At 37.1% G+C, this 72,089-nt stretch overlaps 2 protein-coding genes across 4 annotated transcripts; both read right to left on the bottom strand.

Annotated features, from left to right (window-relative positions):
* Window positions 1-22,687: 22,687 nt before the first annotated feature.
* LOC131052099 (pentatricopeptide repeat-containing protein At2g13600) lies at window positions 22,688-28,039 on the bottom strand. 3 transcript variants are annotated; one of them, XM_059211262.1, is made up of 3 exons: window positions 23,858-28,039; window positions 23,360-23,723; window positions 22,688-23,063 (listed from the first exon to the last, which is right to left on the bottom strand). In XM_059211262.1, exon 1 carries the CDS (start codon window positions 27,736-27,738, stop codon window positions 25,423-25,425), a length of 2,316 nt encoding a protein of 771 aa, XP_059067245.1. In that variant the 5' UTR covers window positions 27,739-28,039; the 3' UTR covers window positions 22,688-23,063; window positions 23,360-23,723; window positions 23,858-25,422. The 3 variants fall into 3 exon arrangements, with proteins under 3 accessions (XP_059067245.1, XP_059067246.1, XP_059067244.1); XM_059211263.1 differs by having other exon boundaries at window positions 22,688-23,049; XM_059211261.1 differs by having other exon boundaries at window positions 22,688-23,723.
* Window positions 24,152-25,045, bottom strand: LOC131858536 (pentatricopeptide repeat-containing protein At2g03880, mitochondrial-like). The gene has a single exon (XM_059211805.1). The coding sequence runs from the start codon at window positions 25,043-25,045 to the stop codon at window positions 24,152-24,154; it is 894 nt and encodes a 297-aa protein (XP_059067788.1).
* Window positions 28,040-72,089: the final 44,050 nt, after the last annotated feature.

Genomic DNA, 72,089 nt, shown 5'->3' with positions numbered 1-72,089 from the left:
AATCATCCCACCAAATGAACCCGTAATCCCATCAGCAACACCATTAGCAGCAGCAACTGTATCAGAACCCGCAGCAGTATCTATGGCACCAGCAGTTCCAGCAAAAGCCACTGAGTCAACACTGTTGATACTTCCTGTACCAGATTCTTTTATCCCCATCAAACTTCCTATAGCATCGATCACTACAAAGGTACATAAACCAATTACACCTTTAGTGTTTAACTCAAAGGACATCCCAGTATGACATAGTAATCGGATGCTGGAAAGCGATTCAGAGACCGACTCACATGAATGGGAATTTGATTCTGTGAAGCTTAATACTTTAGATGAGGAAGACACATCACCACTTCCGCCACGCAAAGACATCCCTGTTTATGGAGAAGCACAAATAAAGACCACTTGGGTTCCTGAACTGGAAACATCTTCCATAGACCCTACGTCTCATCCTACGCCTGATTCTGACAAGGAGAGTACCATTGATGACCTTCACCATAACGTCTTAACCCTCACTGATACATCTAACGCACTTAACCTAATCGATGAAGTCATGCCCATTATTCACCTTGAACTCATCGAATGGAACCAACCAAATCCCCCATGTCTTGACTTCTTCCAAAACAATGAGGCTATTATTGACTTTTTGGAAATAAGGGATAACCTACCAAGCAGGGATCACAAAGTTGGATTCGCCATTGAACTTAATAGCGCAACATACTTTGGGGCGGATGCCAAACCTTTCTGCTGCAAAAATATAACAATAAAACATGGATCTTCCAGTGAAAACCACACTGTGGCACTGTTTGATCCAACAAAAGTAAAAAGAAAGAACGTATCCAATGGTGAAAACCTCTCTGAGGCGCCTGAGGATGAAGGGTTTGACATTCTCCCTGCTAATGCACAATAGGAACTATCAACGATTCTCATCGAGGAAACCAAAGAATACAATGTGGGGACTCCTAAAAATCCTCATATCGTACATTTGGCATCTCTTTTCACTCCAGAGAAACAACCTAAGTTTATAGAGTTCTTCCAAAAGTGTCAGATCAACTTCACATGGTCATATGCAGACATGCCTGGGCTTGATCCTGATTTAGTCATGCATCACCTCACCATAGCAGAAGGAGCCAAACCTGTCAAGCAGAAGCTTCGTAAAATGCATCCTCAGATTGCAGTGCTAGTCAAAACAGAACTCAAGAAACTCCTAGATGTTGGTTTCATTAGACCAGTTGATTATGAAGAATGGATCTCCAACATTGTGCCTGTCGGCAAGCCAAAAGGGGGCATCCGCATTTGTACTGACTTCAGAGATCTAAACAAGGCATGTCCTAAGGATGACTTCCCCCTACCAAATATCGACATCATAGTAGATCTGACAGCAGGACATACCATGCTTTCACTCATGGATGGCTTTTCATGATACAATCAGATAAAGATCGCACTAGAGGATCAACATAAGACAACCTTCACATGTCCATGGGGCACATATTGCTGGAATGTAATGCCTTTCGATCTAAAGAATGCAGGAGCGACCTATCAACGAGCAATGACCACCATCTTCCATGACATGATGCATACTATGATAGAAGATTATGTTGATGACTTACTAGCAAAATCACTCACTAGAGAAGGGCATCTCCATGTCTTAGATAAAATCTTTTATAGACTAGAACAATACCATGTTCGACTTAACCCAAAGAAATGTGTCTTTGGAGTAACCTTCGGGAAGCTTCTAGGATACATTGTCTCAAGCAAAGGTATTGAGGTCAATCCTACAAAGGTAAAGGCCATCATAGATATGCCACCACCAAAGAATATCAGTCAGCTAAGGACATTACAAGGGCAGCTTCAATCCATTGAAAGATTCATTGCACAGTTGGCTGATAAATGTCACCCATTCACACACCTGCTACACAAGAACATCCGCTTTCAGTGGGATGCCAGATGCTAGCAAGCATTTCAGACGCTTAAAGACTATCTCATGAATCCACCACTGCTGATACCACCAGATCCAAGTAGACCGTTGTTACTATATATCTCAGCAACAAGTACAACATTAGGTGTACTACTGGCACAACATAATGCAGAAGGAAAAGAGTGTGTTGTTTACTACATCTCTCGCACATTGGTGGGCTATGAACTCAATTACACACCTATTGAGTGAGCTTGCCTAGCAGTAATCCTGACAGCCACTAAACTGAGGCACTATCTGTTAACACATAAAGTACAACTCATTGCAAAGATTGATCCACTCAAGTATTTACTTAGCAAAGCAAAATTGACAGGCCGCTTGGCCAAATGGGTGATGATTCTAAGTGAATTTGACATCGAGTATGTAGATCGTAAAGCTATCAAAGGTCAAGTTATTGCAGATCAGTTGGCCGATGCACCCCTCATAGGCAATCATCCTCTTATTTCCAATTTTTCAGATGAAGAGCTATTCATGATCACAACAATACAACCATGGAAACTATACTTTGATGGTTCATACACTAGGCACGGCTTGGGGGCAGACATTCTGTTTATCACACCTCAAGGTGATAGCATCCCAAAGTCTTACAGGCTCACATTTCCATGCACAAATAACATAGCAGAATATGAGGCCTTGATCACAGGACTTAGGTTAGTAGTACAATGGAAATTACAAGAACTGCAAGTATATGGTGACTCACAACTGGTCATTCGACAAGCAACCGATGAGTATCAGACCAAGGATGATAAACTCATGCCATATAAGCAAATGGTGGACAATTTAAAAACATCATTTACTACTATCACTTTTGAGCAGATACCAAGAGATCAAAATTGATCTGCTGATGCTATGGCTACCATCGCATCTCTCCTAGATCTTCCATAGAATTCAACACGCTACGAGTTCTTGGTAGAACAACTTTGGATTCCCGCTTATGATATCCCCGAATCTGAAATGATATGTCACCTTGTCGGTTCTGAATCCCCATGGTATGGTGAGTTCTACACCTATCTCCGCGATCACACCCTTCCTCCCAACCAATCAAATAACCAACGTAAAACCTTCATTCGCCAAACTGCTCGATATACTATTATTGCCGAAACCCTATACCGACGCGGTCTTGATGGTACTCTCCTTCGATGTCTAGAACAAGGTGAGATAACAAAGGCTTTGGAAGAAGTCCATGAAGGAATTTGTGGGACTCACTCAAGTGGTCCGTCACTAGCCAAGAAACTCATGTGAGCTGGATATTATTGGCCATCTATGGAAAAAGATTCTTACTACTTTGTCAAAAAATGCAAGAAATGTCAAGTTCATGGCGACTTGATACATGCACCAGCCCAGGAACTGCAACCAATCACAACACCATGGCCTTTCTGTCAATGGGGCCTTGACCTTGTGGGTAAGATTCATCCATCTTCATCCAACGACCATAAATTCATTATTACCGCCACTGAATACTTCACAAAGTGGATCAAAGCTGTTCCACTTACCCAAGTAACCAGCAAGCAGATCGCCTCATTCATCCTCAACTACATCATCTGCCGATATGGTGTACCCATGTCCATCATCATAGATAACGGTCTTCCTTTCAAAAATCAGGATGTCCGTGAACTTTGTGAGAAATTTCATATCCAACACCGCTTTTCCACTCCTTATTACCCACAAGGCAATGGTCAGGCCGAAGCATCCAATAAAAACATATTGAGGATCCTAAAGAAGACAGTCAATGATGCCGGTCGTGATTGACATGTTCAACTAAATCCAGCACTATGGGCATATCGAACTAGCATTCGAACCCCTACAGGTGCAATTCCTTATTCATTGGTCTATGGTGCAAAAACTATCTTGCCTATTGAGGTGGAGATACCATCATTATGGGTTTCCTTGCACAATCTCATTGATGACAAAGCCTACAGAGTATCCCGTCTTCAGGACTTAGAGTTACTTGATGAGAAACGACAAGTTGCATACAATCATCTCAAAGCCTATCAGCAGCACATGAGTAGAAGCTATGATCACCGAGTTCGATCTCGTACATTTGAGGTAGGTGATCTTGTTCTACGAGAGAATCCTCGCAACCAACCAAACAGAGAACATCAGGGCAAGTTTGAATCAAACTGGTTGGGCCCATATGTTGTCACTACTGTATTCGAGTCCGGGGCATATCACTTGGCTACATCAGAAGGAGAACCGCTCGCAAATCCAATTAACAGCATGCACCTCAAATGGTTTTATACCTAAGCTGTACAGAGCGTCAAGCTCCCCTGCATAACAAAAAATACCCAAAAAAAAACATTCAGAAAAATGTCCTGAAGAAATACAAAAAACATTCAAAAAAGTAAAGAAAAAATCATGCATCCAAATGGTGAACAACCACTCCGGTGGCACCTTGGGTAAGTGCGATGTTGAAAACCTGGCAAACAAGTGCCACTCGTAAAGACAATGGCTCCAATATCTTTCAGGCTCATTGCGATCACATTCATACATACACACATCCATCCATCCAAACCATGGCTTGTTATTAGATCTGTAATCAGAGATAGTACTTCATGCATCTTGCATCCCACTTTTTCATAGTCATGTCTACACTTGGGGGCAATACCTCTCAATCTAGTTGATGGAAGTGGATTCTACATTACTGGTGATTCATTGGCAAAAAAACATTCAAAAAAAAAAAAAACACTTCAAAAAATCCCAAAAACATTAAAAAATGTCTCACAAAATCCAAAAACATTGAAAAAACCATCAAAAATCAAACAAAAACATGGCAACACCTTGTACATATTCATCCGAGCAGATACAAAACAAACATTTGTGATATACTCCACAAAATGACTACTTATCAATTGACCAAAACAAATCGACATCAACAATCAAACTGTCTTCAACAAGGATGCATCCTTCCTTATCAAAACAAAGACAAAAGTGACGGTTTCTTTGACAAGAAAATTCTGTTAAGCCATCAAATACTTGGTTGATTTATGAGTACAATCATTTGTTTATTTGTATCGGGATCTTGCAGCATTGTTTTGTATCGTTTGCGCATTATTTCTGATGAAGTTTTGGGGCATGTACTAATGGTGTCTACGTGGGAAGTTCACCAAGCTACATGATCTTATGCCAAATGCAGTCATAGATCATTACGGCTTGCTGACTACAGCGTATACCTCGACCATATGAGCATGAACCATTACCAAGGATCCTTATTCTTTATTCTTTATGTATATACTATTTGTTTGTAGGTACATTTCTCTTCCTTTGGTTCCTCCTACCTCATCCAACTAGATAAAGGTTTTATCTCTTATTACGGTATGCACTTGTCTCAGGATATGACCAGCCTAAGATCAAGGAGGACGATCCAAGTCATGCATAAACGGAGATAATCCTTGTCTGTTCCGCAAGCTTTGGTCAACTTGACCCTTATATCAAGTTGTTTGTATTAACTTGCTATATAAAAATCCATGTAAGGAATACTCAGGTCATCTTGAATCATTATGTCAAGATGTTTGTATTCTCTTCCAACATTTTTAAAGCTCAATGATGAAAATAGAGCACTATGGATCGTCATTTCCATCTCATCTATTTATATATTGCATTCTGTTGCATATCACCCATCCATTCATTCATTCATATGTAGACTTTATCAACGTGACCATTAAAGCTGGTCTTGGATACAATCACGACCAAGTACTTTGATACATCATCAATGCATCATGCAAAGTCTTAAAAACCTTGCATTCCTCATGGTCATATCATCATCGCATTTAGGTGCATCTTGCATTAAGTCCATTCATGTCATTTTTAACTTAATATTGCATATAGTTCATTTTTGGACATTAGTTTTCATTAAATCATTTGCATCATTGCATCAATCATAAAAAAAAATTAATTAGATTCATTCGTAGGATCAACTTGTCTTTGATTGTTTCAAATCATTTACTATGCATTCATTTAGTGTCAAAAATTATCCATCATCATTTCATTATCCTCTATCATTTATCATTGCATACATTCATTTATAATTAAAAAATGCATTCATTCATCCAATTATTAAAGTATCTTATTAGGCTCATTTTAGGATTCATTTCACATTACATTCATTATCCTCTTTTTTTAATTGCATTAAGGTGCAGTTATTAAAACCATAAGTTATAGTATCATCACATTATCACTTTTACTTAAAACATATTTAAGCATTTAGAATCATCAACCCATTTGTTTCCAAACATTGGTTCATACCATTATATATATCCCTTATACATATGCATTCATTTAGGCATTATCATATAAACATTTGTACTTTACATTTTGTTATCCATATTACATTCATCTAAAAACATCTAGATGCTATCCATACATAAAATCATTCATTCAACCATTGCATTAACATTATCTCATCATTATCATTGCATAGGAAACACCAAAATCTTGTTCATAAATCATCATAAGCATACATCATCATCATGACATTACATACATAAAGCATTACATCAAAAATCAAACAAATCATACATATATAAGCCTGCATTCATATGTCAGTATCCCACATCATAAATCATCATAAAAACATGCATATAAGAAACATCTCATCAAAATGCATACATATACACATATCCATCTAAGCAATAACTCATCATCCTGCATAAACATCCATATAAATCAACTGCATATCATCAAAATATGGGATCTCCTCATATATATCATCTCATATATCAGAGTATAATGAAGTCTACAAAAATCGGCTACCAAAAGCCATCCAAGATACAGTCCAACAAATAAACAATGATATAATACATATATGCAAAAATGCTCTCTCAAATGCCACTCTGGCCAGATGCTGTACCACCACCACCATCGCCACCTGCTCTCCCACTGGTGCCTACCCCACCTGATCCATCTCTCCGTGGAGGCCTCATCGTACCCCCACTCACTCCTGCATCCCCTGATCTCTCCATCCATAGAGGACCCATCACACCCCCACTACTCTACACCCTCTACAATCGCTCTGACCTGGCCTATCGCATCTGAGAATAACTAAGAGCTCGCTGACTAACTGACACCACCTGCTCATATAAACCCCGCCAGTAGTCTATCTCCGCCTGTGCTCGTCGCATCTCCCTCATCACCTCCCCTGTAGGTCCCGATGCTCCTACTCCCATCCGAACTCTCTCTTGCAACTTGACCAATCTCTCCACTGCACTATCCCTCTCCCACAGCACCACTGCTAGCTCTGCCTCCCGTGCAAATAGCTGCACATCCCTAGCTGCCACCACCTCCTCCAAATCCTCTATCTGGGTCTGCAAATGAGCTATCATATGATCTCGGAGATCTCTAGTGGCTCCCTCCCTTGTATCCATAGCCACCTCACCTGCACCACCCTCTCCAGTAGCTCCCTCCCCTCTATCCATCAGGATCTCCCTCTCCATCCCCCTCCCACTCAACTGAACTCCTCCTTGCATCAAAGGTCCCTGTGATATCTGTAGAGGTAGTCCACCTCTCCCTCTCCGCTGACTCCGCATCCCCAACCCACCACCTCCTCCACCTCCTCCTCCTCCACCTGCCCTGGGTCCTCAACCTCCTGCCCTCCTCTGTCTTCATCCCCTCTCATCCTCAAAATTTGGGATCGGCTCTGTTGGATCCGATATCCGTAGGATCGGGTGCGCTGCCCGGTACTGTGTGTACTCATCTGTAACACCTGCATCCACGACCCTTGGTCATATATCCCACGGTCTCGCCTGCAGTGTCCAGAACTCTTCCAATGCCTGATCATATGGTAGCACTGGGCCCCATGCATACCTCTCCTGAATAACCCGAGCATACTCTCCCGATCCACTGGGCTGTCCTTGCTGCCGCCCAAACTGTCTCGGTACTCTCCCTGACACCTATCTCTCCACATGGTATGAGGTCCTCCCAATGAGGAATCGGGTCATAAAAACATACGACAGTGCCTCTGTGTCATCATCCCGTGGCTCACACTCCAGGTAGGGTCACCATATGACTGCATCCAGATCGTCCAATTCCCGCCACCACCACTCTAACTTCCCCAGGTGGGGCTGACTCATCATGCTGCTATATATGAACATATATGGCTGGTCTACTGCGTGAAATCTTAGACTCACTGGTCGAGTCACTGGCAGGTGCTCCAAGGCCCAAATATGCAGCAACGTCATGCCCATTGTTAGGGAACCCCTCTCCCGGTAAACCACCTCATGGAGCTCCTGGTACAAGTACGCTAGCATGCACAACCCCCACGCAAATCGGGTCCCCTCGGTCACCATCATCTTGATCACCTACCCCCACTCCACAGCCAAACCATGTGATCACCTGTCCGGACAAAGAAGTCCTCCCACGATACCTGATAAGATTGCTGGAAGAGCCTCATATAACGCCGCTATCTCCTCCCAAGCAATGGAGCCATCATCAATGAAAACATCCTCATCAAAAATCCTCTGCACTGTAAGAGTCTCCCATGATCTGTCGTATGTGACCAGCGCCCCTTGAATCGAAATCCACAGGATGTGCCACACATCTTCCAAGGTCACTGTCATCTCCTCCTGTGCTAGATGGAAGGTGCACGTCTCGCTGTGCCACCGCTGGGCTAACGCTGTGATCAATCCGTGATTCATACGAATCACGGGCATGTGCATCACCTCATATAGTCCCGTCGCTGCAATGCAATCAATCTTCGCCCTTGTCAATCGATTCCGCAACCCCTGTGTTGCAGGATGGCACTCGCGTAACTACAACACACCTAGCTCCTCCTGCACATGGACATTCATCAATCACCATCAGTTGTTTTATTTTCAAACTTTTTTAAGTTTAAACCTAGACTATCATCAGATACTTTGATCAAGTATCTTCAGGTCTCAACAGGTAAGTAATCATGGCCACCTAGACTTCAACAGACATTTATCCTAACAAATGATTTAAGTCTCATTAGGCTGCTATGGTTCAAAACAACTCCCACTGCACCTCGCCCTCCATCCATCATTGGCATTGAGAGATTTTCTTCATCTAAACTGGGGCATCTCTTTATCCTAAAGCAAAAGTGCTAGTTTCCAACAACAGTGCTACAACTCTAACACAAGTGCTCAATCAGCTATCCCATAGCACTCAAATTGCACATGTGCTAGAAAAACCACACGGTAGTGCTAATCGAGATCCATAGCACTCAAACCCGACCTCAATAGCACTTATTAATCAATAGCGCCTAAACTTACATACAATAGCGCTACAACCAAACAAAAGCGCTCAAACAATGGGGCAATAGCGCCATTGTGGCACATAAGCGCTAGTTCATGGAGCAAAAACGTTAAAACCATAGTTCCAGCGCTCTTGCTCCGACCTGACTTGGATTCAACTAAAAACATATCAAAAATGCATAAAAATTAAAAATTCAAATTTGCGTACCACTGGTCCATAGTTGTCTGGGCGCTGGAACCGTCGTACTCGCTCAAATCTGTGTTCTGCAATCGGTATCGGCATCCTGACTGCTGCTCGCTCTCCCAAAGGTCAATATCAAAGCTCTCGTTTCACAGTAGTCGCGGTCACAAATGATCCTGTTTTCATCCCTTTCACCCCATTTATACCCTTCATAGTCACCGTAACTTCCCCCGCTCATCGCCGTGGTTCCCGTGAACTTCTCGAGCCTCCAATTTCTCTATTTTTGTCCTGTTTTCTTTTATTTTTCACCCGTATGTCTAATTTCTTCTCTTCTAACACCCTGCCAATTTTCATTCTTTTTCAAGAGATCGCTCGATTTTTCAAAAAAATTCGGCCCACCTCTCGAGGGGGCATACCACCCATTAAATTTACATTTTATGGGGTATTTCTTCACACCAATTTTTCTTTCTTTGAAACGACGCGATAAACCGCACCGTCTTAAAGAAGGGCAAATGTAGTCACACAAATCTATCCAGCTTAATTAAATAAATATTCGCTATTTATTTGATTAAAAAAATCCACTAGCCATCAGTTAATTAAATTAATATTTAATTAATTCATCTCCAAACATTTTTCTATTAATTAAATAAATTATTCAATTTATTTTAATTAATTCATTAAATCAAATTCAAATCAATTAAATAAATAAAATCTATTTATTTAATTAAAATCCCCCTTTTTCTCTTTTAGATAGATTAACATTTACTTAAATCATTTTAAAACCCCTCCAACTTGCATTTTTCTACAAATGCAACTTGCACACATTTATTGAAATAAATGAATTTTTATTTTAATAAAATCCTATTTTTCCTCACTCACCAAATCCACTTGCAAAATCTAATCCCCTTCTAGATTCTTCTAACCCCTTCCTAATTAGCCTAATCCATCCCCTAATTATTGTCACATTCCTAAGCAAAATGGAGTCACTTCTCAAAGATTCCAAAGTCTTTGAAAAATATTTAATGTTTTGTGTGTTCAACAAATTAACCCCAAAGTCTTCCAAGACCACTAATGGCTCTTACATGACCATTTATGGCTCTTACATAACCATTTATGGTTATTTCAAACTTGTCTCCCAGAACATATATTGTTTTGACCATATTCATCCATTTCACATTTGCACAAGAGTTTATCCATTGGATAAAAGCTTTATTCTTGGAATAAAGAGTTTATTCATTCAACCAACCTTGACTTTAACTCCCAAAGTCATATCAAGCATTTAATGCTTATTCCCTCTCCTCTCAACCTATCTCACATTGACACTTGTCATCCTGAGATTGCGTTGAAAGCCTTCACATGGATTTGAAATCATTCAATCCTGACCCTTGTTGAGATTACTCAATCTTAACCATCCATTGCTCTATTTTTCCTATAAATAGAGCCCATTTCTTCATAATCCAGATCCTGAAAACTTGTATGCATTTAACCTATAGGCATTTTAGAGAGAATTTAGCATAACAATCTAATATCTTGTTATTTTGGGTTAAAATCAATCATTTTAATATCATCTAGTATTTTAGCTTTTTATTTTACATTTAGAGCACAATACTACAATCTCAATCCTCCATAAGCATCCATAGTGCAAAAAGCTGCTGAGAGCTACACTATTTTGGAACTTGGAGAGGAGAGGAACAAGGGAGAAGGAGCTAAGAACATGTTAGGAGGTATTTGGAGATGCCTCATCATATTTGTTTCTTTAGTTAAATATGCTTTCATGATTTTAGTGTCTCTCTTGATATGCCTATTTAGATTAGTTTTTGATTGACTAACACTAACGATTTTCTGGTTTCTTATATTGTTTATCATTAACTAACCTTGTCCATTTTGCAGGGCATCAATGATTTTTCATAAAAAATTAATTTTTGGAGCAAATTAGCAATTTTTTTGGATTTTCTTACATTTCTGAAAATTTCTTGAAATTTTATAAGTGGTCCTTTTTTTTGATGAATTAGATCTTTGAATTGGTCAAAAAAACGCATTGTTGAAGGCCCCTATTCCACAAAGTCTTTTAGATCTAAAAGTTACCTAACGTGTGTGCTTGTAGGAAGGGGTGATCATTTGAAACAATCCAAACTACTAACAAATCTTTGTTGCAGAACCTTAGCAAGACTTTTTTATCTTTTTTGTGTGCCTTGTTTTCATAGACTAGCAAACACTTCAATTGGTACACTAAAATTGAATTAGTGTCTTTTGTGTTTTGAGCAATAGACTCTTTTTGTTTAATCTTTAGAGGGCTTATCTCCCCGTGTGGTCATTAGGACTACTAGTGAGGAGAGAACGGCCCAAGTGGTAGCGAGGAAAACCCACATCTTCCGAACCACTATAAACAATTGTATCCATGGTGAAAACTATGGATAACGTGTGCTGATTAGTTCATACCGACACTATGTCTCCCCATAAACCCGTTTGATCAAATTTATTTGATCATTTGTAGGGCATAACCCTTAACGGCTGGGAGCCTTCTGTATTTACAGAGCTGAAAGTGTCGCATGTATGGCCACACGAGCGGATGCCCTTACTAGCACCTGTTTGTTTTAGAAGCCAAAATCCTTCTAGTTGTTGAGGCAGGAGGTCGGACCTCTGGAGCGGCTCACACACATACGATTCTTAGTAAAGATACAAAGTTCGTCACGAGGAGTTTTCATGGGGATTGATGCTTGGCTGCCTTGAGAAGTGAGTGTCGAAGGTGGAGCTAGTGGGGTCAAACATCTAAGTATCCGCTCTGAATAGCATAGCCTCATGTGGGATCAACAACTATTGTCCTGGCCAACCATAAGAATTGTGCTTGTCTTATTTTGAACATTCAAACATTCAAGACCAAACATCAAAACATTATGTCTTTTGTGTCTTCAAGTGTATGCAAAACATTTTTACATCTAACAATACACTTTCTTTTGAGTCATTTTGAGTCTAAACACTTGCAAACATTGAGTCCTCATCAACATTGTGTCATCTAGTCACGAAAAATAGTCAAAAAATTCAGATTTGGTCACAATAAACAACTTCACAAATTGGAAAAATTTACAGTCCAACAAACAAGAGCAATCAGTTTCAGAATTTTTGAGCTTCCTAAGCTATCTCTTCAGGTTTTCATCTAGAATTCAACCTGTCTTTGGGTCTCACAAAGTCCACCATTGCTTTACACCTTACATTTCATTCACATTTGTCTAAACTTGAGTCAAAAGGTCACTTGCTTGTCCTCATCATACTTTGTCAACACATTACATACAACAACATTTTGCTAAGTGGTCCCTCATCAAGGTCTATCACCTTTGGGTCTCATTTGGTCTTACTTAGAGTCAAGGTCAACTTACCTCACCAAGAGAAACTATCATCTCTTTGGAAGTCACACCTACTCTACTACACGCATACTTGGTCTTACACTTTGGACATTGCAAGTACACCTCAAATTCATTTACATTTCTTCCAAACTCTTGGTCTTCCATACTCTTTCCATTTTCATCTAGTCTCACACATCTTGGGTCAAGATCTAGTTCATGGTTGAAACTCATTCCCAAAAATCTAGGAGAGAAGCTAAAGAGGCTCAAGAGTCCGCAAACATGAATGCCTATGATTATGATAATGATGTCTTTTTCAATTCTGATCATACTACATTACCTGACATGGATGCCTATAGAAACATTCCAAATGTTGAGAACATGGACACTATAAACAACAATGATACACACAATGACAATATGGACAACATTTCAGTACATTCAACAGAAGTGGAAGACTCCATTATGGATCCCCATTTTAATCGATTGGTTGAAGAAATAATGAGGAGAGATAGACAATACTTCTTACAAGTGATGGCACAAAGTGGAGCCAAGATCTCTCATGATTTTGACATGTCTCAAATAATGGAAAATCGACCTTTGCAACAACCTCACCTCAACATGGATCAAAGGATGCCTAATAGTGGAGGCAATAGAGGATCACATCTTGTGCTTGAATCACCATCATCTTTGTTTCAAAAACCAGAGGTCCCATACACACATGGTGAAACATATGATACTCACCTTCACAGACCATTATGGAAGTCTTTTGCAAAAAAATATACTCAATCACATACCAATGCTAAGGTTCAACCACCAAAGCAATTGGATATTCATAGGCATGTTCAAAATTTGGACACAAGGAAACCCCGTGTCAAATTTGGGGGCAACACACTAGAAAAAACTCATGACATTCTTGTAGAGTATGGTATACATAGACAAAGCAGATAATCAATTCCTCATCATGACTCTATACCAAGTGGTCCATATACGCAGCACCATTATAGACCTCATCCATATGAACATGTGTATGATCAATATCATCTATATATGCAACATGCTCCCCCTCCACCTGGTGCCTCAGGCATGTGATATGGTCTAAGAAGTCAATCTCCACCTAAGAACAATTTGGAACAACAAATTAAGGATTTACAAAAGAAAATGGAGGACATAAATACACCAAAGCCAACTTACACAATGAGAGACATATGTCTCTATCCATTTGACAAAAGAATTCCAATGCCTCCATTTCCTACACACTTTGTGAAACCTAAGTTTGATAAGTACAGAGGAAAAGGGGATCCTAAGGCACATATAAGACAGTTTTTCATAGCCTGCATTGAGGTAGCAGCAAAAGAGACATATTTGATGAGATTATTCCCATAGAGCTTAGGTGATCAAGCTATGGAATGGATCTCCCAACTTCCATCTGGAATTAAGTCATAGGGTGACTTAGCAAAGGGATTAATCCAACATTTCTCACACAACATAGAGATAGACATATCAGTCACTACTTTGTGCAACACCAAACAAAAGGATGGAGCATCTTTTTCATCATTTTTACAAAGATAGAGAAATCTAGCCAGCATATGCTCTTGTGAAATTCCACAGAAACAAATGGTAGAAATGTTCACTCAGAATGTTAACAAAGACATTGGTTATGACCTAAGAAAAACATGTTTGTCCACCTTCAAGGACGTTATTGAAAAAGGCTTAGCAACAAAGAAGGTCCTAATTGAACAAGGAGTCATCAAAATATTCAAAGAAAACAAAGAGGACTACAAAAGAAAAAACAAGCCAAGATTTTGGAATAAAAATAAGAACACAGTCAATGATGGGATTGTGGATGCCAATACAGTGCGACCTAAAATCATTTTTCTGGATCAAGCTCTACAAACAATCAGGTGAATGCTCAAACAACTTCCAAATCACGAAAGAAGTACACTCCATTGGGAGAACCACTTGGGTCAATTTTCAAAAAGCTAGTGGCAAACAAAATAATAACAATTCCAGATCTACCTCCATATGAGCCAAAGGTTAAACCAAATTGGTGGAATGATGATGAATATTGTAAATTTCATAAGAGCAAAGGTCATAAGACAGGAAATTGTCATCGGTTGAAGAATATCATACAAGATCTTATTGATAGAGGTGACATTGAGATCGAGGGACACTCATCCAATCAAGAACATGAAATGTTTAAAGAACCATTCTCAAAACATGACAAGGGAAAAGCTAAAGCCATAGATGACCAAACCAACTATACCAGAGCATCCTATAACTATGATTCAACTATCAATCACATTTCGATGGACAATTATGTCTCTTCCATGTTGATCATCAAGGACAAAACGCTTGAGAATTCTACCCAAATACCCAAGATTGTCCTAAAAGGCATTGAATCTTCTTCCGAACCTACCTCTGAATGTAATGTCACAACTCGTCGAGGTAAGGTCACCTTGCAAGGTGCTCCAGCTAAAAACACCTCATCAACCAAACAAGAGTATGACCTTGTAGAACAGTTAGGGAAGACACCTGTGCTTATCTCCATCGTTGAGCTTTTACACATATCCCCTGCACATAAATCCATTCTTGACAAAACTTTGAGAGACACTTTTGTCCCCACTAATCTGAACGTGGACCAGTTTCAAGCCATGGTGGGATACCATTCCGTTCCACACTCCCTTACATTTATAGAAGCTAACAATGCCTCCGTGAGCCAACCACATAATGCAACTTTACACATTGAAGCCTTCCTACACAAACATCGAATAAAACGAGTCCTGATAGATGGAGGAGCTGGTCTCAATATATGTAGTTTGAACACATTAATACAATTGAGATATTCAGACAAAACTATGAATTCTACAAACAAAATTACTATCAAGGCATATGATGATGAAGAGTGTTCATCCAAGGGCACAATCACCTTACCTCTCAGAGTTGGGCCAGTTACAAAGGATGTGGTTTGTCAAGTCCTAGACCTTGATCTCACATACAACATACTCTTGGGACGCCCATGGATTCATGAAATGAGAGTTCTTCCATCTACATATCATCGATGTATCAAGTTTCCACACAATAGAGTTGAAGTGACCGTCAAAGCTTATCCTAACCCATTCATATATTGCAACAATTTGTGACCTAGATCAGAAATAACAATCCCAGTCAATCGAGAAGCTATTCCTTTATCAACATATGTGGATCCAGAATCATTGAAAGCTTCTACATCCAAACAATCAGAGCTGAAAGAAAAATTTAAGATTAAAGACATGGGATGTGGTGAGTATATCTTTCATGTTAATCAACTCCCACTATCTCTTAAGACATTCAATCAACAGGGACAATCTATAAGCAATATGCAAGACCAAAGAATTGGGAGTGAATCACCTAGTGTTGTGGCTACTAAGTCTGAATGCAAATCTCCTCCAGTGGTGCAAGCAACTCTTGATATCAATAGTCCTAAGAGTGGTTCCAACGAAGAATCTATTGAGTGTATTGTCAGCCCTCTTGAGAACTCATATAGACTTACCATTTCATCCACTCATCCCATTTCCAATCCTCTCCCAGACTTGGATCAACAAGAATCACAAAAGCCCTTACTAATTGAGGATCAAAAATCAAGCTTTGAAAAGAAAAATTTAAGAGTCAATAATAAAGAAAAGACCTTCAATCCAAATCAAAATCAAAAGCTACCAGACTCTGCAAAAATCAAAGTCAAGGATAAAAATCCTATGAAAGAAAAATAACAAGAGTTGATCTCCCCTAATATCAAAATAACTGGGGGCAAAAGTTCTACAATTTTAAGTCAAAAAGAACACTTGTTGATCCTAAGTCTCCATCATGCTATCCTACTTTCACTTCTTTTTGCAATCATAAGCCTTCATCACTAATTCACTTGTTTTACACATCCTTTCCCTTCTAACGATACATCATGGACCTTTAATGGAACTTCCTTGAAGGACTTTGTTATCAGGGATGCCCAAACTTCTTTAGGTGACACACATATGGGCATGTATAGTCCACACGCTAGTAATTCTATCTTAGTTCCTTCATCAAAGAAGACAGTCACTCGAGCTACACATCATTTAGTCAAGGAACAACACCTCTACAATCATAAGGTAAAACCTCACACATTTGAGGTGGGTGACTTGGTTCTCAGAGAAAATCCTAAAAATCAGCAAGACAAAGAGAAGAAGGGCAAGTTCGAACCAAATTGGCTTGGTCCTTACATCATTACATCAGCTTATGGATCTGATGCATATCAGCTCTCAACTCCAGATGGCAAACCTTTGGAGGATCCCATCAACAACATGCACCTTCGCAAGTTTTACACACAGCTCTTCAGAGTATCCTAATTTAAAAAAAAAAAATCAAAATACAAAAAAATCATAAAAGTAAAAAAATCGTTACTTGGTGAAAACTTGACAAACAGGCACCTTGTGACACAAGAAAATTTGAAAAATTGAAAAAAGTAAGGAGAAAATATTTTGTCCAACGATGAAAACCACTTCAGTGGCGCCCTGGGCAAGTACCATGGTGAAAATTGAGTCACCGACGCCATGTGTAGAGACATTGCTCCTCCCTCCAGGATTCCATTTCATCCTTTCACTTTGCACACACTCACGACCTATCCATCCATAATAAACACCCATTCCCATCATCGCTTGTTATTGATCTACTTAAGATTGGTTAGCCATTCATAATAATCCTTCATTTTCACCCCTTTCTATCCATAATAAATCAGCTCCTATCTGTGGCTAAGGCAAATCCTACGTCTAGTGATGGGTTTGGAACTGAGAGCATCACATGTTTTGAGGAGTATAGTTTCTTCCAGTTTTCTTCAGTCTATCAGTGCACAATCCACAATAAAGCAACATTTGCATCACCAATCCGCAATAAAGTTCCGTGTTCTCCGCAATAAAGTATCAGTTGCATGGATTCAATCAGTTTCTGATGAAACACAAGCAACAATGGGCTTCAACAAATCAAATCTTTCAACAGACTTGAAGGCAACATTATGGTTCAGTGCTATATATCATTGTTGTGAAAGTAAACATTGTGACCACAATTAAATAAGACTTATACAAGTGACAAGAGACACTAAACTTGAGGACTACAGTGGATGTTGGTGTCGAGTCTTGGTTTTCTTTTGATTTTATCTTTTGGTGACATGTCTTTTAGCTTTTCCAAGATGTCTCTGACTAGAGATTTTATTTCCAAGATGTTGTCGACTAGAAAGGTGAAGATGGGGTATCGTCACCTATTTTTCTTTGTTGTCTATGGATTGTCTCTTAGTAATGCTATGACTTGTCCAAGGATATGAGGACACTATGAGTCTAGTATGAACTAGGGCATTCCTTGTTTGTGACTGTCTGATCTCCATGCAAACAGGTACAATGACTTTTTGGATCAAACATATATCTGGATTGTCATAACCTACTTGCCATAATAAAGCTCAAAGATGATAATGCACAAGAAGCTCTTTCACTTCCATATCTTCTATCTTCCATCTCGCTTTCTTGATTGACCTTCATTGTCCTTCTTGAGTCCGTGTAGCCTGCTATCACACGACTAAGTATAATGACAAGCCAAAAATATTTGCATTTCATGCAGTTGCACCTGCATTACCACATATAAGCATTTCATACATACATATAGATATCACAATTGCATCATATCCTACACACAACACATATTAGCACATTTTACATTATCATCATATAAATAGTCATTTGCATTATCATATTCATCTACATTTCATACATTCACATTCACATATGCATAACATATTGAAAACATAAAAGAACAAAAATATTGCATCATCAACATACATATTTACACCCATATCATAAGCATCACATAGGTTGAATTCATTTAGTCTTTCAATATTGTTGTTATCCACTTTCACCATATACAATATGTATGTATGTGTATGTGTATGTGTATTTGTATGCGTATGCGTGTATGTATGTATGTATGTGTATGTGTGTATGTGTGTCTTTGTGTGTATGTATGTATGTATGTGGAAGAGTATCTCTTGAGAGGCACCAAACTCCAAATAAACAAAAAAATCTCCTTCTTGAACATTGCTTCTTTAATGGATGACAATCATTCAAATCTACTTAATATTTTCTACTAATGAAATATTCACTTTGCTCTTCTTCCTAAAAAAATATGCTTCTATTTAGAAGGATACCACATTATCTTCTTGCTATGTTTACCCCCAAATCATCTTGCATTTACACCACCTTCATGCCTCTTCGAGGGGGGCAAATTCTCAAAGAGGTTGGCCTCATTAAAATAAAAATAATTTAAATTTATTTTGAAATGTGGGTGTTAGACTACATGGGGTTGACGAGACCATTGAAAAATAATAAATCCAATGACATCTTCAATGAGGGTCAACCCATTTTTGGTCTTAATAATTCTCTTGAAATATACAATTAGTGGCCTTTGGCCTTCATACATTTAAGCCCCAAATGTTACATGTCAAGGCATGTGATTTTCTTCCTTGACAACAACAACAACATGACAACAATTTGCTATTTTCTCCTTTGACATCAATGACGACAATATTTCCAACAATCTTCCCCTTTGTCATTGATTGCAACTTTGCAAAGAAATAATCTGTGAATGTCAACATGAATATAATTCTCCCCCCATCTACAACTCTCCCTCTTTGACATCAATGGCAAAGACTTCATGGAGTTAAAAGATAATGTAGTGATTAGCTTCCCTTGAATTCACGCTTCTTTTTATGAATTTAGTGATTAGATGAGAATGATATTATTACCAATTCCAATCATAGATACTTGAAAGTATCTTTTAGAAGGGGCTTTGTGAAAATATATGCAATCTATTCCTTTGTGGCAATGCACTCCACCTTGAGATTCTCTTTTGCTACATGTTCTCTTAAGAAATATTTGATATGAATGTGATTTGTTGTAGAGTGCATACCAAGATTCTTTGAGATATTGATTGCACTAGTGTTGTCACAAAGTATGGAAATAGGATGATCATTTTCAACCTTAATGTCCCCAAATGTTTGCTTCTTTTTTCTTTAGTTGAATACTTACCGCCTCTTCTATCATTTTTGCATCTTCAAGTTGAGTCTTTAGGCTAATGATAGTATTTTTTTGATACTTCAAGGATTTGTGACATTTTTTATCTTGAGACATTATCCTCTTCTTCATACTTCTATAGTTGCAACTTTTGTATCAAAATATTTTTCTTAAATTTCTTGATTTCACTTAAGGCACAAATGAGTTCTTCTTCATGATGCACTTCCCCATTCATTTCAACATTTTCTTTCTCTTTTGAATCCATCTTTTCTTTTTCTTTGTCTTCATTTTCCAAGACATCACTCTCTATTTCTATTGCCATAGAGAGGGTTTCTCCTATATCACTATAGGAGATATTTTTATCGCTTTCCTTAGATGAGCTACTATTTTATTTGGAATAGAGGTTTTTCTTGTGTTTATGGAAGTTCTTATCATGTTTCCCTTGTTTATAGCTCTTTTTGTATTGAAGATGTTTGCTTTCTTTATTTATGCTATTGTAATCTTTAACATCACTGCTACCATCTTATGCACATGGGTACTTAGCAACAAGATGTATTAATTTTCCACAATTAAAGAATTTGAAGGTAACTCGCCTTTGTATTTGTTGGATCCTTTCTTGATCTTTCTCACAAAATGGGCTTTCTTTGCATTTGATTCATCAGTAGATATATCACTTAATCTAGGCTATTTATCATCTTTGAAGCTTTGAAGGACACTTCTTGCTTTGATGAATTCTCCTTTTCAATCGTCATTTCATATTTTGTGAGGATTCCATGCAATTCATCTATTGCTAGTGTATCGAGATCCTTTGTTTCTTCAATGGTGGAAACTTTTGCATCAAATGTCAAGGAAAGAGACCTTAGCACATTTTACACAACCGTTGAATCTTCAACGTTTTAATCAAGCCCCCTGATGGTGTTGATGATTTCATCTATATGAAGGAGATCAACTATGATATTTTTCTTGTCTTTCATCTTCAAGCTCTGAAATTGTATTTTATGGGTTTGGAGCTTAGCCTTCTTAACTTTGTCATTGCTTTCATAGATGTTCTTAAGTTTGTTCTAGATTTCTTTTGTTGAGTCACAATGCATTACTTTGACAAACTCATATTTGGATATAGACCTCACAAAGTAACATTCATAGCTTTTGCATTGTTTTCACTATCATTTTTTTCCAATCAGATATATTGGTGGAGATGACGAAGCTACATAACTATTCACTATAGATTGTTAAATATCAAAGCCAATAGCCATTAAATAAGCTTGCACCCTTATGCTCCAAAATGCATAGTCTGTTCCTAAACAATGGAGCTGTATTTGAAGAGAAACCTTCTTGACATGCCATGTGTGCTCACAAGATCTACCTACTAGTAGTTAGACCATTCTTGAAGGAACTTGCTCTGATACTAATTGATGAACATGCACTTATACTGACATGGGGTGTGAATCAGTATAAGACAATCTTTAACTTATTAAAAATTCAACAACCACAATAGAGCAATCACATAGAATCTACCACCTAAGAAACACAAGCTTTAGGTAGAAACCCTTTCGAGAGGAAACCATAAAATAAGATTGATTGGAACTATTATCCAAGTCTAGCCACAAAAAGATAAAACTCTTTTACAAAACTTTGTAGGCATCAACCCATTGGAGATGCAAATCCTGACCGCTAAGAACCAAATTAGCAAGAGACATCGATCTCTTCTATTGATAGGCACCAACCTCCAAATGAACATTCTCCTTGAAAATTGATTCTTCAATGGTCGACAATCATTTAAATTTACTCCATCAAATTTTTGATCAAATATCCAATATGCTCTTCTCCATAAAAAATCAGCTTGTATTTAAAAGTATAGCATATTAATTGCTTTCTATGTTTACCTCCAACTCATCTTGCATTTATACCACCTTCATGCCTCTTCAAGGGGGGCGACTTCTCAAATAGGTCAACCTCATTAAAACAATAATAATTTAAATTTAATTTGAAATATGGGCACCAAACTACACAAGGTCAACCCGCCCATTGAAAAATAATAAATCCAATGTTGTCTTCAATGAGGTTGGCCTATTTTTGGTCTTAATAATTGCCTTCAAATATGTAATTAGTAGCCTTTGACCTTCACACATTTAAACCTCAAACATTACATGTTAAGGCATATGATTTTCTTCTTTCACAACAGTAATATGACAACAATTTGCTCTGTTCTCCTTTGACATCAATGACAACAATATTTCCAACAAAGTAATACACTATTGATCCCCTCCACTTGCATATAAGGAAGTTGAATCATGACTTTTCCATAATCAATAATCTTTAGATGTGATCATTCGTAAGGTATACCTTCTACCATTTTATTCTTTATAGTAGGGTGGAGCCTCATTAGAAATGTGTAGCCATTATTTGAAATATTTTTTAGGATTTGTCATCTTCAAAAGAGTTTTATAAAAGTAACTTATCCATTAAACACTCAAAATCATTTTAGCTCACCTTGTCCCTATGCCTATAATTTCTAACCCACACTTTGAGCTTGCCAGTTTCGTAATTCCCTTGAACATGATTTAACCCAGTCTTCATTGTTGATGCAGACAAACCTTTATCTCAGTAGATTTCAACACAATATCTAGATCCTTTGATCCTACAACTCATATTGCCAAATTGAATAACTAGAACAAAAGGTCATTACTCCTAATCTTATTGCAAATAGTCACATTCATATGATAAGTTGAAAACAAATTAGAAAAAGATGAAAAATAATATGTCCACAATAAAATGTGTAACTTTAAATATTAAGACTCAAAAGCTAGCAACCAATTTATAGAGACATGTGTCAATCAACAAAATTCCATTCTATCATCAACAACATGCCCCTAAAAACAAAAACAAAAATATTAAAAAAGGAAAAGCACTAAAGGGTCACTATGCTAACTAACCAACAAGAATTATGAATTCAATCCCAAAAGTATTAAAGCAAAAAGAAATAAATGACTGGTGAAGTCCATGTCATAAAAGAGCAATTATATCATCCTCCCCAATTTTAAAATTTTGAATCTCTTGTTTCGAAGAACTCCAGATCCCAACTGCCATGGCCTAGCCTACCACCATATTAGGTACTACAAATTCACATATTTTTTCCCTCTACATCAAGCCTCCTGTAGGACCACAATTACCCTCTATAAATTAATTCTCTTTCTATTTACCCGACTTCTTGCGAGCTTAGACCCACCTCTCCTTGTCCTCCACTAAAATCTATTTTCGCTTTCCTCGTTGCTCGTCTAACCTTCTATTGCACCTACACAAAAACAACTAAAAACAAAAAGCAAGTTAAGAGAATAAAATATTTCCCATATATGCTTCCTCCTTTCTGAATCATGCCATTTAGGCATGCTTTCTAATTCTTTTTGTAGCTAATCAGTGAGTTCAAAGTGTCCACGGGAGCATTGTGTCCAATGTCCATAATTACCATCTTTAACGTTATTTTCTTGATATCTTCATTAGCCACACAAACAGTAGAAATACCAGGACCAAGCCAAGGAAATTTGCTATAATATAGAATTTGGGCAAACAGATTTTAACTAGTCATTAGCAATTAACCTGGTCACCTTGAAAGGAGATGGGTTCGTGCAATGTAAAATCTCCTTGGTTTCCATGACCATATAGAAATGAAATTCACCTGGATAAAAAACAAATTTGTTAGGACCAAATAGCAGACCTGAAATGAAGACAAGATTTTAGAATTATCTGGAAAAGTCGTCCATATAACTGAAAAAGTAAGAGTAAACAACAATAAAGATATGAACAAGACATGCACTCCCTGTATCCAAGTGTTGGGTTGATTGTACGGTTTTCTCTACAACTTCCTGATGGCTGAGAAGATTTCCATATTCATCAAGTATTCTCTCTTTTCACAATTCCCATTCTTCTGCCAATTCCTCCAACTTTTCACTGCAGAGATGTACAGACTTCCTGAAAAACAATTGAATGTCAATACTAATCCATTGTATCATAAGACAGGACTTTATCATTTCATCAGATCAAAATCATGGTCTAGCCCTTCAACCAGTCAGAAGGAACAATTTTTCGAAATTGAAAATACTAACCTAATTCCTTCTATCATTGTAACCCCTTGTTATATAGCTTGCTTTAGTTGGCGTAACCAATAACATTTGCAAGAACACTCTCCATGTTTGAAATGATGGAAACAGTATGCATCTTTAACAACACTTTCTCTAGAAGCAATCTTTGAGATAGATTTGGTTGCAGTGTGACAGTCACCAAACCCTCGAAGGTTCTTGACAACTCTAATACTTGTTCCAGAGGGCAGGTTTAACAACCCAAATGCAATTGCCAGCTTCTCAATATGGTGGGAAACGAGTAACTCCTCCTCTTGTGCATCATTCCATATGACTATCTGGAATATAATCTGCTGTCTTCATCTCCCAAGACAATTTCTCCAACTTCGAATACATCTCCTGTGTTTGTGGGTATGATCTGTCTTCCACACAAAATCCATGTGCCCTTTTATGGACTTCAATCCAACTACATCCAGGTTTCTTTACAACTCCTCTGTCTTTCATCAATTTCCTTAGCTTTTGAGCATCACTCCATCTTCCAGCTTCTGCATTAATGTTTGAAAGAAGAACATAAGGTGCAGCATTTTGAGGATCCAACTCAAAAAGAAGTGTTCCCACAAATTCTCCTAGCTCTATATTCTTATGTGATCTACAAGGGCCAAGCAAACACATCCATACAACCACGTCAGGTTTTATTGGCATTTTGATAATGAAGTTTAGGGTTTCCTCAAGATGGCCAGCCTGGCCAAGAAGATCAACTATGCATACATAATGCTCCACTGTGGGTTTGATACCATAAAAGTCACTCATGTGATCAAAAAATTTACAGCCATCATCCAATACACCCGCATGACAGCAAGCAAACAAAACACAAATGAAGCTTACATGATCGGGATTGATACCAGATTGCTTCATTAGTTCAGATAGTTTCAGGGCATCCATGCTATAGCCATGCATTGCATAGCCTGCTATGATTGCATTCCATGAAACTACACCTGGATGATGCATATTGTTAAACAATTCATGTGACTTATGTATACTCGCACATTTAGCATACATATCTATTAGGGCTGTTACAACCATATCAGACAAAAACCCATTTTCAATTATTTTTTGATTTATCTCCATACCCTGGTCAAAAGATCCAAGTTTTGCACAAGATGGGAGTATGCTCACAAAGGTTGATGAATCTGGCTTTACATCTGAAGATTGCATTTGCCTAAAAATCTCCAAGGCTTTTTCAACAGGACCATTTTGAGCATATCCTCCAATTAAGGCATTCCACGAGGCCACATCATATTGGGATATTTGTTAAACAATTTGTGCGCCTTGTGTATGATACCACGTCTTGCATACATGTCTATAAGGGCAGTAACAATTTTAACATCTGATAGAAATCCGCTTTTAACTGTTATTTGATGGAATTCTGTAGCCTTTTTTCCAAAGCTCAAGTTTGGAACAAGCTGGAAGCATGCTGGCAAATGTTGATGAGTCTGGCTTGACACCTACTGATTGCATTTGCTTAAAAGCCTCCAACGCATTATCAACAAGACCATTTTGTGCATATCCTACAATCATTGCATTCCATGCTGCTACATCCCATTGAGACATTTTGACAAACAGCTTACATGCCTTACTCCTATACTGCCAGTCTTTGCATACATGTCAATCAGTGCCGTCACAACCATATCACAAAAACAATCATTTTCAATTATTTTTTGATGAATTTCCATTCCCTGATCTATAACTCCAAGTTTTGCACAAGCTGGAACGATGCTCGCATAGGTTGATGAATCTGGCTTTACACCAGCCAATTGCATTTGCTTAAAAGTATCCAAGGCTTTTTCAACAAGCCCACTTTGTGCATATCCGGTAATGATTGCAGTCCACGAGGCTGCATCCCGTTGAGGCATGCTGTTGAATAATTCAAGTGCCTTCTGTATCCTTCCACACTTTGCATACATATCTATCAGGGTAGTTACAACTACAACGTCTGACAAAAAACCATTTTCCATTATTGTCTGATGGATTTCCACACCATTTACCAAATCTCCCAATGTGAAACATGCTGGGAGGATACTGGCAAATGTTGCTGAGTTTGGCTTTACACCTGCCAATTGCATTTGCTTAAAAATTTCCAACGCTTTTTCAGCAAACCCATTTTGAGCATAACCAGCAATGATTGCATTCCATGAGGCCACAGTTCTTTGAAGCATTTTGTCAAACAGTTCGTGGGCCATTTGTACACTTCCACATATTGCATACATGTCTATCAGGGCATTTGAAACTACAACATTTGATAATAGCTGGCTTTCAATTAATTTTTGATGGATTTCCATACCATATTCCAAAGTTCCTATTGTGGTACATGCTGGGAGAATGCTGGCAAAAGTTGCTGAATTAGGTTTTACACCTGTTGACATCATCTGCTTAAAAATATCCAGGGCTTTTTCAACAAACCCATTTTGTGCACAGCCTGCAATGATTGCAGTCCACGAGATCACATTTCTCCGAGGCATTTCTTCGAAAATCCTTAAAGCCTCATCAGGAAAACCATTTTGTGCATATCCTGTAATCATCGCATTCCTGGAGACAATGTCTGCATTAGGCATTTTATCAAACAGTTCAAATGCCTTCTGTATGCTTCCACATTTTGTATACAAGTCTACTAGCGAATTCACAATTACAACATCTGACAGAAAGCCACTTTCGATTATTTTTTGATGGATTTCCATACCCCATTCCAAAGCTCCTGATTTGGCACAGGCCGTAAGGATACTGGAAAAGGTTGTTGAGTTTGGTTTTATATTTGCCAGTTGCATCTCCTTAAATAATTCTAAGGCGTTTCCAACAAGCCCATTTTGTGTATATCCAACAATGATTGACGTCCATGAGATAACATCCCTTTGAAGCATATTATCAAACAAATCACGTGCCTCCTGCATGCTTCCACATTTTGCATACATGTTAATCAAGGCATTCAAAACCATAACATTAGGCAAAACTCTGTTGTTGGCTATTTGTTTATGGATCTCCATACCCTGTTCCAGAGCTCCCATTTTAGCACACCCGGAAATAATGCTGACATAAATTTCTCTGTTTGGCTTTACATTTGAATACTGCATTCGCTTTAGCATCTCCGGGGCTTTTTCAACAAGCCCATTTTGTGCATATCCAGCAATAATTGCATTCCATGAAATCAAATCAGGTTGCGGCATTTCTTGAAAAAGTTGCAGAGCCTCATCAAGAGCAGCATTTTGTGCATATGCTGTAATCATTGAATTCCAGGAAACCGTGTCTATGTTAGGCATTTTATCAAACAGTTCGCGCGCCTTCTCTATGTTACCCCATTTTGCATACATGCACACCAGGGTATTCACCACGTTAACATTAGATTGAAACCCGCATCTTGGTATCTTCCCATGGATTTGCAAGCCATGTTTTACAGATGCGACCTCGGAACACACGGAGAGAATAATGGAGAAAGTGAACTCATCTGGCTTAACCGCTGTTGGCTGCATTTGGCGAAACAGTGTGAATGCCTCCTGAGGAAACCCATGTTTTCTGTAAGCCGTAACTATCATATTCCATGAGAAGACGTTCGGTTCAGTCATGCCATCGAAAACTTTACGAGCACCCACCAAACTTCCACACTTGTCATACATGTTGATAAGTGTATTCTGTACAACTGGGTTTTCAGCAAATGTAAAACCTCTGCTGTTGATGTGAGAGTGGATTTTCTTACCCTCTGAAAGGGCTTTCTTGGAAATACAGGCCTGCAATAGTTGAAGATATGTAGAAGATTTTACAAACTTGTACGAAGTAAATAGAATGTGAAGAGCCTCCTTCAAACGACCATCCATACAGAGTGCTCTGAGATTCAGATTGAAATGGGAATTGGACGACATTATATGAATTTGTGTTGTAATTCATCAACCAGGATGAAATCCCAGTCTTAGTAGGACTTTCTGAATTTTTAAAAGTTCCACTGTGAGCCTCTCTTATTTTGATCTCAGTTTCTTGAGAATATAGGATTCTTATAATTTCACCCAAACGGTATTTCCTTACCTACGCCTCTAATGGTGAAATTTGCAGCCCAAATAGTATTCCCATTTAGTTTTGAGCCCATTTCAATGGAATGCCTAAATACAATTCTTATATTGAGAGATGGCACACACTTCCATAATGTTTGGATTCATCTTCCTTTATCATTCGTTCTCTTGGAGGGTGCAATTTCTTTCAACAAGCATTCTATAGCATTAAAATCCTTTAGTAATATTGTTATAGTTTATTTTTTTTTTTTTTATGGTAAGAGCATTTTTTTAGGGTGCTAGCACTCGGGATTTGGAGATTGGTGGTGGTTTCATCAAGCAAGTATTTTAACTTCTAGTGGGTTAGTAGAGATTTGAGTATTGGTAGCGGTTCCACCAAGCAAGTGTTTTAACTGTTGTACTACACGGTCGCCCTAGTTTATATATAATTTTTATTATCTAAAAAATTGGATTTTTTTTTGTTGTAATTGATTCATGTTAGTGAAAATTTGATGTATGGATGAAATAATTATTTATAAATTTTCATCACTCAAGATCATATGTTTAGATATGGTAAAAGTAAAATCTAATATCTATTTTAATATAAAAAGATGTATACAATCGTTCAGAAAAAATCTTGAAGATCTTTTTAATCAACTTCAAGCACTTAAATAATTAAGTGTTTGTCTATTTATAGTTGTACATAATTAAAGTAGGCTATAGCAACTACTGGCGTTGATTAGTTATGACGTATTTACTTTTATTAGGTAGGGAGATTAGTGAAAATTAAAATAGGTAATATTGACACTCCATTTGATTGTGTCCAATTTGTGCTTGAGTTTAGCTCTTTATACATTTTGACCTTGTTATCTCCATCATACTTAATAAATTTGAGATGTTTCCTAATGGACCTCCTTTGGTCAAAGTTTACATGTGTTGTCATCTCTCATTCTTGTGTGCCTCTCATGTGTTTGAAGTTGCAAAAATCTAAGAAAATTGTAAGGGGGATATTTTTTGGTCATTTCTCTTAGTTTGGGTAGGTTGTCAAACTTTTAAACTTTCGAAATTTCCCTTCCAACCATGTCTTTTATTACTAACTCCACCACTTTCTTTATTCATTTTGGGATATCAAACTTTCTTAACCATAAATACTACTCCTAAGTTTGGCTTCACACTTTTTCCTTAAAAATATTTTTGAGTTCTCTATCCTAAAATCCCTTTCACTTGGTCCTTGCTCTTTTCCTTATCCTTATCAATTTTTTGAACTTTCCCTTATTTGAGTACCTTTTTCATGATTTCTTAATCTTTGAAATCCTAACTTCTATCTCTTTGCACAAAGTATCTATTAGAAGCATAAGCTTGCATGTTTGTCATTGATGTCAAACCTAGTTATCCAAATGGATATTGGTCTAGATATGCTCTGTCAAACCTTGGTTATCTAGATAGAGTTTGGTTCAGTTACTATTTTGGTGTTGGTTGTGTCATCTTGTATTTAGGGTGGTATGAAATGCTTTTGGTGCCTTCCGGATATGTTGTTAATTGCATTGCGTTTTAGTGGATCATGTTCTTTTTGTCTAGATATGTGTTGGAAGATGTGTTGAGATGATTATTTGGGTCTCACTTTGGTTTGTAGAGATCCACATGAAGTATTTTGCATTTGAAGTGATTATATGGTTGACCAATCGATTATATCTACATATTATGTTTTGTAATGTCTTTTGGAATATGTACAATTGTGGGTGAACTCACAATAATGGTTCCCACTTTTTTGCCAACTTTGACATTGAGATGAACATTTTTAAAATAATCTTCACTTTCTGACACCTATGACTTTTAAACCACTAAGAATTTGAAGATGATATAAATTAGTGATTTGTAACATCTTGCCTACAGATTCTAAATATATTATTTTCAACTTTTTTTGAAGAAAATCAAGTTTTTATTTTTCCGTCTCCCTCAAAAAGTAGTTTTTTATAGCAAACAACATTTTTTAAGAGTGATGTGCCTTCTGAAATGCATAACCTTTTTTCTATAAATGATAAAAACTCAATTATTTTGAATTTTGCTTTGTAACTTCAATATCTAGGGTATGGAGTTGGTTTGATAGTGATATGTTGAATATTTTTCATTTTATTTAGTTTTGAAGTTTGACTAATTATAATTTAGCCATAGTTGTATGTTTGAACACATAACTTGTTCTATATAAATCAAAATTTAATTTTTTTTGTTAGAAAGAAGACATCAATATGTAGGGCATAGATATTTTTCATAATTTTTTTGAATTAGTTTACTATTTTTCCCAATGCGTTGAACAAAGAAGTTCATGTTCGTAGAAAAAATAATATTTCATAAAATTTAAAAAACAAGATCATATTAAACTCACAATGTAATGAAATTATAGTTGTTGGAAAGCTTGCTTCGAGCACTACCATCTTATTTTTTAGGTTGTCAAAATTCTTTCATTTGAGCCTTGAACCAAAGGTTTCAAGGCCAGAATTCTGAAGAATTTAAAAGAATTTGGGAGAGAGATGTTTAGGAAGTCAGTTCGTGCGAACAGGGGTTCATACGAAGGGGGTTCATTCAAACCCTAGGTAGTTCACTCGAACACAGAGTGCACAAACAACCACGTAACTAATGGGTTCATGCAAACATGCCTTTTTTAATGGTCAACAATCGTACGAACCCAGGCGGATGGAAAATTATATTTTTTTACAATTATGAGTCTCTTATAAATAGAAATGATTTATTTCATTTTTTCAAACACAAATTATCAAAGTATTTCACATTTTTTAATGGAAGAAGACATTTAAAGGTTATTTTAAGGGTGACAGTTTGAAGGTCATTTTGTGGGCGATAAATTTAAGACATTTGATGAAATTTGAAGGTTATTTTAAAGGCATGGGGAACAAGAAGACAAGGCAAAATAAGACTTCAAGGAAGTATTTAGCAAATTCGAAACAAAGATATTGAGAAGTAAGAATGCAAAGATATTATGCACGTATGTATCTTTACTTAATTTCTAATTAATTTTACATGTATTACGTACCAAAAATTGTGTTTATTTGATTCTAAAGTTAAATATTTTTTATGTAATAATTTTATGAAAATTATTTTAAATAAATTAAATTAATAATTTTTAAAATAACTCTATCTTAATTATTTTTAAATTATGTTATTTTTATTAAACGTTGTTAAGTATTTTTTGTGCATTTTTAAATTATGAGACATTTTGAATAAATGAATTAAAAATAATCAAATTTGAAATTAGTCTATTATGCTCTACTTAATTTTTTTATAACTCCTCTCTCCCTCTTCACAACCTCTCTTTTTCTAGGATGTCTTTAAATTGTGACCTCTATATCTAGAGTAACAAGTTCATAAATTGGAAATGGTTGGATTAAAAATAATCTTGTTTTAATTTGAAATAATGTGTGTCTTTGCATTTCAAATTCCTAGTCTAATTAGGCTCACACAATTTCATTGACATTTTATTTGTTTGTTGAGGGTAATTAACTTGCTTGGTGTGTCTTCTTCCTTTGGCACGTTGTGTTTAGTTTAGAACCCAAGGTGATAACAAAAGTATCCTCTCCCCTAGTCTTCCATTGGATCTTGGGTGTAAGAGAAATTGTTATTATTTTTAGAGGTCATTTCTCCCATTATGTGAGAGGGAACAACCCAAGCAGTATTTTGTTTTGGTCCACTATACAAAAGATTGTGGTTTTGGATGAAAATCCCTTATCACTTGGTGTCGATGTGTTATACCGACATCTATCTCCTCTAGTGCCATTTGGTGCGATAAAACCTATAGAGTGTAACCTCTACAAACTAGGAGGCCTCATTTAATATGAGCGAAATGTCGCATGTATAGCCACCAGATGCCTCAAAACATTACTAGACACCTTTAGATTAGTGGCCCACCCTTTTTTGACCAAACATCGTGATAGCTTCAGTGCAAGGGGATGGATTGTTTTCCCCCCAAGATACTCACCATAAGGCTCCCATGGGATGAGACAAAAATCCTTGTCTTAGCATAAGCTACTTTTAGCTTTCTGGGGAGAGGGTGATAGGGTTATCCTTCTAGTCCTGGAGGCCCCTAGTTGTCCACTCATGAAAAAGGAAAAAATAGTGAATACACCCCTCAAGGTGTCCCTACACTTGAGATGATAGAGATTCCAAGTTGTGGGCTGAGGTTACCACCTTGAGAATAATGTACTTAGGCTAAGCAAGTGTTTGATGTGTTTTCAATTGTGCTAGACCCATGGAAATTTGGGCTGATTTGGCCTATAGAACATACACATTATGATCATTTTGACAAAAACACCTTCAGACATTGTGTCTTCATTGTTTGTTGTGTCTTCTTGCCAAAAAATATTCAAACAAACATTGTTAGTATCAGCAGAAACCACGTCTGTGTTCAGTGAAACTAGTCTTGGTCCCACATAGTCAATCATTTTCCTTCATTCACAATCCCTCCTACATAAAAGGTTGCTTTGTTGTCCTTATCACATATCTTGGTGGATTAAAAATAATAGATAGTTTTAGTTTAAATTAGATCTTTAGGTCTCCTTCATAAAAGGTTGCTTTGTTGTCCTTATCACATATCTTGGTGGAATAAAAATAATAGATAGTTTTAGTTTAAATTAGATCTTTAGGTCTCCTTTCTCTCCCCTTAAGTCTTCTTACATGACTAGATCTCTCTCTCTCTCTCTCTCTCTCTCTCTCTCTCTCTCTCTCTCTCTCTCTCTCTTTGTAGACCCTTAAGTCTTTTTTTATCTATTTTTTTATGATATCTTTTTAGGACCTTTATCTTACTATATATACATGTCATCTTTTGTGTGCAGAACGAGCTCAACAAGAAGGAAGTTATCAAGCGGGAATTGAGGCAAATGAGGTTTAAGAACATATTATAGTTCAAGAACATAGGGAGGATGCCCAAGTTGAATCAATGGAGGTCAAAGGATAAGGGTCGGGCTCCTTACCTCCTACCGGTATGGATGACCATATTGTGGATCTAGCTAAAAAGGTGAAGATAAATATTTCTTATAAAAATTTAGATCATTTACTTGAAATGGATGTGAATGAGTTGAAACGCCTTAGTGAAGAACGTAGACATACTAAAAGGAGGTCAATGAATAAAAGTGCAAAATAAATAATGTCTCATTTCAATAATCTTGATATTACAGTAGAGAAAGCTCAATTGTTATCAATTGTATTTACTCATAATGAGTTAATAGATCCATTAAAATTGTTGTGTATAGATACAACAAGTAAAAAAAGGAAAACTTCTCAGCTAAAAAAATCTATCGTTGAAAATGTTAAGAAAGGTTTGGTGAACATTGGTAAAAAATCTTGAATAGTAGATAAGACCATTTCAAGAAGAGTGATGTTGACATCTTTAGTAAATGAAAGAATGCCTCAAAAAAGACAAATCTGTTCACTATCATCCGAGTTTGGTTCTCGTAGAAGAACAATATCAAAATATGTGAAAATGAGAAAGACTTTGGATGATACTACCTCAGAAGTGAATTGGGCAATTATGTGTAGAGATCCTCGATCTGATAGGATTGAAGATGTTGTTAGGAACTTGGTGACAAGTTTCTGGAATGATAATTCTCGTCCTTCATCAACCAATAGAGATGTTATTAAGCATAGGATTGGCCTTGACCATTATGATCTCCATATAAAATATTGGTTAGACACAACAAAACATGAATTGTATGTGTCATTTACTAAATCAAACCCTCATATAAAGATTGGACAAACATTGTTTGAAAGGTTAAGGCCATATTATGTGAAGGTAAACAAAGCCTTTGAAACTTGTTGTTGTCATTATCACATTGAATTTGATCTATACTATCAAGTGTTTAAAAATATTAGAGAAGATAGTGATGGTTATGAAAATGCTCCTCCTAAACGTACAAGTCATTTCATAGCATCCATCTTATGTGATAAATCAGATGATAATGCAACCGGTCAAATAGATTGCATAAAAGGAATTTGTGGAACATGTGGGGAATTGGTTAAACTGCCTTTGAGAGATGAAGATAGTGACATGATGAAGATGGTAAATTGCAAGAGTTACAAGTACAAAAATTTTGAAACAAAATTTGGAAAGGAATCTACAAGGTTAGATTATGTAGAAGAGGAGATACCTATTGGAACATTTATGGAAATTTTTTGTAAGTTGATAAAACCATACATATGGTATGGTTTTTTTTCCAAGTGGCAAGCACAACAATTTCAAACATTAAGAGACACTTTCCTACTTGGATCTATTCTATCAGTAGTGGAATTCACAAAAAAATTACTCTTTTGCACATCAAAAAGAGATTCAGTCAGAGTATTACTTTTCAAAGCAAATCACTATTATGGTGCATGTGTGTTATCGACATGCACTAATGGATTTGGATGTAACTGTCGACAATACATTTGAAAATCATGTCATTAAGAAAGAGTACCACTTCTATATTAGTGCTGATAAGGAGCATGACACATTTTTTGTACAACATTGCTCTAAGATTTTTTTTGAATATTTGAAAGAGAGAGGCATAACAATAGCTAAATATTTTGTTTGGTCTGATGGATGTGTGACACAAATCAAATCTTTAAGGCCATTTTATGCACTATGTAGATATCATCGAAATGAAAAAATACCACATGTTTGGAATTTTTTATAGAGTGTGCATGGAAAGGATGAACATGATGGTGCAGGAGCTTATATCAAACGTGCTCTAAGAAAGCATCAAATAAATTATACAGGAGATCATATAGATAATGCACATGATGTTGTTGAATGTTGTAAGAAATACTTTGTGCAGCCAAATTATCCTAGTTCATCACCGATAACATACATGCCCATTCCATATAGATTGTTTTGAGAGATATCAGGTACGCGATCTCTTTTCAAAAAAAATAAAAAATTTCAAAATATAAACTTAAAAAGGGAATTGTCTTAGAAGTAAATTAAATTAAGTTTAAATGTTTAGTTCTTTTTTTTACAAATATGTGCACGCGTACACATGTACATTTTGTAGACGTGGATAGAAGATCAATGCATGGATACAAGAGCATGGAGAAGACAAGATCTTTGCATTGTTTCATGAGTACAGATAATCGCCCATGGACATTGTACACTAGGGATTATTCATGTTTTTGTTTTGATTCCATTTTAGAAATCTATGTTAATTGCAAGAACCAAGAGCTTGGATATGTCAGTGAATTAAATTTGGTGCCACTAATTGTTACTGACAAATACGAGGAAAATGAGGACGAAATATTTGAAGACATTCATTTGATTTCAACTGATTATGAACATATTTCAAGATTGATTAAAAAAAGCATGTATGCATGTACGTGTATATAACTTTAAAAATTATCTTTTAAAAATGTTGCAAGTTTTTATCGAGTATATTTTATTTATAAGTTTTAATTTTCCATGTAAATTTGAATTGTAGGAGATATTTTTGCACATAGCAGAAGCTGGAAATACAAAAGGTGTTAATTATTATTTATTGTGTTGCACGGAAGAGAGAAAGAAGTTAACAAAATCTAAAATGAGTGATGGAATGTCCTTTCCCACAGGTTTGAACTGATTCATGTGTTTTCATTAGTTTATTTTATGCACGTGCATTTTTAATTTTAATACACTTTCACAAATTTTTGAACCTAAAGGAAGGTGTTGTTTCTTATGTACATGCAGACTCAATTGTAGTGCAGGGGACATATTTCAAACAAGTTAAAATTGTTCAACATGAGATTTATTTCACTGAATATCAAATTGACAACAAGGTATATCAGTATAGCCACTAGTTCATTGTTGTTGGCCTAATTCTTCATACAGTTCCATGTCGCAAGCGGTCTCCAAAGTGGAGACTAGATAGTAAAGATCATGAGAAAACATTAATTGTTATTGAAAAGCGGTCTGAACCATTTGATGTAGTATGAACTATTTAGTACACCAAAGTACATGTGTTTGAACCCATGATTGAATTAATAAGACTTTAGAACCCATGCATTTGTATGAAATTTGATATTAAATTAGGACATGTGTGTAAATTTGAATAGGTCTTAAGGGGGTCACATGTACAATTAGGATGTATATATCTAATTGTAAATGCACATGCATAATTTGTAAGTTATTCAAATAATTTAGTATGCATGCATTTAAGTTAATTAGGATGTATTCATTTAATTAAAAACATTTGCATGAAATTTGGTATTAAATTAAGATATGTATAGTGTAAATTTGAATAAATGTCTTAAGGGGACATGCACAATTAAGACATATATAACTAATTTGTAATTTATTTAAATAATTTAATATGTATGTAAAGTAAATTAGGATACATATTCATTTCATTCAATGCATTTGTATGAAATTAGATATTAAATTGGGGCATGTATGTGTAAATTTGAATACATGTCTTAAGGGGACATGTGTACAATTAAGATGTATATATATCTAATTTTAAATTTATATGCATAATTAAATGTATATATATATATATTCAAAGTAAACTTCTAATCTATCTACACATAAATGCCAAACATATAAAGTATATCAAATGTTTGAATATATGATATGATGTCTCTTCAAACACACATTTATTATAAATGCCAATCATATATAAAGTATATCAAATGTACATATATAAAGGTAAACAAACAACACATATCTGGGAAAGTCTATATAGAGTAAGTATGAATGTAACAACATGTCTATGAAAGTTCATGTATATATAAAGATAAACATGTGTACTATAGCTAAACACATGCTAGAAAGTGGCAGATGGTTCTGAATCATGTCAGTTACGAACAGAGCGACCCTTGGAGTGAGAGTCCTGGTCTAATGGATGTCCAATCGACCCCTGCAAAAGTAGAATATAAATTAAATATCTCTACATGTATGGATATTAAATCAAATAAACTATTAAAAATATTGTAATGTACATGTACAAAATCCATAACCAACCTATCCACTAGCAAGTATAGCATCGAAAGAATCTCACTTGCGCACACGCTCTGAGCTCAAGCTAGGAGTGACATGAGGTAATTGTTATACATATACACATTTTAGGATTAGTTTGAACAATAAATGATACTCAGAGTTAAATTATAGAAACTATATCCATTAAAAATATACATGCATATATTGACATGTTTTTATTTATCAAAAATTACGTGCACATGTACCTATGTATCGGGAGATACAATCTGATCATCTCTTATGATCATATCAGCCGCATCACCTACATCTACATATCTCTCTCTGGTAGTATGAATGAGTGAGGAGTGTAAGGAGCTATGTAGATGACTAGGTATCGATGAAGTGTCTGATGCTAGTAGCATATCTATATAACCAATCTGGCCCAAATCCCGAAGCTGCTACTTAAATGAATCAAAGCCATCATCTGTGATATGGACCTGATCAACTTGTATCTCATCTTCTACAACAACAAACTGATCTTTAGGTTGGTCTCCCAGAGCATATGCAGAGTGATGATAATGTTGAGAATGTCTAAGCATATGAGTCTATGTAGTAGCCTGCGTGTCTTTAAGAATCTCATCTCTGACATCAGCCAACAATATCTGAAGTCGAGATGAATGAAACAATATGCATGTAAGAGGTCCTCAAATAAATACTGAGACATCTGTATATGTAGAGCACCTCTTGATATAGTTGTTAAATCATCTAGTGAGGGGATGCCAGTAGTAATATATTGATCTAAATCAGCCACCCATGACTGGAATATGCACTTGTCGATGATTTCAAATGTGGTTGAGTCATCATGCATCTACCCAGCCTATTTGAAGAAATCATGGTTGTTTCTAATGCAATATCTCCAATTGTATCAATTGCTTCTCTCTAAGAAGAAATCACAACGTGATCAGTTGTGGGGGTGAGGGCTGGGGCTATTGCCAGAAATCTCTGTTCAACAAGCTTCTTGTGTGTGAGTGCTTATCTATCACCCCTACTATATAAATATCTATCAACAACTCTACCCCTCACCTATTCGTAATATCTTGGAAGGCCAAGGTAGTTGGCTTTTATACCCAAGTGAACCTCAATGTACACCTACTGAGAAAAGTATAATGATATCTGGTCATTATTAGGATAGCGACCATGAGAAACTAAGAAGCATGGATATATCTACGATGCCACTAGTGGATCAATGTATCATGTCACTTGGTATGCTCTCACCTTACTCTTCTCCTGATACTGCGGAAAACATCATTCTTTAATGATTTCCTTGGGGACTGCCTTCTGCACATCTGACAAGGAATCATTACCCCTCACCTCAACCCTCAACTGTCTAAAAATGGAATTAATAACTTGTGGGGAATATGGTGCGTGGCTCCCCAGACTATACCTTAATATCTATAAACTACCATAAATGGATTGGAGGTATGCTTGTACACGCCATTCGTTTATGGATCATCTAAAATAGATCTCAATTTCTGCATCTCGTGGTCACTGTGACAAAATATGGTAGCCATATCTGGCACATGTTCCTACTATGCAAGCTATGTAGGTTGTGCATGAGGAGCTTGATCCTCCGTCTATTTAGGTGGACCATAAAGTTAAGAATTTACGTAAGTGTACATGAGCGCACACACACACATGAAGAGCATTCAAATTAAAACATCAAATTAAAATTATTAAATTTCTATTGTTTGTTAATTAAAGATGATACTAAATTAAAATATTAAAGATGATACTAAATTAAAGGTGATAATTAAAATATTTTTAATTAAAACACATGAAGAGCATTCAAATTAAGGGAATAGAGAGAAATACTAGATCATATATACTAATTCAAACAATATATTTATAGTACAAACATGTATTAAGGGGTCATATGGGGTCGTAAGGGGTCACACGTGGTTTTAGAACATTGTATAACCCCTTAAGACACCATATGAACTATTAGGACATCACATGGTCCTAATGGTTCATATAGTGTCCTAAGGGGTCATGTGGTGTCATAAGGGGTCATATGGGGCCGTAAGGGGTCACACATGGTGTTAGAACAACGTATGACCCCTTAGGACACTATATGAACCATTAGGACCATATAGATATATGGTCCTAATGGTTCATGTAGTGTCCTAAGGTGTCATATGGTGTCATTAGGGGTCATATAGGGTCGTAAGGGGTCACACATGGTGTTAGAACATCATATGACCCCTTAGGACACCATATGAATCATTAGGACATCATATAGTCCTAATGATTCATATGGTGTCCTAAGGGGTCATATGGGGTTGTTAAGGGTCATATGGGGTCATATGGGGTCATATGAGGTCGTAAGGGGTCACACATGGTGTTAGAACACTGTATGACCCCTCAGGACACCATATGAACCATTAGGACATCATATGGTCCTAATGGTTCAAATAGTATCCTAAGGGGTCATATGGTATTGTTAGGGGTCATATGGGGTCATAAGGTGTCAAACATGGTGTTAGAACACCATATGACCTCTTAGGAACCCATATGAATCATTAGGACATCATATGGTCTTAATAGTTCATATAGTGTCCTAAGGGGTCATATGGTGTCGTTAGGGGTCATATGGGGTTGTAAGGGGTCACACATGGTGTTAGAACACTATATGACCCCTCAGGGAAACCATATGAACCATTAGGACATCATATAGTCCTAATGGTTCATATAGTGTTATAAGGGGTCATATGGTGTCATTAGGGGTCATATGGGGTCCTAAGGGGTCACACATGGTATTAGAACACTGCATGACCCTTTAGGACACCATATGAACCATTAGGACATCATATGGTCCTAATGGTTCATATAGTGTCCTTGTTAGAATCAAGGAACATTGAGAGGGGGGTGAATTAGTGTTCTGTCTGAAATCAAATTCACAAAGTTATTCTTTATCTGATGGTTAGAAATGTATAACAATAAAGAACATAAGCAAGCACTAAATAAACCACAGATCCACAACACTGAAATTTTTACGTGGAAACCCAAAAAGTGAAAAACCACATTGGGGCTAAAACCCACAATATTCATATACTATGGCCAGGAGTACATAAATATTACATAGATGGGGAATGTACTTGCATTTAGGCTCACTACTCAATTATAATAAGGGCAACAACCCAAAGGAAGGCTCACTACCTTATAGAGATTTATAATAAGAAAATACAATAAAAGAACTCTGGAATAGCATCTAATAATGCAAGAATGAGTTCCAGTTAAGTGCAAGTTCTCTAATTGTAATCACTCTACAACATGCTCTATTTTTGTCTCGGTCAGCTACTAGAGCAAATGCGCACGTGAAACTACACTCAATCGCATAAAAAAAAAATCACCACACCTAATTTATTTTCAAAAACCAATCACCAATTCAATCTTATATATCTGGTCCTATAAAAAATAATCTTCTACAAGTCGGCTTCCAGAAATGTAACGTGTAGCTGCAATTTGGCTTCAATACTACCAAAACATAGCACCAAACCAAAACAATATCCCAAAAAGCTTCATCAGTGCCAGCCTTCATCATTTCCACCTCGAACTTAGTCACCACAAATCACCGCAATCACCGGAAATGTTCCGAACCAAAAATATACAGAAATAACCCTGAATTACCGATTAACACTTGCTTCCGGATAAGAAGAAATACGACCATCGGATCAAATTTCCAAGAAGAGTTGCCATCAATGACAACCCTAAGCCATAAACCAAGCATCGAAAATCACTGGATGAGTGTCAATTGCCAACAATCTCCCCCTTTGGCATTGATGGCAACACCCATGAAAAAAAAAGGCTAAGTGTTGATACCTGTGAAACCTGTGCACCGAATCAAGAATGAAAGAATTCTAAGGTTCCCCCTTAGATAAAAACCCCCCCAAAAAATCTGAAGAAATAAATCTGTAAACTCCATTCACATTGTATATTTTTCACCTTATCTCTCCCCCTTTGACAACAATGCCAAAGATGGGGTGTGGATAAAAAATTACCCTATACATATATACACACAGGATGACTAGATCTATATACACTTGAGTAGATCTATATAAATAGACTTAAGATATCTAAAATAGGTATTCCAACCTTCCCACAATTTTTCCAAAATTGAGACAAAATCGTTCAGAACATAAGCATGGAATTCTATTTCGTGCAACTTAGTTGGTGTCTCCTGAGTCATATTCTGAATACATTCCATCTTATGGCACACCAAGGTGTCTAATCGGGGACCAACTAGGTTCCAGATTTCACCTGCCCTTCTCTACATCTTGTCCTTCTCCTTCTCTAGATTACCAATCTATCCCATAAGAGTCAAAATTTGACCTTCAACATTTTCGGTCAAGTTTACCCGTGGGATCATATGCCTGCGAGATCTGGACTAACTGACTTCTCCAAGTATCTATCTTCTTGTCTAATTTAGTAGTAAAATTTGTTAAAGATAGCCAAGACTTATAGATCTTACCACCTTCCTGTAAGACCTCATCAATTAATTTCAGTTCTTTGTCTAGTTGGGCCTTATCACTTTCAATTATTTGCAAAAATGTTTATATTGTGGATCCTTTGAATTTCTCCATAGCCTGTCGGGTTGATGCCTTGATTAAAGAATCAAACTACGTTGATATGCAATCTACCAAGTGTTGGAGCTTATCGGATGAACTAGTATCATCATCAAGTTGCAATTCTGAAACTACCTGCTCTAAGACTTTAACTATTTTCTCAATAAGCTTCTTTTCCTCTGACTTAGATTGAGCCAACTCCTGAATAGCTTGAGCTTGAAGAGAAACATATGTGATCATTCTCTTAGTTGGAGACATTTGGTTGAATGACTTATCAAAACTAATATTGAATTGTGGAAAAGTCCCTTGGCTTTAAATTTTGGAGGTGTCAATTGCCATAAGGATAGGTGTTTATGCCACTTTTCCTTTCCCTTTGACCTGTTTCTCTTTCTTCTCCTCTTCCTTTTTCTCCTCATCTTGTCTGGTATTGTCTTTTTCTCCTATGGGTGCCTTATGTGCATCAGTGTCACCACTTGGTGCTCCAACCTCTGTTCCAACTGATTTATCTTTTTCCTTATCTGATTCAACCTCTACAGTATCCAAAACTTGTTGCTCTGCAACATCCTGTTTATCCTCAAATTTTTCTTCATCGGGTACCAGAGGGTTCTATGCCTGAGTGGCTCAATATTGTGAATTAGATTCTTATTTCCTCCACTCTTCCAACCATAAGGTTGTTTACTTTGTGTTTTCTCTTAAATTCCCTTTTGTTTTCTTGCAAAATCAACCTATCAATTTCTTCAACAGTGATATTGGTGCACTGATTGATCAATTCACTTTCCTTCATTTCCTTTTCCATCCGACTTGCCAATTTTCTTCTTGCATCAAGTATAATATATAGATCTTTTGGAAGATATAATTCTAATTCAATTAAAGTTTTACTAAATACATCCAGATGTAATACTAGTACTTCCTCAGTCTGTCTTTTATCATTATCATCTAAATTCTCATAATATGCAAAAATGCATTTTAGGTTCCCATACTTGATAATTTTATCAATTAGTTCTTGAGTAGATAAAGGAGGAATAATATGATACTTGGTCTGAGTAGTTTCCATCTTACCAGATTTGATTGCTTCATCCAAGTCAGATTTGACTCTCCTTTCTCTCTTTGGCTTGCTGGATGGAACAGGTTCAAACTTAACTTTCTTCTCTTTCTACCCTTTATTCTCTTCACTGGATTGAGGCTTTCAACTTACCCTTTCAAATTATCCTTTCTTGGGGGATTTTTGGATTTCTACATCTAATTCTGTCTCAGATGCCACCAGAGATACTGCTACATACTCTCTCTGAGGTTTCTTCTTCTTCCTTGGAACACCTTTGGTGTCCTAAGGGATAATGTCATGTACTAGGATGTTAAAAGGGTCATAGAGGTTCTAATTTTTCTAATGTTTTAATTTATTATCTAAGTTTTCTAATGTTTTTCTAAGTTTTAATTGATTATTTATTATCATATTGTCCTAAGGGTTTATATGGGGTCGTAAGGGGTCACACATAGTGTTAGAACAACATATGACCCCTTAAGACACCATATGAACCATTAGGATGATCCTAATGGTTCATATAGTGTCATAAGGGGTCATATGGTGTTGATAGGGGTCATATGGGGTCATAAGGGGTCACACATGGTGTTAGAACACCATATGACCCATTAGGATACCATATGAACTATTAGGACATCATATGGGGTCGTTTGGGGTCATATGGGGTCGTAAGGGGTCACACATGGTGTTAGAATACCATATGACTCCTTAGGACACCATATAACCATTAGGACATCATATGGTTCTAATGGTTCATATAGTGTTGTAAGGGGTCATATGGTGTCGTTAGGGGCCATATGGGGTCATAAGGGCTCATATATAAGATATGAAAAAGGATTAATTAAGTATGGGTGAGTAGTGAATTGTGTGAGAAGTGTATGTGAATGATTTGCAAGCGAATTTGAGTTTTTGGTAATGCGAAAGTCAATTGTGAAGAGCTTTGAAGCTGATATATTTTGCAGACAAAGTGTTGTGACAATGGAGATTATCAAAGATGTTTTCCATGTTATTGGCCACTTGATTATTGTTCAAGACAATTTCATGATCAAGAGAATCCTTCTTATTTTCAATTTAGCCATTTCATTCATTTTTTATTGATGGTGAGTCCTTCGTCAATAATGTGTATCTTGTCCTGAAGAAGTACTCTTCAGGTACATAAGTCCTTTTTGTATCTTGCGTAAGGTAGTGAACCTTAGTTCTGCAAGTCCTTTAGGTGTTGGTGTTCCTTGACTACAAGCCTAAAATGTTGTAAACATTGTTCTTCATATTGTGAGTTAGATTCTTTTTCCTTGTTTGGATTTTCCACGTAAATCTGGTGTTCAGGTGTTTATATATTTTTGTTTGATGTGTTGATAGATAAAGTATTGATATTGAATTAGTTAATTAATAATTATTTTTGAAGTTTAGGACTGATTCACCCCTCCCTCTCAGTTATGTCAGGTGTTCAATAATTGGTATCAGAGCAAGGTTCCTTTGTGGAAAGCTTAACCACTTGAGGTAGATATAGAAATGGCATGGAACCTTCATGTTAAAGATTTGATGTTTGATGGAACAAACTACAACTATTGGAAGGAACAAATGAAATCTTATTTAGAAGCATTGGAGAATGGAATCTGGGAGATTATCCAAACTAGTTATCAACGACCTTCTAATGGACCATCAACTTCGGATGAGATTAAGGCTCAGGAGACAAATGCAAAGGCTAGAACAATTCTTATTAGCCGTCTCAATGACGAAGTATTTGGAAAAGTCAAAGGAATGAAAGAAGCTAATAGAATTTGGAACAAGTTGTGTTATGCATATGAAGGTGATCTGAAGACTTAATAAGCAAGACTCTTGAACCTGAATCATAAGTTTGAAGGTTTCAAAATGGTTGATGATGAAAGTGTTGAAAGATATATAGTTAGATTGAATTATATATCGATTCAAGCTATCTGAGTTGTTGGTGGTGTGCTTGAAGAAAGTGATGTCATCAGAAAGATCTTGTTTACATTGACAAAACCCTACAAACTGAAGGAGTGTGCAATTAAATAATTTCATGACTTGAATAATTACATAATTGATTAGCTTATTGGTACATTGTATGTCTATGAGATTGGTGAGATGGAAGATATAAAGTCCTATTGAAGAGAATCCATGTTCAATGTTTCAAGAATATCAGGAGATGAACCGGAAACCAACGAGAACCTGGATGAGATGAAGAAAACTTTGTAAGAAGACTAAAGCGAGGAACTAGAAAGTATGAAGGTAAGTTTCCCTTGAAATCTTTTAATTGTGGAAGAATTGGTCATTATGCTTCTAAATGTAAATATAAAGAAGATTACAAAAGTTTGAGGATGATGAAAAGAAAAGTAGGTATAGAAGAAATGACTTTAAGAGAAGAACATGTGATAGAGATAAGGGGGAAAAGAGTTTATATTCTATGAAGGCACATTCATATAAAGAAGAAGATGTTTGACACAGAGGACGTTAGGGGAAGCACAATCAAGCCCTAACAGCCATATTTTGCAAGAAATCAATTCCCTTGTTCACTCTGACCCAATGAACAAATGTAGCCTTACTTAGCATGCTAAGGCTAATGGCTAATAAGCCAAATTAGCAAAATGTGATACTACTCGAACCCTTTGGTTTAGGGAGTGGAAAGGGTTCCCTTGTCTCGTTTAAGACTTGTTCTGATCAACCAAGTTGATCCCAAACAACTCCTAGACCCGCAACACCCAAATGCAACTTGATTGTTGAACCAAACTATTTTCTGTTTGTAGCCCTCCAGACACTGTTTTTGGTAAAACAACCTTAACTTCTTCAAAAGATGAAGAAAAAAAACTACAGGTCAGAGTACCCTTTATTGAGTACCTTCAGACTCCAAAAAGGACAGGCTCCAACTCCTCTTGTACACCTTTGAACTGTCTAGGCCAGATAGGTCTAAAATGGGTAATCGGGTCTGGTTCAGGGCAACAACTTGCAAATGAATACACTTGGCTAGATGGTCATTTGTTTCAGGTCTAAGGATATTCCTACATACGCATTCCAACCTTGGGTTTGTTCAGTCCACTCCCAGAGTCTTTTTGCACTCCTACTTCCTTAATTTTGAGACCAAGCACATGGGCATGCTTGGCCTAGGGTATGGTGTGGAACCTAAGTGTTGACACCTTACAAGCTGCAATTACCAGAATCCTAACATACATTGATCTAACTTGAACTCCCCTAATGGCCGTTGTGGTCCAAGGCAGGAATATCAAGTTAGAGCCATCGTTCGATGAAACCCTGATTTCACCTTAACCCGGTTGTTAGACTAGACCAGAAGAATTTCTCACTCAAGTGTGCCCACCCAGATCCTAAGCCAACTTGTAAACAATTTGAACTACACAATTTAAGCCCTCATGTCTGTGCCAAGTCCTACTAATGCAAATTATTGATTTTCAACAACAAAAGATGTTCTTTGAAACCTACAACTGTATTTTGTTCACACCAAAAGTTCTATTACATTTGTTGAATCATCCCCTTTCCTCTAGAAATGATTCAAACATGTTCATTTATGTCTCTCTTCAACATCCTCAATCATAGTTCAAACCAGTTTAGCCATTGGAAGGAGTTGGGAGACCGAATTCCTTTTCGATTATGTTTTCTGGCAGTTGGCAACTTCCATCGGGTCATCGACATAGGTCAAAAACATGACCTCTGATACCCGATGAAATGTTTTACAGTCATGCGGTTCTATCAAGTCATCAGGTTAATTCAAAAATAGTGCTCCCGATGTTTGACCTCAACTTTGCCAGTGGTGAGCTCCTATTGGGTCTTCAGAGTAGCTCAAAAACTCTCCACCCGACGTTTGATGAAATATCCTCAAGGTGGTGCGCTTTTCCATCGGCTCTTCGGGATAACTTCAAATGTGTTTTGCTGATGCCTGATAACTTGTGAACACAAGTCTGCCTTTCCATCGGGTCATGAGGATGACTTCCAGTCAGTGTCTCTGATAGCCGATGCCAAAATTCCAAGTGTGTTGTGTTATCGGGTTGTTGGGGTAAGTCAGGATCCTTGACTTCCGATTCCCGATGCCGATTCCTTCCACATGTCTTGCTATCGGGTTATCGGGTGGTGCTCACAACTGCTGCACTGATACTCAATGAAAACACCTTCGAAATGTTGCCACTCCATCGGGTTATCGGGTGGTGCTCAAAACAACTACACAGATACCTGATGACAATTCTTCAAGAAGGCGACTCTATCGAGACAAGTTACATCAAAAATACAACTTTTACAACTTTATGCAACATTTGGTCTATCGACCATTTATGCATTTTCCTGCACTCCAAAGGTTTCCAAATGAACCCTAAGCACACCAGACACACAAAATTGACTCTTCCTAATCTATCATAGATCTGTTGACCAAGTTTGACCAAGTGCTTTATAAATGTACCATCTTGACATTGGTCTAACAAAATGGATCTTTATTACAAACATGAAAATGAAAATAGGGCTTCATTGTTCAGGTGCTCCTACACCATACTCCCCATGTTGCTTTGAACTCAAGTTCCTACTTGAGAGTAGCTCTTGTAATGTGGTGCCATGCTTGAGGATAGTCTGCTCATCCATCCAAGTGGCATACAAGTCTAGTAAACGTCTCCACTTGACTAGATATTCCTTGTAGGTGTTCTTTCGAGTTTGTTTTACCACTTTAGTTTCCAACACTTTCTCCAACTAGAATGGTTGGCTAGGTGGAAGGTCCTTCAGCAATTCAACCTGTTCATCATGAGCTTCCTGCAAAGAATTGTTATCATTTGCAATACTCCCGAATGGAGTGAGATCACAAACATTAAAAATAGGAGAAATAGCAAGATTAGGTGGTAGAGAGATTTCATATGCATTATCTCCAAATTTATGGATGATTTGGCAAGGACCAGTCTTCCGCATTTGCAACTTGGTGTACCTGCCTTTAGGCAACCTGCCTTTGTTCAAATAAGCCCACACTTGATCTCTTATTTTAAAACTGACATATCATTTTCTGTGATCTGCCTACACCTTATACTTCTCCATGATAGATTTCAAAGTCTCCTTCATGTTAGCATTTTACAAAGGGAGATTGTTGGCATTTCAAAAAGTTTGTTGGTATGAAGATATTGAGAAGGTTGTTGAAGATTGTTGATATAACTGATAAAGGATGATTACTCTCTTAATAATATTATTTTGTCATTGATGTCAAGCAATTGATTTTCTGATTTAGTACAATGTTGCCATATCTTAATGAGTATGTTTTGATAAGTATAAAGATGTCGGTAAGTGACATAGCAAGAATGAGAATGAAGGGGAGTAATAAGTTATTCAATGGGAAACTATTACCGAGTTAGACAGTGATGAGATTTTGTTATTTTGATTGTTTTAATATCCTATATATGAGTATTCGAAGACTGAACAAGAAGGAGAAAAAATTTCAAGCAATAGAATGAGTAAAGGTTTGATACTGTTCTATGTTACCGAGCATGAAGCTAGTCGGCAAACACCAAGGTTATCGATATCAGTTAAAGAGGGCAGAATGTCTACCGAGTAAAGTTCAGTATTTACTGAGTAACAACTGAGTAGTAACATAATGCATTGGATGGATAAATACATCATTAAATGAAGAACACCAATGAGCTGGAGATGTATAGTTGATTGGTATGTCATGCAAGAAGTTTGTTGAGGATCTACGACAACGAAAATACAAGAGTTAGATCTACAGTGCAGATTGAACGGTCATAACCTAGCACAAGTACCAAGGGAGGAATACAAGTTCCAAGGTGAGATAAAACATTTTCAGATCGAAGGATTCAATGAACCTAGTCAATTTTGAAGATCTGATGGCTAAGATTGATTATGGGAAATGTGATCAAGGAGATCAAGTGGTTAGGAATTGGTTATAAACAAGGAATTGATTGATGAAAAATGAAGCGGGCAATAGAAGAACAATGATGTTGTTGTAGTGATCACTGAGCACAGAAAAACTAAATATCTGATTTTAGAGCAGATTGAGAAGCCTAGTAAGGAGCAAGATAAGTCTTATGACAAGATTATTTTGAGCACATAGAGTCTACTTTAGCATTTCAGATGTGAAGTTGCAGATATATTTTATACTATTATTTATTTTGTAAGTGACAGGAAATCTCTTAACCGAGTGGACCTAACAGTCTTATTTGTAAATCCTCTAGCAAGGTAATATTCTGAATGAGTGTTTGAAATCCTTTGACAAGGTCACTTCTAACAAAGTGAAAGATTCTAACAAATCTTAGGGAAATCCCTTACCCGAGTCACATGCAATGTGTGTATGTAATCTGTAACAGGATTGGTTTTTAACTGAGCATACTCTAGAAGGGTATATTTCTTAGTGGGTCCGAAATTCCATAGTGGTTTTTCCCTATTTGGGTTTCCACGTTAAATCTGGTGTTAAATGTGCTATGATGTTTTAAGTGTATCTGTTTATGAGTTTGAATGATTTATGGTCATAGTTGCATATTAAGATAAAGGCTACCGAGGTTGAATCTGATGAATATATTGATTATTGAGTTTATATGGTTCACCCCCCCCTCTCATCTTACTAACAATTGGTATCAGAGCATTGGACTCCGGAAGAAAAGTTTAAAGGTACTTGAGGCAAGATCCGAAGATGTATAAAAGGGATGCACCAAAGCTGAACAAGTCAAGTTTCTCCACATGGCAGAAAAGGATGAAGTCGCACTTATCAGGAATTGGAGAATATGCAACATATTATCTGGAGAATGATTACATTGCACCTAGCACCTACCCGATGACAATGGAAGAGATAAAGGCAAAGCAAGAACATATTCAAGCAATGATTGAAATAACATCAGCATTAACTGACTCAGAGTTTAGTGATCTAGAAGGCTGCAATGATGCCAAAGCAATGTGAATAAGCTTATATCTGTGTATGGTGGTGATGAACATGTTCAGAGAGAAAAAGTAGACAGTCTAAGAGGTCAACCTGAATCCATGAGAATGAATGAAGGTGAAAACATAACCCAATACAGTACAAGGTTAAAGGAAACTGTCAATCAAATCAAAGGAGCAGGAGGAACTATTGAAGAAAAGGATGTAACAAGTAAGTTGCTTAGAACACTTCTACCTACTTATGCCATTCGAGTCTTTGCAATTGATGAATTAAGGTCTATACCAAACATGTCAGTATCTTTGGATGCTACTATCGGTAAGCTACATGCTTTTGAGTTAAGTAATTTTGATAACAGCGGGTCTTCGGTAAATAAAGTTGAATCTGCATTCAGTTCTTTTCATCTTGATGAATCTGATGATTACAATGATAGAATGTATAAGTATACAGAAGGAAATCATAGTGGAGCAAGTGAGAGATTTCGCAAAAACATGGAAGAGGTACACAAACTATATGAGGAAATCAGAAAGCAAGAAGAGTTTGAAGCATTATTAGCCAGAAGGTTACCAAGAGGAAAAGGTAAGTATAAAGGAAAGTTACATTTGAAATGTTTTAACTGTGATAGAATAGGACATATGGCTTCTAACAAACCTGACAAAGAATCTAGTAAAAAGAGAGAATACCGTGATGATAGACAGAAAGATAACCAATACAGAGGACACCAAGACTTCAGAAGGAGAGATAGAAAGACATACCTAGTAGCCGATGAGGAATCCAATGATGATAAATTTGATGGGACTGAGATAGAGGAAGTTGTTTATGTGGCTATCAAAGATGGATCAGATGAAGAAAGGTATGAGGAAAAAGCCTTAATATCTCACATAAATAAAAATGATTCTTGGATCATAGATAATGGATGCTCACATCACATGATAGGTGATAAACACAAGTTTGTTAAATTAGAAGACTATGATGGAGGTTATGTAAGATTTGGTAATGATGTACCATGTCCAGTGAAAGGTAAAGGTTCTATCACACTTCTTGACAATGTTAAATATGATGATGTATATTGGGTTGAAGGTTTGAAATACAATTTGTTGAGTGTAGCACAACTAAACAATACAGGATACCGAATAGAATTTCAGAAAGGAAGTGTCAAAGTTCATGACAAACATGGAAAGCTGGCTGCTACCAGGACACAAACAAAGGGTAATACATTTCATCTTAACTCAACTTGGAACAATTGTTTGTATGCTAAAATAGAAGATACCTGGTTATAGCATAAAAGGTTTTTTCATGTAAATTTTGATAACCTGATCAAAATAAGTAAGAAGCACCAAGTAAGAGGTCTACAGAGCTTGGAAAAACCTGAGAATGCAATATGCCAAGGATGCTAGATGGGTAAGATGACAAAGTCAAGCTTTACAAGTAAGTCCTACACTTCTAAAGGAATTTTAGAACTTGTGCACACTGATCTTTGTGGTCCTATGAAAGTTCAAAGTTATTATGGAGATAAATACTTCATATTATTTGTGGATGATTACTCAAGGATGATGTCAGTTATGTTTTTAAAAGAGAAATCATAAGACTTTCAAATATTCAAATGGTATAAGGCTAGAGTTGAAAAAGAAACAAGAAGACAATTGAAATGTCTAAGATCTGATAGAGGAGGAGAATTCATTTATGATGAATTTAACCTATTTTGCAATGATCATGGTATAAAGAGACAAGTGTCTGCATTGAGAACACCTCAGAAAAATGGGATAGCTGAAAGAAGAAACAGATCAATTGTAGATTGTGCTAGAACCCTGATGATAGAAAAGAGGGTACCTCAAACATTTTGAAGAGAAGCAATCAACATTGTAGTTTACACCTTGAACCGAGTACAACTGAAGAAAGGAACTTTGAAGACACCGTATGAAATCTGGTATGACAAGAAACCTAATGTAAGTTTAAAATATTTGGAAGTAGATGTTACGTTCACAAAGATGACAAAAATGGAAAATTTGATCAGAAGAGCTAGGAAGGAACATTTCTTGGTTATTCTTCTAGAAGTAAAGCATTTAAATGTTTGATCAAATCATCTAACAAAATAGTGGAAAGTGCAAATGTGAAAATTGATGAATTTGCAGAAAGAAATGATGAAGAAAATTCCAAATAACTAGAAGATTATGAAGAGTTTGTATATGTACAACGGAGAAGTTTTACTAAGAAAGCTGATGAAGAAAATACTTAGTTACCGAGTGATGATGATGAAGAAGATCATACAGAGCCTACCGAGCCTATATTAGGCAAGTATGTCAGAAGAAATCATGCATCAAGTCAAATTATAGGAGATAAGGATGATTCAGTGATGACAAGGAACAAACTGAGACAAAACACATGTTTGATATTTGAATTTGAACTGAGCATAGTAAAAGAAGCATTTATCAATGAAGATTGGGTAAATGCTATGACAAAAGAGATTGAACAAATCAAGAAAAATGAAACATGGACCCTGGTCCCAAGACCAAAAGAGAAAAATGTAATCAGTACAAAGTGGATTTTCAGAAACAAGCTAAATGAAAAAGGAGAGGTCATTCAGAATAAAGCAAGACTAGTTTGCAAAGGTTATTGCTCAAGAAGAAGGAATAGATTATGGTGAGACTTTTGCACCTATGGCAAGACTTGAAGGAGTGAGAACATTGTTGGAATATGTTGCTTACAAAAATTTCAAGGTATATCAAAGGGATGTTAAATCTGCATTTTTGAATGGTATACTAGAAGAAGAAGTTTATATTGAATAGCCTGAAGGATTTATTGAAGACAAGAATAAAGATCAGGCAGGTAAGTTGAACAAAGCATTATATGGTCTAAAGCAAGCACCTAGAGCATGGTATGAAAGACTACACTCTTACTTAATCAAGATTGGATTTATAAGGACAAGTGAAAACAATAACATGTATATGAAGAATGATGAGGACAATGGAATACTTCTTTTAGCCATATTTGTTGATGATATTATTTTTTGTGGAAATGACTCTTTATGCAAGAACTTTGGAAATGAAATGTGCAAAGAATTTGAGATGTCATTAATCAGTGAAATAAAGTATTTTATAGGTTTACAGATACTGCAAATAAAAAATGAGATTTTCATTACTCAATCCAAGTATATAAAGGAAATCTTGAAGAAATTTGGAATGGAGGATTCTAAACCTGTAAGTACTCCTATGACTACTAATTGTAAACTATCAAAGAGTGATGAATCTGCATCTGTTGATGAGACACTTTACTGATCTATTATTGGAAAGTTGCAATATGTGGTTCACAACAAGCCGAATATAACACATGCAGTAGGTATAGTTACAAGATTTTCTGTAGATCCCAAAGAAACCCATATGACAGCAATCAAGAGAATTTTCAAATACTTAAGAGGCACTGAAGATTATGGTTTAGTGTATACAAAGAGGAATGATTTTGACTTAAAAGTCTATACTGATGCTGATTGGGCAGGAAACATTGATGACAGGAAAAGCACAAGTGGCGGATCTTTCTTTTTGGGAGATAGACTAGTAAGTTGGCTTAGCAAGAAACAAGGATGCATTTCACAGTCAACAGTTGAAGCTGAATATGTCACTGCAGCATTGAATTGTACCAATATAGCATGGATCAAACAACTGTTGGAAGGTATGAATGAGAAAGTTACCAAGCCAGTAACTATATTCCGTGATAATACTAGTGCTATTAACATTTCAAAGAATCCGGTAATGCACTCTAAGACAAAGCATATCTCTATAAGGTATCATTATCTCAGAGAAGAAGTTCAAGAGAAGAAAGTTGTGCTAGAATATATTAGTTCAAAGGAACAAATAGCAGACATCTTCACAAAGCCACTACCAAGGGATTCTTTTGAGTATCTCAGAAGTAAGTTAGGGGTTCTACCCCTATCTAGTACTCACTAACAGAGTTCGGTGAAAGAATCAATTCTATGACTCTACAGAATATTATTTGTGAGTTGATGCTGATTTACACACTTTAGGAGGTTGCCTAAAGTTGTGCAGGGAATAGTGAATGAAGACAAGTTTCTCTGACCAAGGCTAAGATGATACATCTGTATATCAGCAAGAAAATTACTTCACAGGGGAAGTAATCATGCATTAGTTTTACTTTTGGCATTGTTGTCAAAGGGGGAGAAGACTAATGACAAGGGGAGAAGTCTACAACTCAAGGATAACAGGAAAAGAATTACTACAGCAATCCGAATCCAAATCAATTGGAATAAAATCAAGTTGGTATTACCATTAAAGTTGGTATTGCCATCGATGCCAAAGGGGGAGATTGCTAGCATTTTACAAAGGGGGATTGTTGGCATTTCAATAAGTTTGTTGGTATGAGGATATTGAGAAGGTTGTTGAAGATTGTTGATATAACTGATAAAGGATGATTACTCTCTTAATAATATTATTTTATCATTGATGTCAAGCAATTTATTTTTTGATTTAGTATGATGTTGCCATATCTTAATGAGTATATTTTGATAAGTATAAAGATGTTGGTAAGTGACACAAAAAGAATGAGAATGAAGGGTAGTAATAAGTTATTCAATGGGCAACTATTACCCAGTTAGACAGTGATGAGATTTTGTTGTTTTGATTGTTTTAATATCCTATATATGAGTATTCGAAGACTAAACAAGAAGGATAAAAGATTTCAAGCAATAGAATGAGTAAAGGTTTGATATTGTTCTATGTTACCGAGCATGAAGCTAGTTGGTAAACACCATCAGCTAAAGAAGGTAGAATGTCTACTGAGTAAAGTTCAGTATTTACCGAGTAACAACCGAGTATTAATAGAATGCATTGGATGGATAAATACATCATTAAATGAAGAATGCCAATGAGCTAGAGATGTATAGTTGATTGGTATGTCGTGCAAGAAGTTTGTTGAGGATCTATGACAATGAAAATACAAGAGTTAGATCTACAACGCAGATTGAACGGTCATAACCTAGCACAAGTACCAAGGGAGGAATACAAGTTCCAAGGTGAGATAAAATGTTTTCAGATTGAAGGATTCAATGAACCTAGTCAAGTTTGAAGATCTGATGGCTAAGATTGATCATGGGAAATGTGATCAAGGAGATCAAGCAGTTAGGAATTGGTTATAAATAAGGAATTGATTGATGAAAAATGAAGCGGGCAATAGAAGAATAGTGATGCTGCTGTAGTGATCACCAAGCATAGAAAACTGAATATCTGATTTTAGAATAGATTGAGAAGCCCAACAAGGAGCAAGATAAGTCTAATGACAAGATTATTTTGAGCACATAGAGTCTGCTTTAGCATTTCAGATGTGAAGTTGTAGATATATTTTATAATGTTATTTATTTTGTAAGTGACAAGAAATCTCTTAACCGAGTGGACCTAACAGTCTTATTTGTAAATCCTCTAGCAAGGTAACATTCTGAATGAGTGTTTGAAATCCTTTGACAAGGTCACTTCTAACAAAGTGCAAGATTCTAACAAATCTGAGGGAAATCCCTTAACTGGGTCACATCTAGCAATGTGTTTATGTAATCTGTAATAGGATTGGCATTTAACCGAGCATACTCTAGAAGGGTATATTTCTTAGTGGGTTTGAAATCCCACAGTGGTTTTTCCCTATTTGGGTTTCCACGTTAAATCTGGTGTTAAATGTGTTATGATGTTTAAAGTGTATCTTTTTATGAGTTTGAATGATTTACGATCATAGTTGCATATTAAGATAAAGGCTACCGAGGTTGAATCTAATGAATATATTGATTATTGAGTTTATATGATTCACCCCCCCCCCCTCTCATCTTACTAACACTTCACCTGTTCATGAACTTGTTTGATGAATTCTGCCAAATCTTCTCCTTGAGAACTTTTTTTGAAATCATTTCATAGCTCTCTTAACTCTAACACCCCTCTAGGATGAATACCATAGTTGATCTAAAAAAGAATTTTTCAAGTGCTCCTATTAATAGTATCATTAAATGCAAATTTTGCCTATGGGAGAATTGAATCCCAAGCTTGTGCATACTGTTTGGTTAGACATCTGAGTAGGTTTCCAAGAGACCTATTTGCAACTTCAGTCTGCCCATCTATCTGAGGATGGTATGTAGAACTGAAAGACAAATTTGTTCCTAACTTCTTCCAAAGAGTTCGCCAAAAATGGCCTCGAAACTTTACATCTCTATCTGAGATGATTGAGGAAGGCAATCCATGGATTCTGACTACTTACTTAAAGAATAAATTTGCAATGTGAGATGCATCATTTGTGGACTTGCAGGGTACAAAATGTGCCATTTTACTGAATCTATCTACAATGACAAAAATGTTGTCAAACCCTTGTCGTGTTCTAGGCAAACCCATAACAAAGTCCATACTCACACTATCCCATGGTTTTGTAGGTATTAGAAATGGTTGGTAGAGGCCTTGATTTGTGCTAACTCCCTTAGCTCTTTGACAGATAGTGCAGGACTCAACAAACTTCCTAATGTCTGTCTGCATTTTAGGCCAAAAGAAGTGCCTCCTAACCAACTCTAGTGTTTTAGCAATACCAAAATGACCTCCCATAGGACCATAATGTTTTTCCTTAATGAGGTTTCCTCTCATTGAACACTTTAGAATACACAACTGTCCCCCTTTGAACAATAAGCCATTTTTGAATCATATAATTAGAATACAATGTGTGATATGCATCAAAAAAAGTAATGCAAACCTCATATATCTCACCAAAATCTGCATCACCCTTATATAGGTCTTTGAGTGCATCAATTCCAATACTTTGGATCTGAACCTCTTGCACTAAATGGACTCTCTGACTGAGTGCATCTGCCACTTTGTTTTGTGTTCCCTTCTTGTGTTTTATAGTGAAGGTGTAGGCCTGCAACTGCTCAACCCACTTTATATGCCTGCAACTTAGTTTCTCATGTCCATTCAAGAAGCTTAATGCATGGTTGTTAGTGAAAACAATAAATTCTTTGGGCAAAAGATAATGCCTCCACTTTTTAAGTGCTTGTACCATTGCATACAGTTCCAAGTCATATGTACTATACTTTTGTTTAGTTTCATTTAATTTTTCAGAAAAGAATGCAACCAGCCTACCTTCTTGGCTAAGGACTACTCCAATGGCCAAATTACTTGCATCTATTTCTACTGTGAACAGTTTATTGAAATCAGGAAGGGTAAGAATAGGAAATTGTGCCACTCTACCTTTTAGGTATTCAAATGCTTCCTTTGCTTTGGTTTTCCATTCAAACTTTACCTTTCTTCCTCCCTTGATGGTGTCAAGGAGTGGTGCACATATGTGACTGAAATTCTTAATGAATTTCCTATAAAATGTTGCCAACCCATGAAAAATTCTCACCTCTCCCGGTGTCCTTGGTGTTGATCAAGTCAAGATGGCATCTACCTTCTCCAGATCCATCTTCAAAGTACCCTTGGATATCACAAATCCTGGGTATATTAGTTCTTCCTGCATAAAAACACATTTTCCATATTTATCAACAATTTTTGTTCATGAAGTCTTTGTAAGACTTGATTGAGATGTTCCAAGTGTTCTGCCTTGGTTTTACTAAAAAAAAGTATATCATCAAGGTATACAACCACAAACTTTCCATTGAAGTCTTGAAGAACTTCATTCATCAATCGCATGAATGTGCTAGGTGCATTACTAAGGCCAAATGGCATGACAAGCCATTCATATAATCCCTCATTGGTTTTAAATGCATTTTTCCACTCATCTCCTGGCCTAATCCAGATCTAGTGATAGCTTGATTTAAGGTATATCTTTGAAAAGTAAAATGCACCTCCTAATTGATCCATTAGATCTTCAATCCTTGGAATTGGAAATCTGTATCTAATTGTGATTTTGTTCACTTCCCTAGAATCAATGCATAGCCTCCATTTGCCATCCTTTTTAGGGGCTAATAGACCAGGGACTGCACATGGGCTCTTACTCTTTTGGATTAACCCTTTGTCCAATAGATCCTAGACTTGTCTTGCGACTTCTGCAGTCTGAGCGGGGGTAAGCTTATAAGATGCTTTGTTAGGTAGAGAAGCACTAGGTACGAAGTCAATGTGATGCCATATATCTCTTAAAGGTGGTAGGGTATTCAGCAAGTCTCTTGCAACTACACCTCTGTTAATGTCAAGAAGTTCTTGCACTTCTTTGGGTACCTCCTTAGGGTTTTCCTGCTCCTTGGGCTTCAAGATTAAGACATAGGCTCCTTAGGCTTATTTTATGGTTTCTACCATCTCCCTTTCTCCTACTAGTAATACCATTGGTTCATTTTGTTTTTCATCCCCCAGGTTAGGCAATGGTTTCATGGTGTATACATTTCCATCCTTGTTGATGGTATAAGTGTTTTTCATCCCATCATGTTGTGCCTTAAGGTCATACTACCAAGGGTGACCTAACAACAAATGACACATCCATGTCTACCACATCACACAATACTCTATCCCTATATTCTCCTATAGAGAAATCGACCCAAGCCTATTCATTTATGAGGGTTTGTTGGCCTTTGCTAAGCCAAGATACATGGGATGGGTTGGGATGGGGTAACTTTACAAGTTTGAGTTTGTCTACCATTTCTTTAGACACTAAATTCTCAGTTGAACCAAAATCAACAACAAGTCTACAGACTTTACCGTGGCTCTTGCACTTTGTCCTGGACAGTGTCTTCCTTTGTGGTGGTTCTTGCATTGCTGGTGTCTTCAGCAACATCCTCTTCATCCTTAGGCATACTACTTCTTCTGGATCCAAATCCTTTGAGGGTGAGTGAGAACTTTGTGCATCCTCTTGGATCAGGTTTTTTCTCCTATCCCCTTGCGTGCTTGATCATGTCTTCTCCGAACATCTATTGGCATGGTGGCCTGTTTGGTTGCAATTGAAATACCTCATAGGACCTCCATTTCTTCCACCAAATCTACCTCTACTATTGGATCTCCTACCTCTATATCCATCTCTAAAACTTCTCTCTCCTTGTGAGTTCTCTTGGTTTGGCTCTCCTTGGGGTCTGAAGTTCTATCCCCTTCCACTAGACATTCGTTTACCTCTTTTATTGAAGTCCTTTTTGCCTCTGCCCCTATGCCTTGCCTCCTCTTGAGCTTCTCTTCGACCTTCAGTGCCAATTGATAGCACTTTTGCACCATCTCTGGGTTGCAAAGATTCAGTTCATCCTAAATACTTACCCTTAGGCCATTCAGGTATCTAACTACCTTCTTAGTGTCACCTTCCGCTGTCTTGGATTTCAGACATAGCCTTTGGAATTCCTCAATATAGCTACTGACATCCATCTTTTTCTATCTCAAGTTCAGTCTTTTTTTATGAAGTTGTACTTCATAGTCTTCAAGTACATAAGCTTCTTTGATCTTGCTAACCATCACCTTTCATGAAGTGATCATGTTTTTTCCTGCCTTCACCCTTTCTCCTTGAGTGAAGTTCCACCAAGTCAATGCCGCACCTTTCAATTTTGTCTTTTCTATCTTGACCCTCTGGTTCTCAGGGATCTCATCATATTCAAAGAAACCTTCCAATGCATCCACCCATTCCATGACTAGGTCCAGGTCCATCTTTCCACTAAACATGGGTAAGTCTGATTTACTATCTGAAGTCCTTATAGCCACATACTTGAGGGCATTCACCAGGTGTCTTTGGTCTACAGGAATTTCCTCTTCCTCTTCTTCCTACTCTGGGGTATCGTCTTCTTCTCCCCTTTCTTCCACTAGACCTTCTTCCCTCCTCGTAATCTTTCCTTTCAAATTTCGTAGTTCAATGGTCAATCATTGCACCATGTTTGCAAGTTCAACATTGGTCACCTTTGAAGGGATCTTGAGGATCTCCTCCTCTCCTTCTTAGTTTTGGTCAGACATGTTAGACTACTTCTTCCCTTAGGCTTCACCTAAGCTCTGATACCACTTGATGCAAAGGATGTCAGGGGAAGCACAATCAAGCCCTAACTCCCATCTTTTGTAAGAAATTAATTCCCTTGTTCACTCTGACCCTATGAACAAATGTAGCCTTACTTAGCATGCTAAGGCTAATGGCTGATACGACAAATAAGCAAAACGTGATAATACTCGAACCCTTCAATTTAGGGAGTAGATAAGGTTCCCTTGTCTCATTTCAAACTTGTTCTGATCAACCAAGTTGATCCCAAACAGCTCCTAGACCCACAACACCCAAATGCAGCTTGACTATTCAACTAGACTATTTTCTGTTTGTAGCCCTCGAGACACTATTTTTGGTAAAACAACCTCAACTTATTCAAAAGATGAAAAAAAGAACTAGAGGCTGGAGTACCCTTTATTGAGTACCTTCAAACTCCAAAAGGACAGGCTCCAACTCCTCTTGTACAACAATGAACTGTCTAGGTTAGACAGGTCTAATAGGGGTAATCAGGTTTGGTTTGGGGCAAAAACCTACAAATGAATACACTTGGCTAGATGGTCATTTGTTTTGGGTCTAAGGATATTCCTACATACACATTCCAACCTTGGGTTGGTTCAGTCCACTCCCAAAGTCTTTCTGCACTCGTACTTCCTTAATTCTGAGACCAAGCACATGGGCATGCTTGGCCTAGGGTATGGTGTGGAACCTAAGTGCTGACACCTTCCAGGCTGTAATTACTAGAATCCTAACATACATTTCTCTAACTTAAACTCCCCTAACAGCCATTGTGGTCCAAGGCAGGAATCTCAAGTTAGAGCCATCATTCGATGAAACCCTGATTTCACCTTAACCCGGTTGTCAGACTAGACCAGAAGAATTTTTGACTTAGGTCTGTCCACCCAGATCCTAAGACAACTTGTAAACAATTGGAACTACACAATTTAAGCCGTCATGTCTGTGCCAAGTCCTACTAATGTAGATTATTGATTTTCAACACCAAAAGATGTTCTGTGAAACCTGCAATTGTATTTTGTTCACAACAAAAGTTTTATTACATTTGTTGAATCATCCCCTCTCCTCTGGAAATGATTCAAACATGTTCATATATGTCTCCCTTTAACGTCCTCAACCATAGTTCAAACCGGTTTAGTCGTTGGAAGGAGTTGGGAGACCAAATTCCTTTTCGGTTAGATTTTTTGGTAGTTGGCAACTTCCATCAGGTCATCGACATAGGTCGAAATCATGACCTCCAATGCCCGATGAAATATTTTACAATCATGCGGTTTTATCAGGTCATCAGGTTAATTAAAAAATAGTGCTCCTGATGTCCGATCTCAACTCTTCTAGTGGTGAGCTCCTATCGGGTCTTCGGAGTAGCTCAAAAACTCTCCACCGATGTCCGATGAAATATCCTCAAGGTGGTGCACTTTTCCATCAGCTCTTCGAGATAAATTCAAATGTGGTTTGCCGATGCCTAATAACATGTGAACACAAGTCTGCCTTTCCATTAGGTCATCGGGATGACTTCCAGTTAGTGTCTCTGATAGCCGATGCCAAAACTCCAAGTGTGTTGTCTTATCGGGTCGTCGGGGTAAGTCAGGATCCTCAACTTCTGATCCTCGATGCCGATTCCTTCCGCATGTCTTGCTATCAGGTTATCAGGTGGTGCTCACAACTACTACACCGATACCCAATAAAAAATCCTTCGGAATGTCCTCGCTCCATCTGGTTATCGAGTGGTGCTCAAAACAACTACACCGATACCGGATGACAATTCTTCAAGAAGGCGACTCTATTGGGACAAGTTACACCGAAAATGCAACTTTAATAACTTTATGCAACATTTGGTCTATCAACCATTTACGCATTTTCCTACACTCCAAAGGTTTCCAAATGAACCCTAAGCACACCAGACACACAAAATTGACTCTTCCTAATCTACCATAGATCTGTTGACCAAGTTTGACCAAGTGGTTTATAAATGTATCATCTTGACAATTGGTCTTACAAAATGGATCTTTATTACAAACATGAAAATGAAGATGTTGAAGACTCAAATGAATAATCCTTATTTTTGTCGATAGAAGAGAAGTATCAGGAATGTACTAGAAGACGAGAAGAGAAGACTACATTGTATGCTAAAGTTGAACCTAGATCATGGATCATTGATTTCGAATGCTCAAATCATTTGACCAGAGACAAAACAAGTTTATTACTCAGAAGAGGTATGATGGTGAATCTGTAAAATTTGTAGGAGAGGAAGTTGCACCAATTTACAAAATAGGAACCATCTCTATTGATGGTAAGCATAAAACTGATGGTGTTTATTATGTAGAGGGATGGAGACATTTTGTTGACATTAGTCAGATGTGCAATAGAGGTTATGAATTTGTGTTTACAGAAACTAGATGTATGATTAGAAAAGGTAAAACCAGAAAGCTTGTAGCAAAAGGAATTAGGACAAGTGGGAATGTTTACTACATAAATGATTGAAGTGGAAATAGATGTTATTAGAGTCAAAGTAAAGAATGTTGGTTATCACATAAGAGGATGGGAACTAACTTTGATAACATGATAAATTTGAATAACTATAAAGAAGTAAGAGATTTACCAAGGATTATCAAACCTATTGACATTGTGTGCAGGGAACGTCAGTTAGGAAAGAAAACAAAGAGAAGCTTCAAGAACAAGGAGTATTCTATATCACATCCATTGGAGATAATTCACACAGACTTATGTAGTTCTAAAAGGACATGTAGACTTAATGGTGAAAGGTATTTTATGTTACTCATTGATGATTACTATAGAATGATGTTGGTTACATTTTTTAGGCTAACATTTGAAGCTTTTGAAAGATTGAAAGTCTTCAAGTCAATGGTAGAGAATCAGATTGATGCTAGAAACAAATGTTTGAGATCTAATAGAGGTGGAGAATTTTCTTCAAATGAATTTGACAATTTTTGTGACAAATATGGCATTATGAGACATCTTTTTGCTTCGGAACCCCTCAATAGAATGGCGTGGTAGAAAGGAAGAATAGAACTATTATTGAGATGGCTAGAACTATGATGATACATGCTAACTTGGCTAAGGTTTATTGGAAAGTTGTGCATACTACTGTTTATATTCTTAGCATGGTTCAAATAAGGATAAATCATACAAAGACACCTTATGAGTTCTGGTATGGAAGACCACTTACTATGAAATATTTCAGAATCTTTGGAAGTAGGTGCTATATCAAAAGAGATGGGAATGATATCGAATTTTTTTATACTAGAACTAATGAAGGAATATTCTTGTGATATGCTACGAACAATGTAGTACCCCTTCCCTAATTAGATTTTAAATTTTAGTTTGACCTTGGTTGACTTACCATGATGTAATGTTATAGTCAAATATTATGATTATTGTGTGTACCTGTAAATGTATTTTCGCATCGACTCTTATGTAAGTTTATTTGTTCTCCTGATTCATGTTATTAATCTTGGGCTAACACTTTCATTAAATATATATGTATGCATGTGTGGTTCATGGTTGTAGGAGATTGCAGATACAGTACCACATAGGTATGAGGTTCGTCTCCACCTGGATTCACAGGTTTGAGTGTACCTTACTGGCCCTAAGGAATTGGTTTAGGTAGTCATAAGAACCTCATTCTAACCTAGTCATGCTCAAGTGAGCGTCATCAGTCGTCCGTCAGTTTCCCCCTTGGATGGGTTTGTGGTCGTGTATTTGTTTGGCTTTCTTGGGTTGCGTGTTGTGCGTATGGTAAAATTGATTATTTAATCCCAAGTATTTAATTAGATTGAATGTGTTTTTATGCATTAGTAAATTAAGGGACTAAATTAAATAGGACCCTTTTTGTGTGATTAATCATTAATCAAAATTGCTCAATTCATGTTTGTAGCAAGATCTATTAAATGGCTATTTTTAAATGATGAATTAATTAAGTTTATGCATTTTGAAAGGAAAGGTTAAATAGTATTGGAAAATTAATATTTACCCTCTTTGACATTTTGAAATAGAAATGTTAGTTTCAATTAATTGAGAAAATCAATTTTAGAAGAAAAAAACAAGTTGTGCATCTTTAATTGTTTGAAAAATGATTTTTATTTTGGAAGAAAGTATTTTAAATCCAAAAAATGAATTTTAGTCAAACTTTTCCCTTTTAACCTAGGTTTTGAAAATATTTTTGGAGTGTTATTTTGGATGGAGAAATTTGGGGCATTTGTGGGAGAAGGAATTTCTTGAGCTTGCAGGTTGGGCTCTTCAGCAAATCACTTCCAGGATTGCATATGGAGGTAGGATTTTTATTAATCTCCTTTGTTGTCAAGAAATTTACTGATTTCATTTTTTGGAAGAAATCTGTAGGTAGTTTGATTTGATAATCTTTAGATTTATGAAATGGCAAGAGTGTAGTTAAATTTATGAATTTGAACCCTCTTTGCTTCCTTTTTCCACTTCCAAATCAGACTCTTGTTTACATTGATTTCAAAATCAAAATTTGGGGGTTGGTTGTTTACAGTAAGATTTTGTTCAAATCCCAAATAGATGCATTCAAATTCAGTTTTTAAAATGAGAAATTTGTTGTGCTTGGTAGAATGGAGGTGGAAGAATGATCAAAATTTTGCCAGTCTAAGTATTTGGGGCTTTCTAGTGTTTTCTTTTTAAGAATATATATATATATATATAAATCTTTTTTTTTAAATTTTGGAAAATGTTCCCAGAGTTTGTTCTCAAAAAAATTTCTAAGTATTGTTTTATGAAAAAAAATACATTTTTTTAATGTCTGAGAGTACCTCGAGACTGGGGTTTTGGTTTTTTTTTTTTGATTAAACAAAAAAAATAAAAAAAATATTAGTAAGTGTTTTTTTTATTGGGCTGTTAGTGGGGGCGACATGGAAGACAAGGCCCTCGACCCATGGTTGGGGAGAGCCGAGACTTCCCCATACCATGGGGAGAGGCCATGTTGTGGCTGGGTGGAGACCACAACATGGTCCCCCCGGCCTTCCCTTTGGGAAAGGGAGGCCCACGTGGGTCTGCCCTTTTTGCTTTGCCTTTTTTTTGTTATTTTAAACAAAATATATAAATATAGTTTTAAAAATAAAATATATATTTTATAAAGTTGCAATATTTTTTTTTTTGATCGATAAAAGGCCGAGGCCAAAGATTTTTATTAATTTAAAAATAGATAGATTTACATTTACACCTCCATTCGATGTGGGCACCGGTAGGAAAGAATGGAGAGAAGAAAACCTCCGGTCTAGCCCAGATCCCTCAAGGATTAGAAAAAATTAAGAATGCAATACAAAATGGAGATACAAGATCACAAAGAGAACTTGTCCAAAATAATGAAGATTGTATGTAGAAATCCTGTGTGTAAAGTTGAGCAGCATATTGCCCATTTTTTGGGGTGAAGCTGCCATTTGTGGGCGACTATTCTTGCTATTCCTAAAACATAGGGTTAAGCATGCTCTGCTCCTTATGCTGCACAAAATCTTGAGAAAATCTCTCACCAAAATGTTAAGAAAAGGAAAACTGAACAGGTCAACTTATACAATATATCATACCTGCCTAGATGGTCACCCTGTTAGGATACACAACTCAATATATTAGTCTCATAAAATCTCCAGAAACATAATGCGAGAGTGATTACCCATCGGAGAGCATAAACTCAATAAATATTAATGAGGCAAATTCCATAAGTATTCCTGCAAAGAGATCGTGGGGAGCTACCATCTTAAAGAATATGGTTCAAGAGCCTTCCAGGCCCTAATTGAGTGTCATGGGAAAGCTTTAAGGGAGAAATTTTTTATCAGGTCGACTCTTAATCTAATAATATGATGCTGGGGATTACTGGGAAGAAAGAGGAAAATTGACATATGCATCTGAGACTGAGAGAACAGGCAGGAAAATAGGAAACTACATATGAATATGATAATATAAATGTGAGTCTGAACAAAATCCTAATATATAATGTGAATGCTGATAAATATATATAGAAATATAAATACAAATACACACACACACACACACACACACACACACATATAGCGACCATGGAAGGCCTGGAAAGCCTGAAGGTGGCTGGGGCCGATCATACACAGAGAAGAGGATGACGCAAAGCATATACATAGCTTAAGAAGATTACGAAGCTAAGTTAAAGCAACCTAGAGACATTAAAGCCTAAAAGCTTCTTAAGAACAAAACAAGAGACAAAACATCAAGAATATAGGGGATCGAAAAGGTAAAATAGAGATGAGGATAGCTAGGTAAGTGTTAGTCCTAAAAGAAGACAATATCTACATAAATAATAATACCTATATATCCATGATCACATATATTTGGGAGTGAGATATGCCAGCATGTTTATATACCTATGCTCATTAATGTAAGGTATTGCCTCCTTCTAGTCTTAAAGCTTATCCTAGCAGAGCGGCGATGAATTTCAGAAAAGACTCATCGAAGACAGTAATTCCATCGACAAAAGATATAGAGGAAAGCAGAGATGGTTTTCATTGATGGGAAAAGGTCTTCGAGGAGATAATACCATCAGTGTAACATAAAAAGGACTCACCGAAAGGAAAGTTCTCATTGAAAGAATAATGTCGATCAGACAAAAGGAAGTTACATCAATAAAAGGTATTAATGAGGAAATAGGTTTCGAGGAAGCTAAAAGGCATGCCTCTGATACGCATGGTTTCACCAATGCGACTTTATCGGTGGAAGATGATAAGGGAGGATAAAGAAAGGCTTCGGTGAGACAATAGATCCATTCATCGACAGGGCATGATGATTTCGATGGAAGAAGTGTTTTGGTGGAAAAAATAAAGGAGGTCACCGAAGCCCGAGGTTTCTTCTACATAAAAACCCAATGGATATTAGATAGGTATTGGTGAGGAAACAACCATAGTGATAGAATATAGAATTTCAATGAAAGAAGGATTATCTGTGGAGTTAAATTATAAAAGCCCCCTATTGTTAAAAGAAATCATCATTTTCATTAATACCATGGAAGCCCACAAGTCATCAAGTGGGTGTAATAGCATCCTATTAAGATATCTGGGTTCAAATAATATCGATGAGACCCAATGATGTCTCATTGATATAGAAGGGCCATCAAAGAAAGGAAGTGTCGATGAACTTTAGAAAAGACTCATCGAAGACAATAATTCCATCGATAAAAGATATCGAGGAAAGCGGAGATGGTTTTCATCGATGAGAAAAGGTCTTCGAGGAGATAATACCATCGGTGTAACATAAAAAGACTCACCGAAAGTAATGTTGTCATCGAAAGAATAATGTCAATTAGACAAAAGGAAGCTACATCGATAAAAGATATCGATGAGGAAATAGGTTTCGAGGAAGCTAAAAGGCATGCCTCTGATAGGCATGGTTTCACCGATGCGACTTTATCAGTAGAAGATGATAAGGGAGGATAAAGAAAGGCTTCGATGAGACAATAGATCCCTTCACCGACAGGGCATGATGATTTCGATGGAAGAAGTGTTTCGGTGGAAAAAATTAAAGGAGGTCACTGAAGCCCACGGTTTCTTCGACATAAAAACCCAATGGATATCAGATAGGTATTGGTGAGGAAACAACCATAGTGACTGAATACAGTATTTCGATGAAAGAAGGATTATCTGTGGAGTTAAATTATAAAAGCCCCCTATTGTTAAAAGAAATCATCATTTTCATTAATACCATGGAAGCCCACAAGTCATCAAGCGGTGTAATAGCATCCTATTAAGATATCCGGGTTCAAATAATATCAATGAGACCCAATGATGTCTCATCGATATAGAAGGGCCATCAAAGAAAGGAAGTGCCGATGAACTTCAGAAAAGACTCATTGAAGACAATAATTCCATCGACAAAAGATAACAAGGAAAGCGGAGATGGTTTTCATCGACGGGAAAAGGTCTTCGAGGAGATATTACCATTGGTGTAACATAAAAAGGACTCACCAAAAGGAATGTTCTCATCGAAAGAATAATGTCGATTAGACAAAAGGAAGCTACATTGATAAAAGATATCAATGAGGAAATAGGTTTCAAGGAAGCTAAAAGGCATGCCTCCGATACGCATGGTTTCACCGATGCAACTTTAACGGTGGAAGATGATAAGGGAGGATAAAGAAAGGCTTCAGTGAGACAATAGATCCATTCACCAACAGGGCATGATGATTTCAATGGAAGAAGTGTTTCGGTGGAAAAAATAAAGGTCATCGAAGCCCGCAGTTTCTTCAACATAAAAACCCAATGGATATTAGATAGGTATTGGTGAGGAAACAACCACAGTGACCAAATACAGTATTTTGATGAAAGAAGGATACATGCATTGAGAGTGCTTATCTATCCCAGATAATTCATGAAAGGGTCCTAGGCCGCAAGAATGTGAGATAAAACCTACATATATGTATGTGTGTGTGTGTGTGTGTGTGTGTGTGTGTGTGCCGATAAGAGGCTGAATATGAGGATGGATGACTGAATCAGGGTGAGCATCTGTGTAAAGCGGAAAATCATGAGCGAACCCTAAGTGTTCCCCCCACCACTCCAAGGAGAGGGAAAGGAGGTCACTAGGGTTGACGGTTTTCACTTAGGGGAGACTTTACATTCAAAAGAGGGGTTGAAACCCACAAGATCCAATCCCACACAATGCAAGATTGGATTCTAAATGAGTTTCAAGGGTTAAGACAGCAAGGCTACCCTCTTTTGTAAAGAATGTAGATAGAAGGATTAAGCTAGGAATGCATGTAAAGTGAGAAAGATTCACTTATAAACAGAGATAGGAATATAGGATGAAGCTGCGGACCTGGAATTAGCAGTAAAATGTCGAGATGATGCTGTCCTGTAAATTTGAGCAAAGTTGACGGGACAATGGCACCCGGCGTGCACACGGTCCTCTGAAAAATCCGCGAAACGAAGGGGGATCTGTTCATCTCTGCACAAGGATTCTAGATCTTCAATTATAGCCATGTACCTATAACCTACACACAGAAAAGAGAGGACGATTGGGGGGTTAGGGATTAGGGGTTTGCCCTTAGGTCAAACCCCGGTTTTGGAATTAACCAAGAAATGAGAATGCTGTAAATGTAAATGATTGTAATGTAAACAAGTACTGATACCTTGTTGTAAGAATGTTTGTATTCTTACATGCGAAGGTGTAATTGTTGTTGTATGTTGTATGTTGTATGTGATCTCCTCTTCAATGATTGAATCCTTGTCTTGAATGCAACACTTAGCCTTGAATGGAGACTTAGAATGCTCAATTGCTTGAAGGAATGCTTGAATGCTTGAATGCTTGAATGTTTGAATGCTTGAGTATTTCTTCCGCCTTTTTTCCATCTACCAAAATGGGAGAGGAAAATGTAGTTTATATACTTGCCAATTAGGGTTGATAGACTGATTTTTTCGACCTTAGGCCGACCAGGAAATATTATTTTCCAATTTGCAAACTAAAAGACCCGAAGCCCCATAAGAGACCGGGCCCAAAATAGGGCCAGGGACCAGGGCGCTGGGCACCATGGTCCTGGGGGACCAGGGTGCTGGGCGCCATGGTCCTGAAGGACCAGGGCACTGGGCCCCATGGTCCCACCTCGAGGGACAGTAAGGTGCAAGGAGGATCAGGCCAGGGTGCTGAAAAATGCAGTTTTTGATGTCATGAACAAGTTTCGGGGTCTCCATTCAGGTTCAGTGTTGCCTCGCCATCGTGAAGACCCAAATGCGATCAAAATTGCAAGTGTCACAATTTTAGGATGCTACAGTCTAATAATGAAAGTTCCCAAATAAGTATATAGAAAAATATTAGACGAGGGGCCTCTGCTTGGGCTAAAGGATGGAATACTAAATGTGTATGAAGGAGAGGAATAAAATCTATGATTGAGATTTGTGTTTTAATGATTATATCCAACCATGGATTGAGCCTAACTACCTGAGTTAAAGTCTGGGAGAATAGATATATGGGCATATTTAAACTGAATGTTTGTCTAAGTATCTATAGGTAAATACAGGGGGCAGGAAGAGGAATAAATAAGGGGGTTAAAACAAAGTCTGGGCAAGAGAAACATAAGGGGATGAAAGGAGAAACATGCTAATGACCACTTAAGATATGAAAACAAAGGAGGAGGTTGCCTTAAGGTGGCATAGACAAGAGATTGATGCCATTGGCTCCCAAGTTAGCCAACTCATCTGCTCTTTTATTGCCCTCCCTATAAATATGATTGACTGTGAACCTATCAAAACCTCTGCATAAGTCAAGAGCTTTTGACAACAAAGTATTTAGTCTCAAATTAGGCATACTACCTTTCCTTAGAGCATGGACAATTATACCCAAATCTCCTTCAATTTCCAAGTTCATAACTCCCAGTTTCCTACATAAATGTAGACCCTCCACCAGGGCCATAAGTTTTGCCCAATTGTTGGTGTTGACGCCAACCGGAGAGGCAAGGGTTGCTAGTTCCTTGCCTTCCCAATTATGAACAACACATCCTATCCCTGCTTTCCCTGTGTTGCTACGAGAAGCCACATCAAAGTTTAGCTTCACCTAGCCTTCGCTTGGGGGTTGCCATTAGCATGCATCGCTTGATTGAAGACTTGCAATAGGACCATCTCCTACAAAGGGAGGAAAGGATAAGCCTTCCCAACATTTTTTCATCTTTTCATCCCAATAAGTGATAGAGGCATTCTTTAATGTGCCTGATGACAATTGGTTGTTCATGAGCTCAGTGATAGCTGACTCAATCCTGTTAATAATTTTTGGAGCCTCTAGTTTTTCATTCTTAAAGAGATGTCTATTTCTTTCCTTCCATAGTTCCCACATAATGGAAGAAGGAAGAGCTGTCCATAAACCTTCAAAGACATAGCCATGCCTGAGGAGAGGCCATGCCTTGAGCATTCCAAAGATGGTGTGGGGGAAGGCCGCAGACCATTCAAGTTTGTTGGTGAACCAGATCCAGCATTTGTGAGCAAAGGGGCAGTTAAGGAGGATATGATTGGTGTCTTCCTCGTCTACCTCACAAAGAGGACATCTACTAGGGCCCTCATACCCCATTCTTCTAAATTTGTCCATAGTTAAGAGCTTGTTCTGAACCGCAAGCTAGGAGAAGATACCTGCCTTAGGCAGGTAGTATTTATCCCAGCAAAGTTTCAAGGGAAGCTCAATTATAGGTCTTATAAACAATTTGGAGATGAGAGAGTACCCATCCTTGGAGTTGTATTCTCCTCTTAGGGAGCCATCCCAGACAAGCTTGTCCTCATTCTGACCTAAGGCAATGTTCCTTGATTTAAGAATTGCCATTAGTTTTTGTTTATCCCTTACTGGGATATCCTCATCTTCCTTCTCGATTTACTGCCAACCAGCCCCATCCTCTGAAGGGGAGATATAGTTGTTTAATAGGGGTCCTCTATGAGATTCAAGAAGGATACGAGTAGCACCAAAGTCATCGATATAATCAATAGCCTTATATCCACCCCATGAATCAGACCAGAAAAGAGCTTTATCCCCGGACCCCAGGTTCCAAGTAAGTCTGTTAGAGATAATACTCCTGCAATCTAACATAAAATTCCATAGGCAGGACCCTCTAGGAGGGTTGGTTTCTCTGAAGATTTGGATAGGACTCCCTCCATTAAGGTATTTGTGGTGTAGCAAGCGAGCCCATTTGAGGTGGGGGGTTCTAAACATCCTCCAGACCAACTTGGCACCCAAGGCTTTGCCCTGATCATGAAGCTTTTTAATGCCAACTCCTCCTTCTTCTTTAGGTTTGCATATCTTGTCCTAGGATATGAGTGATATTTTACGGTTGTCATTAGCACCTTGCCAAAAGAAAGTCCTGAGATGCTTGTTGAGCTTTGCGAGTTTAGAAGAAGATAAATGTTGACAGGAGAGCTGGTAAATGGGCATAGCTGACAAGACCAATCTAACCAAGGTTTCTCTACCTATAGATGATAGCCATTTTCCTTTCCATGTGTTAATCCTAGACTTGATTTTATCCACCAAGTTGTCCCATAATTTTGAGGGTCTTCTACCCTTGTCAAGGGGAATGCCTAGGTATTTGCAAGGAAGAGTTCCTTCACTAATCTCTAGGACATTGCTAATCACTTTTCCTAAGGAGGGGTCTATGTTGAACATAAAAACTGCAGACTTGGCCAGATTCATCTCTTGACCTGAGGCTAGCATATAGGAATTAAGGATTCCTTTGAAGGCGATCGCTTCCCTTACACTTCCCTGCCCAAAAAGCATCGTGTTGTCGACAAATTGCTGGTGGGTAAAGGGAGGGAGGCCGTTGGTAATGGGGATTCCTTAGATCCCACCTTCCTCTTTGGCCTTAGAGATGGATCTACCTAGGGCTTCAGCCATGATGATGAAGAGGAAGGGGGACAAAGGATCTCCTTGCCTAATCCCTCTTGAGCTACTGAAGAAACCTTTCGGGGAACTATTAACCAAGACTGAGAATTTGGGGGTGGATATACATTCAAAGATTAGGTTGATCTAGGATTTGGAAAATCCAAAGGCCTCCAAGCATTTGCATAGGAAGCACCAATCAACTTTGTCGTAAGCTTTGCTTATATCTAATTTGACTAGCATACTTGGGGCCCTGTTGAATTGGACCGAATGAATGGCCTCTTGGGCTATAATAACCCCATCATAGATTGATCTATCTGCTACAAAGCTGGTTTTTTCTTCACTAATGATGATGGGGAGAATATCCTGGAGTCTGGTTGCTAGGGTTTTGGTTAAGAGTTTGTATAGAGTGTTGCAAAGGGCTATTGGTCTGAAGTCATTAAAGCTTTCAGGATTCTCTTTTTTGGGGATGAGAGCTAAGAAGGTATTGTTGATTTCTTTGAGAATCTTACCAGAGTT

This window comes from Cryptomeria japonica, chromosome 9, assembly GCF_030272615.1.
Source record: "Cryptomeria japonica chromosome 9, Sugi_1.0, whole genome shotgun sequence".
Taxonomy (NCBI): domain Eukaryota; kingdom Viridiplantae; phylum Streptophyta; class Pinopsida; order Cupressales; family Cupressaceae; genus Cryptomeria; species Cryptomeria japonica.
This window is presented reverse-complemented; position numbering and strand designations above follow the sequence as displayed.

Coding starts and splice junctions, on each gene's coding strand:
- LOC131858536 (XM_059211805.1), bottom strand. CDS start 25,045: ATGCAATCTTCAGATGTAAAGCCAGATTCATCAACCTTTGTGAGCATA.
- LOC131052099 (XM_059211261.1), bottom strand. CDS start 27,738: ATGTCGTCCAATTCCCATTTCAATCTGAATCTCAGAGCACTCTGTATG.